A 72089-nucleotide genomic window follows, 5' to 3' on the forward strand; every position below is an offset into this window, starting at 1 on the left:
TTCCAATGAGTGAGGGTTTGTTCCAATGCTTCAATCCACTGTCCATGTACTGTAAATATACTAGGGCTGGGTATCGCCACTGATTTCCCAAAACGATTCGATTCCGATTCACAGCTCCCGATTCGATTCACGATTCGATTCGATCTAGTTACAATATACATTTTTTGCTTGAATATGAAAGAGATTCTCCGAACTAATGCTATAAATGGTTCAAGGAACCCTATAACATGTAGCATTGTTAAACATATCAATGAATTGACTCCAAAGCAGTTACATGAATGTACTTTTTATTTACATATGACTTTGCTTTTGTCCAGCTCATCTCTATCGTCACATTTTTTAAATCCAAAATGCACCCAGACATCTGACTTTAAGCCTGGTGGTGACTTGAGTGTCCCTGCCATCGCCATGTTTTTAGATTTTAGTGTTGAGACCTCACGTTGCGTGAGATATGATAAATTATTGTAGCGCGAGATCTGGCCACGAGATCTCGTTGCGGGTTGAAGCTGCAAGCAAAAAAAAAAAGCACAAAAAAAAGAAAGATCGATCTCGGGATTTATGAATCGATAATCGCGCATTTAATGAAGATCGATTCAGAATCGGGAAATCGATTTTTTGAACCCAGCCCTAAAATATACCATTATGGTATTACCATTTTTTTATATTTTATTGCTTATTTAGATTTACAGAATTGGAATGCTCTGCCCTTGGATCTTTGATCAGCTGGCTCGGTCGAGGTTTTTAAAAAAACGCTAAAGACTGTCTTGTATAGACAGGCTTCTGGATAGCCCCTAGGGCCTGTCTGTCTGTGTCCTGTTGATGTTGTTGTACACTTGTTTGTTACTTGTTCTTATTTTCACTTGTTTGCCTGTTTTAACCTGCTATGACTTTCGCACTTTTATTATGCTTTATTGTGTTTCTTCTTTGTTATGTAAAACACTTTGTGAACCTTGGTCTGGGAAAGGTGCTGTATAAATACATTTTACTTACTTACTTACACCAACTATAACCTCACCCTGCACCAGATCGGACATCAGCTCCAGTCTATTGGCGCTTTTCCATCAGCAGCCCAGGTCGGTTCGCGTCAGGTCGGTTCAGCCCGCTTTAGCCCGCTTTTGATCAGTTCTGGTTTTCACACGTCACACGCAGCCTGGCAAAAAGCTTCCGGGTGTACACAGCAACAACAGCCGTGATTTTTTTGGAGAGAAAGAGAAAGAGAGAGAGGAAGCTATGTACACATAATAAAGTCATGTTTTTTGAACCCTTAAAACCACTGCCTTCACTTGTCTGCTTTATGAACTGTAGTATCATCATCGGGAAACGCCGACAAGACGCGAATCTACCGGCATTTGACTCATGAGTGAACGGCGAAAATGGCTGGACGGCACAGCAGCAGCAGCGGGTGAACTCCCGGTTCATCGAGTTTACGGTTAAAAGCATAACTTCTCGGGGTGTCAGCGCGGTGGTTAAGGGCTCAAAATGACCGTAGACCGATGGTGAAGTTAGCAAAGGAGTATTGTGTTTGTACCACCTCCACAGCCGGTGTTATTCACGGGCAAAGACGGTGCATAATAGCGATTTTTGTGTTGTGCTTGTTGTAAATAAAAGTTCTATGATTCATTGAAATGACATTAAACTAAGATAATACGATGGTCAGCATAATTTTTCGAATCTTTATTAATAAGCTATTACAGAAACTGTAGTGACATTTTCCAAGAGCGAATGTGGTATTTCAAGATGGCGGTTAGTGAGGAAATCGAACATGGGATGACGATTTCCATTGACCAATCAACGGTGTGCAGCGTCACACGTCACACGCAGCCTGGCAAAAAGACCCAGATCTAAAAATGTAGACCCTGGTATCGAAGGGGAGCTAAAGAAGCGAGCCGAACCGAGCTGACGCGACCTGGAACGACAAATGGAAAAGGAAAAAGAAGCAGGCCGAAGCGGGCTGGCCCGGGTTGGCCCTGTAATGGAAAAGCGACTTATGTAAGGGAACCGACAACCCTAATCCCTGATCCAAAACACTCCTGTGTGTGTCTGTCTGTCCCCGGCAAGAAAGGAACACTGACTAACACAAATGATTCAGACGCCCCCAATGTTCCTCAGGATCTTCTCAGGAACCTTTTCATCAGCCCCCCCCCCCCCCCAGAGATACAAGACCCTTGGTGACCCGCATAAAACGCGCACTGGCGCTCAAAACAAAGACGTAAAAACCGGCTAACGTTACTGTTTACACAAGTAAAATCAGTGTGACAGTCAGATGGAGTATTCGGTAAACAACAACAGCAAGGTAATGCTATCAGTTGAGTTAAAGAAAACCAACTCTTACCTTTGAGGACACCGACATGATCAGGGCTGCCAAGTCTCACGCAATCACCGTGAGACACACGCATTTCAACCAGTTCTCACGCTCTCACGCCGCATCTCTATTTCTCACGGCGAGAAATAACAATTTGTTTTACCGGACATGAGTTTCGTGGCATCTTTCTGCACGCGCGTTAACTTGAGTCTGCAGTCGAAGCGGCAGGCGAGCGCTGATGGAAGAACCAGTGTTCACGCGAGCTGCAAGAACGTAGCAAGCAGGGTTGCCAGATTGGGCTACTTTTGGTCACACTGGACGGGTGGATTCGGCAGCTTTTAGACCGGTTGGGCTGGACATTGTCAATTCCGTCTGGCAACCGTGGTAGCAAAATATGTGCATACATTACAACATCGTATCTGGTAGCCTACTGGACTGGGTTGCACCAATTTGGCGTAAGTCATTACTAAATGCATTTGTTTCTCTACTGTAACATAACCAGGTACATTAATAATAATTGTTAAAGGAGCATAGTCTACTACTTTGGTTGACGCGCCGTGCGTCCTAGTTTGATGTGTTGCTGTTGGTTATATAAGATCCGTAGTCGTTGGTTTGCTGCATAATAAACATTTATTGTGTTACTATGTGCCATCAATGGCTTAATCACTGGTACAAACAATAACAATAACAAACTTAGCGCCCTTGCGGTCAAACCTATTTGCCCTTCCGGGGTCAACACCTGACGACAACAACAACAAATGTGCTACCTGATATACCTGCCTCAGGTATTGTGACAGCGCCACCCCATGCCCACACAGTGAATTACAACACGTATCACAGGACCATATCTGGCTCCTACAATACAGTACAGTACATTTCAAGCCTGCAAACTGCGACACTTTAAATGAATGTGCAATAACACTGTGCAATATGACAACCCTAGTCGTCTATCTGTACAGTATAGTATAGTGGATAGTGTACATAGCCTTTATTTATGTAAACCAGCTCCTTCCCTTCTTGTGTTTTTTTTAAAGTTTTTTTTCTTTCCTAACACCAGGGGAGGCACCCCTCCTAAATGTCGTTGTTTGGTACCTGTACTATAGCAATGACAATAAAGACCATTCATTCAATAGTAATAATAAATAGTAATTGCAATTTACAATACAACAATTGGGGGTCCCTCAAAAAAAAAATGGCTGCGCTACGCGCGCACAAGATCAACCACCAAGGCCTCATTCTGACCCAGGAAAAACCCTGGTATGTACTGTATAACATGATAGCCATCTATGAGCGATGCACTGTATATAAGATGATGACCACGGGTCTTTCTGCTGCTGACCAAGGGGCTGAGTCCTGTTGATGGGGCCCATTTTTCTTTTTGAGTCTGTAGGCTACTGTATTTGTTCATTAAGATTTCATAAATATGATATATTGTCTGAATTTTTGTCTTGTTTTATTAAATGATAATTATTTTCATTTCTTGTGCTGGTTTATTATGAACAACATGTAAAATTGCAGGAAACTAGCACAAATAATTGGGTGTGAGAGAGGGGCCGCTGCCGCCAAAACGTGCACAGTTTTGGGTCGCTCCACCGCCAAAATATCTCACTCCAAACTTTTGGTGAAACTTGGCAGCCCTGGACATGATCCCTGCTTACCCGTACCTCCGCCGTTCTGTTCGTGGTGATTTTAGAGGCAATAGATTATTTTTGCCCCGCGCATATTGCTATGAATAGTTCAAAGCTAGCGTTAGGTGCGAGGCTGCTTGGTTAACCCATTAGCGGGAACATTATTTGTTTCACAAAATAGTCTGATTTAGATGACCATGAACATCAGAGACTATATTACGAATGTTCATCTAAAATACTCTATACTGAGCACTGGTATAAGAACATGAACCAGAGAACAGCAGTAAATGCAATAACCCACAGTCGTTACATGATGGTTGGGCCACCTGACATTTTGGGGGTTTGAGATGCTAAAACACAAAGTAATCCATATTATTAGAACTGACAATACATTCAAACTAACCATGTTGTATAGAATACAATCATATGTGACTTGAATTGATTAATCTATTAAATCTATTAAAATTAAATGGAAATAATATACATGACACAAAAATATGCACATCACGTCATTGACCCATATAGCTACACAGAATACAGCCGTAGCCCGTTGTGTATGACAAATCAACTTTGATTTGATTGGACAGTGCTGAAATCGAGCGTTCTTTCTTTTTTTTTTTTTACATATTTAAAAAACGCTTTCTAACTGCCTCGAGACGCAAACCAAACAAGAAGACACAGAACCATATACGTTGACAATGGAGGACGGAGACTTACAGTAAGTGTCTGAGCCCATAACACGGTTGAGTTACAGCCAATATAACAATATTAAAGATGAGGCGTAGGGCCTAGTCATTAAATATCTTCATGATGTGTGAGGTTTATCTATGCCCTATGGTGAAACTGAAAGGCCCTTTCCTAACTTGTGTGAACTCTCTGTCGCTAGCTCGGTGGTCAAACGTTCTGGCCACAACACCATGTGTCATATACTTGGACAGAGGGGATTAAAGGCGTCTGCTAAAAGTGTCTAAAAATGTAATGTAACATAGTGGGGAAAGGGAAAACTAGAATACTCAAATGTTTTTCAATAGACTAGTTTGGCATGAATGGCCTCGGGGCCATGTAGGAGAGAGGGAGAGGAAGGGAGAGAAAGAGGGAGAGAGAGAGAGAGAGAGAGAGAGAGAGAGAGAGAGAGAGAGAGAGAGAGAGGGAGGGAGGGAGAGAGAGAGAGAGGGGAGAGGGAGAGAGAGAGAGAGAGAGAGAGAGAGAGAGAGAGAGAGAGAGAGAGAGAGAGAGAGAGAGAGAGAGAGTAGACAGAGAGAGTATTGGTACTCTGCCAAGTCTTCCCTGCAGTATAAATTCCCCTTTGGCCAAGTACTTGCCTCATGTGAAAGCCTATTGCAATGAAACTAGATTTACTGTAGTAGCAAGGGGCGCAGTCGCCACATCCTGAAGGCTGGGTACGGTAATTGCATTCCTATTGACCATATCCCGTTATCTCAACTCTCTCCATGCATTAGGGCGCCTCACAGAGACTCACGATACAGCTAATGGTCCTCCTAGATTGCTTAGTACTAATGTACTAACCAACACAGTGGTGCACCACAATAGTCCAGATTTTTACCTTCTTGTAGTATATGTGTCGGTTGTACAGCCTTGACTCTGTACTGCCTCGCCCGCCACCCCGGTGTGGGAGCCTCCACTATCTCCCGGTCGGAGAGCCAGGTGAGGTGACCGTCTCGAAGTTGTCCCCGTTGGCCAGAGCGTCGACCTCCGCGTCATACTTGTAGTCTCAATGTGTTGATTGTTCTCTGGGACTTGGAATCAAAGGATGAAAGTATGTTATTGTTTTAGTTTAACCCATTGGCCTGTTGTCTTGTGTACATGTTGGCTAATATGCTAATTTCTGGCTAGCATCTTTAAAAACAATGGCACCCTCCGTTGTAACCGTCATAAACCAGCTTTGAGAAGAAAAAAAAGTGGTTTGCTTTGTCAGTTAACAGACTGTCCTGATCGGTCGTGTAGTCGTCGCTGATGATGTTGCATTTTCGATTAGGAAACGGGATTAAATATATAGATACGTTTATGGGATTAAAGGCACCGGCGAAGAGAGAGAGAGATTTCCTGAAATCCAAATGTCCCGAAATTCAACAAAATCAAAAAACTGTTTTTCCTACCGTCAGGTCGGCGCCTCCGTTGTTGTTCAAGCTAGTGTCGCTTTCCCAGTCTTTGTGTAATAAGTGAACATGTTGTAATGGTTGCCCTCTAGCACAGTTATAAACTTAATAAATGACTCGTGTTGTCTTCAGTCTCAGCACTGTGTGTGTTTATGGATCCACCATTTTAGTTTCACGTCCCGTTTCACATCCCGTTTCCTGGTCTCGCGGGAATAGCTGACGTCTATCCTATGACCAGCGGTGAGGTATAATATTAAGGTTTATATAGTATATCAGATGCATCAGATGTCACAAACTGACAAAAAATTGTTTTTAATACAAATATAATATACAAATAAAATACAAATATGATGGAGAGGCCTGGGTGCCGTACGTGTCTGTTGTCAAGGCAACACTGTTGTTTCAATAATCTATAAACACCACCTCAATTACTAGGTGAAATAAAGGTTCAAAGATCAAACGGTCGATGAACCAACTAATAGGAAAACATGAATAATGGATTAATTAAAGTTTCTGGGCACGACCGTCTCCAACAAACTAGAATGGGATAACAACATCACAACATTACAACACTACCCTAGGGCCATTCAGGCCCTGAACACAGCAAAGACCTAGGTTCTAGGCCCTGGACAATCTAGACAATTTGATGGCAGCTACTAGATTGTAAACATAAGTGCAATATTGAAATACAACTGTGAACATTTCAAACCTTCTAACTGCGACACTTTAATGAATGTGCAACAATACTATGTGCATTATGACAACCCTTGTGTACATAAGGTTCAGATATAGGAAAAAGTTAGGATATTTATAGCATAGCATAGAGTACAGCACAGTGTTTTATCGTATAGTATAGTAGTATAGTATAGTAGATAGTGTACATAGCCTTTATTTATGTAAACCAGCTCTTTTCCCTTTTTTATTTTACCCTTGGCCCTCTTGTTTTTAGTCTTTTTTCCAAGCAATAGGGGAGCCCAGACTCCTAAATTTCGTTGTATGGTACCTGTACTGTATTAATGACAATAAAGACCATTAATTAATTCATTCATTCATTCAACATCACCCATTTAGTTAAAAAAGTCCAGCAGCGCTTATTCTTCCTCCGTCAGCTGAAGAGACGCCACATCAGTCGTCACATCCTGGTCGAGTTCTACAGGGCCGTCATAGAGAGCATCCTAACATCCTCCATCACTGTCTGGTACGACTCTGCGTCTTCCCGATCCAAGGCCAAGCTACAACGGACAGCTACGTACAGACAGCTGAGCGGATCATCGGCTGCCCCCTGCCTCCCATTACAGACCTCCATAGCTCCAGATCACTGAAGAGAGTACGCAAGATTGTTTCTGACCCCTCACATCACATCCATCTCACAGCTTGTTTGCATTACTCCCTTCTGGACAGCACTACAGGGCCACCAGGACGAAAACATCACAACACTTGAACAGTTTCTTCCCCAAAGCCACAGCCCTCCTCAATAACTCCTGATCATTGCACCTTGCACTTTACATGTTCTTGCACTAAGTTGTACAGTATATTTATTCAGTCATATTTGTACTGTATATATTGTCTTGAGTATTGTTGTGTTGTTGTCTTGTTGTTGTATGTACTGTAGCTTGTCCAGCATGGAGAATACCAAGTCATGTTCCTAGTGCACTGCACATGGCCAATAAAGTTGAATTGAATTGAATTGAAGTGTATAGAAATGTATTATGGATATAAGACGGAGTGTTTTCTGTGTTTTTCTTGCTTTGTTTGAATTTAGCAGTGTCGTAATCACACTTGTTTTCTGAATTGCACTATGGCATGTAACACCTCACTTGCACTAACAAACACATACAGTGATGCTTGAAAGTATGTGAACCCCTTGTGCATTATTTTTTGTTTTTTACCATGACATCTTTATTTAATCAGAACCAGTCTTTTTTATCTGACAGAACAGGTTGATATTGACCAATTCCATATTCCACGTTGGTTTAGAGGGAATCATGCTTGTAGTAGAAAAACTAAATTATAAAGAAATGATTAGCCTTTTTTTCTCTGCTTTTTTGTTTTGTTCCAATGCAAACAAAATAAATAAACATGTGAATACCAAAGCATTTGTAATTGCAACAATTTTCTGGGAGAAGTGGTGCATTATCTGACAGAAGTGCTGGGGTGCCAATATGTTTGTCCAGGACTGGATTTAATCAGACAGTTGACCTGTTGAAGGACAGCTCAGTAACAGACAGACCTGTTGAAGGACAGCTCAGTAACAGACAGACTCCTGTTGAAGGACAGCTCAGTAACAGACAGTCCTGTTGAAGGACAGCTCAGTAACAGACAGACCTGTTGAAGGACAGCTCAGTAACAGACAGACCTGTTGAAGGACAGCTCAGTAACAGACAGTCCTGTTGAAGGACAGCTCAGTAACAGACAGTCCTGTTGAAGGACAGCTCAGTAACGTACAGACCTGTTGAAGGACAGCTCAGTAACAGACAGTCCTGTTGAAGGACAGCTCAGTAACAGACAGACCTGTTGAAGGACAGCTCAGTAACAGACAGTCCTGTTGAAGGACAGCTCAGTAACAGACAGTCCTGTTGAAGGACAGCTCAGTAACAGACAGTCCTGTTGAAGGACAGCTCAGTAACAGACAGACCTGTTGAAGGACAGCTCAGTAACAGACAGACCTGTTGAAGGACAGCTCAGTAACAGACAGACCTGTTGAAGGACAGCTCAGTAACAGACAGACCTGTTGAAGAACAGCTCAGTAACAGACAGTTGTAGAAATGACCAGAGATGTTGACTCAAACCTTTTATTATTTCATCCCTTTGATGATAAGATACAGCCATGTCCCTCAAAACAGAGGTTAATATACACCCACATTCCCCCTTTCTTCTCTCTCTCTCTGTCTATCTCTCTCTCCCTCCATCTATTCCTCTCTCTCTCTTTTCTCTCTCTCTGACTGTCTCTCTCCACCGATCTGTCCGTCTCTCTCTCCCTCCTCCTCTCTCTCTTTCTCCCTCCTCTCTCTGTCTCTCTCTAGGAAGTGAATGGCAGGCTGTGTTTTAGGGCGTTTCTGGTCTAAGAGTCAGTCACTATGAGACTGAAGACAGTCAGGACAAGATGGAACACACTTCTCTCTACATCATACTCTGTGAGTACTGTGTGTGTGTGTGTTTGTGTTTGTTTGCATTTGTTTTTGTGTTTCTGTGAGTGTTTGCTTGTGTTTGTGTGTATGTGTGACATGGGTGTGTATGTGTTTGTGTGCTTGTATGTGTGTGATCATGTGTGTAATGCTGATGATATTGGAGAAGAAGAATTTGGATACTCAGTTGAAACATATTCATTAGAACCAGATGAATCTGGGTCAGTCCAGCATAGAGGCGACACAAGGCACACAGGACTCAGTGAGACTTACATGATATGATACATGACACATATTATACATTTGAGGTTTTTTTACAATTTATTTATTTATTAAGTACATCTGGTAATCATTAGGTCACGTGACGGTAACATGAGTACCCAAAAACAACATTCCAGAGTAGTGATTACAACATCACTCCATATCAATGTGTGTGTGTGTGTGTGTGTGTGTGTGTGTGTGTGTGTGTGTGTGTGAGGAGAGAGGAGAGGGGAGGAGAGGAGAGAAGAGGAAAGGGGAGGGAAGGAGAAGAGAGGAGAGGAGAGGGAAGGGGAGGAGAGAAGAGGAGAGGAGAGGAGAGGGAAGGGGAGGAGAGAAGAGGAGAGGAAAGGGGAGGGGAGGGAAGGAGAAGAGAGGAGAGAAGAGGAAAGGGGAGGGGAGGGGAGGAGAAGAGAGGAGAGGAGAGGGAAGGGGAGGGGAGGAGAGAAGAGGAGAGGAGAGGAGAGGAGAGCTGACTACACACACACATCTCTTTCCCTCTCTGCTTCTCTCCCTCTTTCTACCTCTCTCTCTCTCTCGTCACTAGAAAAGGATTGTATGCATATCATGGGAGTGTAATCTGTGTGTGTGTGTGTGGGTGTGTGTGTGTGTGAGGAGAGAGGAGAGGAGAAGAGAGGAGAGAAGAGGAAAGGGGAGGGGAGGGGAGGAGAAGAGAGGAGAGGAGAGGGAAGGGGAGGGGAGGAGAGAAGAGGAGAGGAGAGGAGAGCTGACCACACACACACATCTCTTTCCCTCTCTGCTTCTCTCCCTCTTTCTACCTCTCTCTCTCTCTCTCATATCACTAGAAAAGGATTGTATGCATATCATGGGAGTGTAATCTATGTGTGTGTGTGTGTGTGTGTATCTATGTTCATGTGAGTGTAATCTTGAGTGATATTTATAATGTAGTGAGTCTCATGAGTTTCTCTCTGTGTGTTTCAGTGATGAGTGCTTACATCTACTCTGGACACACTCGATCTGAAGGTGAGTTGGTGATTGTATCTTCAGGTGTTCCATCTTACATCAAGTTATGACTTGTTATTATCAGTTATCATTTTCCCTGCTCCACCTTCAGTACTTACCCTCAGATGTATGGGGGTGGCACAACCTGTGTTAATTTTTGTGTTATCCTTACCTTAGCTGGATATCCCCTAGCCTCTCTCTCCCATCCTTGTGATGCTGATGTGCTGTCCTCACTACTAAGCTAAGGATGTTGCACAGATAGAAGTGTGGAATGTTGCTTAAAGTTGAAGTTGTTGTAGTATTCGAAAATGAGGTCCCTGAACTTGCCTGGGATATGGTGCCGGTTCAGTGCCTCTTTGACCAGCTTGTGAGGTATGGACCCATAGGCGTTTGCGAGGTCCAGCCACGGCACAGCCAGGTCCCCTGTATTCTCCCGGGCTTCCCTGAACAGCTGGGCGACCACGCCTGTGTGCTCCAGACACCCCGGTACCTTTGGGATCCCTCCTTTCTGGAGCGAGGTATCGATGTAGGAGTTCCTCAGGAGGTAGTCTGTCAGGTGCCTGGAAACAATGTTGAAGAATATCTTTCCCTCAACACGGAGCAGCAAGACGGTTCTGAACTTATCCATGTTCTTCGACTCCTCCTCCTTTGGAATCCACACATCTTCCACATACCTCCACTGGTGAGCTGCCTTTCCGCTACTCCAGATCACCTCCAGGATCCTCCAGAGCCTGTGGGCTAACCTTGGACAGTTCTTGTGTACCTTGTAAGGCACTCCACTCCTGGGGCTGAGCTTGCTGTTGCCTTCTTGACCTCCTCCTGGAACTCCTTCCAGCCGGGCTCCTTACCATCAAAGTCCAGAGTTGGTGCAGATGGCCCTGCGGCGGCCCAGATCCTGCTCCCAGGATTTGTCACTGAAGGTGTCTCTTACAGTCTTGGCCAAAAATATCTGAATTCTGTCAGATAATCCACCACTTCTTCCAGAACAATTGTTGCAATTACAAATGCTTTGGTATTCACATGTTTATTTTTTTTGTTTGCATTGGAACAACACGAAAAAGCAGAGAGAAAAAAGCCAAATCGGATATGATTCCAAACAGAAAATTGAAATCAATTGCTTCCTGTAACCAGGGTTCGAGTTATGTGGGAGCCAATGGGAGCTGAGCTCCCATAGAGATGGTCTGAGCTCCCATGAAGGCAGTAAAATCAAAAATCTGTGGGGGTCGCTAATAATACATTACCACAACTATTATTTGATCAAAATGTCAATGTAATTAATATTATTTAATTTATATTATCAATATTGTAAAATGTATGTAATGCAGGGGAGGCTGGTTCATTAGGGGCAATTGGACAATGCCCCACCAAAGGGAGAAGAGAGAGATTTTTTTTATATGACTTCTAGACAGTGTTGCTTCTGAATATCATAGTCCAATCAGCTAGTGTTCTGTAGAGTATATCATAGTCCAATCAGCTAGTGTTCTGTGGAGTATGTTCCAATCAGCTTCAAGTCCCGCCCCTTTCAGGGCAACTTTCAGTCTACTCGAAGTTGCACTAGGCTGTTCTCGTAGACTTGCATGTAAAATCTATTTTGGTAACTTCAGGCCATTCGGTCATTTGTCTATGGGGTTTTGGGACATGCACAAAGAATCGTACGTGCTTACGTCATGTCCGGCGTAGCTTTAGACGAGCTAGCCAATTAACCTTCATTTCAGATCACTATGGCGGCTAGTAATGTTCTGAACAACTCGGTTGAATCTTTAAAAGAAACACCGTTCAGCCGTCGTAGCAACCAGGAGAAATTAACAGTAAAGGAATTAGGACCACCCAGACCAAATTTAATTATAAAGCAAGTTTATACAAAGGCAGGGAAAATTGGAAAATCGTATAACCGAGGATTTACGAGGGGTTGGTATGAGAAGAAAACATGGCTAGCGGGATGTGAGGTAACAAATGCGTTGTTCTGCTTTCCCTGCATGTTATTCCATCCGAGTGCGGACGCATGGACAAGTACAGGTGTCACAGACATGCACCATTTGTCTGAAAAGGCAAAAAAACATGACCTGTCAAAGCTACACATGGCTAGTTGCATGAAGCTTCAAGCATTCGGGAGGGTCGACATTGTCACACAGTTGGATGAGAGCTACAGGGTCGCTGTGCGTCGTCACAACGACGAGGTGAACAAAAACCGACATATTCTCTCCCGTCTGATTGAGTGTGTGAAGTTTTGTGGGGTGTTCGAGGTAGCTTTGCGGGGGAAAAATGAAAATGACTCGGGTTCCGGCAACCCAGGGATTTTTCGTGGACTGGTGGACTTGGTGGCATCGATGGATGAAGTGTTTGAGGAACACTTGAAAACAGCAACAGTCTTCAAGGGAACGTCAAAGACTGTGCAGAACGAGCTGTTGGATTGTATGCTGTCAGTCATCAGGGAACGGATTATGGAGGAAGTGAAGTTAGCCAGATTCGTAGCAATCCAAGCAGATGAGACCACGGATGTTTCTACACAGACTCAGTTGGTGCTTGTGCTGAGATACATAGACAGGAACCATGCTGTCCAAGAACGTTTTTTTGAATTCATCCCCATCTTGAATGCAACGGCCGACTCGATCGCTACTGTACTGCTGGAGAGACTTGGCAGCCTTTTCACTGAAGAAGAGAAAGGTAATGTCGCCCCCTCCCGGTTGTTTCAGTATTAAGAATGGAAAATTATGTTTATTTATTTATTTTGTGTTGTTTCAATATTAAGAATGAAAAAGTATTACTACTGATGATACTGAAATAATTATTATTAGTGTAGCGTTCCCGTACGGGGCCTGTTAACAGCTCCTCCCTTGGTGTTGTGGTTAGCGAGCCGAGGCCGGCGGTTATGCGGGAGATCGGGGTTCGACTCCCGCATGGGGCGAGCTACACTACCAGTTCCTCGTTCGTTACATTATTATTAATTAATTGGATTATAATATAATAGGACTGTAAAGTGTTATAACATATTAGTTATTTGTTCTTTTATTATTTAAATCATGTTCGAAAATAAAATATTCATTCATTCATTCATTCATTCAAGGTAAACTTGTCGCTCAAGCGTATGACGGGGCCAGTGTGATGAGGGGCGAGAGAGCTGGTGTTCAGCAGAAGGTGCGTGAACATTATGGAAATGCCCATTATGTCCACTGTTACGCACACAATTGAACTTGATTATGCAGCAAGCCACTTCTAACATCCCCGCAGTGAGAGTTTTTTTTTCGGATTTGAGTGGTATTGCCACTTTTTTTTCCCGGTCGCCTAAACGCACGAGCATCCTCGACGAGGTTGTTGCAAGAAGGCTGCCAAGAGCCTCGTCCACAAGATGGAATTTCAACAGCAGAATCGTGAACACTGTATACGAGAACCTGGATGACCTCATAGAGTGTTTCGAAACCATCAGGACCAGCTCCTTTGATAACACCACAGTGCAGGAGGCATCTGGCTTTGTGAGGATGCTGGAGGATGAGAACTTCCTGTTTTTCCTGCATCTCTTCCACGGTATCATGCCTCACGTTGACATGCTGTACCAGAAGCTGCAGAAGAAGGACATTGACGCAGTCTTCATAAAACATGCCGTCCAAAGCTTCACAAGCAGCATGCAGGCCATAAGGTAAGATCAAAAAATATAGTTTGTACATTGATACAATTACAACTACAAGACAGCAGATTGTTCAGCTACATTTTCTTATTTGAAATCTTAACACTGTTGGTCTGTCTGCCTTCAGGGACCAAAGCTCATCTCAAGAGCAGCAGCAAGAAGCCACAGGAACCAGAACATCAAGGAGGGTCTTGGGAGAAGAAGAGAAGCAGAGGCTGTCTAAAGAGGTAGGTCCAAGTTTTGAAACACAGTGTTGGAAAATCACCACCAATCAGAGTTACATTCAGGGATGGGATGGTAGCAGTCTTTATTCAGTGTTGTACTTCCAAAGTGCTTATTTCCACATTTTCTTTTACACCCCATACTTTTGACAGATCTGCGACACAATCCTGGCCCACTCCAAAGAAAGGTTTTCTTTCACCAACCACCTTGTGAGTGCCACGCTGCTCCAAGGAGAGATGTTCCAACAGCACTGCCATGCATTCCCTGTTGAGGCTCTGAACACCACTGTCAAGGCATACCCCATGCTGAACCAGGTGAAGCTCAAGACTGAGCTGTCCCTTGTCTATGAGAGTGCTGAGTTCAAGGGCTGCTCTGGTGCACTGGCACTGTACCAGGTTCTACACAGTTACAACCTCCAGGAGACTTTCTCTGAGACTGTAGCTCTGTTGAACATCCTAATTACTACTCCCATGACAACAGCTGAAGCTGAGAGGTGTTTCTCGACCCTTAAGAGAATCAAGAACTTCCTGCGAAACACAATGGGCCAGGAGCGCCTGAATGCACTGGCCATGCTTTCAATGGAGAGGGAACTAGTCAGGAAGATGCCTGATTTTAATGAGAGGGTCATTGATTGTTTTGCTGCTTTGAAAGAGAGACGAGCTAAATTTCAATACAAGTGAGCAGTATGTATGCCATCCATATTTTGTATTTTGTAGTATGTAAATAGTTTTATCCATCCATTGCACATTATCAGCCCCTGTGCCACTGCTCTTTATCCTGGATTTGCTGCACCTAAAATAAAAGATGTGATAACTGAATACCAATGGCTGTGAGAGTCAATTTATTTAAGCCCGCTGATTTAGGTGAATGTACCCTTGAACGTGTCACCTTAACCATCAACGCAACAATTGCCCCCCCTGAGAGATTTGGCAGGAGCCGCCACTGATGTAATGGATGACGAATTTCTTCGGAAAAACCTAATTAGCATAGCCACAGATGGGGCGGCCGTGCTAACAGGGAGAGTGAATGGACATAGCTAGACTGAAACGGGACTTCCCTCGGCTGCAGGCAGTTCACTGTCTCGCGCATCGTTTAGAATTAGCGGTGAATGACTCATTGAAGGAGGTGGCAGGCTGTACTCATTTAGAGTTTTTCCTCTCAAAACTCTATGCTCTTTACCACCAGTCCTCGAAAAATGCAAGGTAATTACAGGAAGCAGCTGCGGAACTGAACATGCAGATACTGAAAATAGGAAAAGTGTTTACAATAAGATGGGTGTCCAGCAGTTTCAACACTGTCAAAGCTGTGCTGAAGGATTTTCCAGTGTTAGCACATCACTTTAAATCAGCTAGTGAAGATGGCTCACGTTCCGGTAGGCCACGTACACTGGTTTACGTAAGCATCTGACATCCACTGGATTTCTCTCTGATTTAGCGACAATGAAAGACGTGTTACGTGAACTACAAAGTCTCTCCCTGAAACTACAGAAACGCGACACATCCCTAATTGATGCAAGCCGCCACATTCACCAAACAATCGAGGTGCTCTCTGCCATGAATGAATGAATGAATGAATGGACTTTATTGTCATTGCTACAGTACAGGTACCAAACAACGAAATTTAGGACCAGGGAGTGAAAACAGAAATGAAAGTCAAAATGGCCATAACCAGCGGTCAGTTCAAAGAGGTTGCTCTCACCGAAACGCAACGTAAAATAAATAAGTCCCAATTTTACCAGTCAATTATTGATAATCTCACCAAGCGTCTCCCTGATAGTGAGCTGGTAAGCATGTTGAAGCCTCTGGATCAGCACTTCCGGCCAAAAGAGAGGGCAGAACTTGTTCTATTTGGAGAGCGTGAGGTGGGGAAGTTTGCTAAACTTCTCGGAGAGTCTTCGAGTGATGCTGTCAGTGAGTTCAGAGACTGGAAATTACAAGGCAAGGAACAGCAGGGTAAAACCTTGAAAAAACTTATAGTGGTGAGCAACACTTTTCTTCCGACCTCTGCAGAGTGTGAGAGGGGCTTTTCTTTTTTTTTTATATAATTTTTTTTATTGTATTATTAGATTTAGATACACAATACATATAACACTACATTGAATCAACAAAACAAACCTCCACAATACCCACATACAAGAGACAAACAAACATAAATTACACATTATATATATACCCATACACATACATACATACGCGTACACATATATACACTATATATGCATATTAATGCACTTACTGTAACGCCAAAGCAAATTCCTATATGTGTATGCATAATGGCAATAAACGTGATCTGATTCTGAATATATACATACATATACACAAAAAAAAAAAATGTCAAAAAAGAAAAGAAAAAGGGGGGTCAATATGCACCTTTCACAAGCTCATCATCACACTGTGGAGGTGTGGGGCCCCAGAGCAACTGCTGCCGAACAAGTCAAAGACCCAGGAATTCATTGTAGACTTCAGGAGGAAAAAGTCCGAGATCCAGCCCCTGCTCATCGACGGAGAGAGTGTGGAGAGAGTCTCAACCCTCCGATTCCTGGGACATCACATGCGGGATGACCTGACCTGGAAGGACAACACAAAAGGCACCATCAAGAGGGCACAACAGCGGCTATACACCCTGAGATGCCTCAGGAAGGAACACAACAAGCAGGAGATACTGGTGGCCTTCTACCGCGGCGCAGTGGAGAGCATCCTCACCTACGGCATCTGCAACTGGTTCTCCAGCTGCACAACAGCGGAGAGAAATGCGCTACAGAGAGTAGTGAGAACAGCACAGAAGATCACCGGCGCCCCCCTCCCCTCTCTGGAAGAGCTGTACAACACACGCTGTCTCAGGAAGGCCTCAAAGATCTCCAGGGACCCGACCCACCCTGGGCACGTACACTTTACCAGGCTGCCCTCGAAAAGGAGGTTCAGGACCCTGGCCGCTAAGACAAACAGACTGAAGAACTGCTTCTACCACAGGGCCGTCCAGGCCCTGAACACAGCAAAAACCTAAGTTCTGGGCCCTGGACAGTCTGGACGGATTGTATGGCAGCTGCTGGACTGAAAAAATCAGGCGTAGTGCTGAGGCACAAACATGTACATTTCAAGCCTGCAAACTGTGACACTTTAAATAACGTGAAAAAAATACTATTGTGCAATATGACAACCCTAGTCGACTATCTGTACAGTATAGTACAGTGGATTGTGTACATAGCCTTTATTTATGTAAACCAGCTCCTTCCCTTCTTGTGATTTTTTTTTTCTAAAAGTTTTTTTTTTTCCCTTTCCTAACACCAGGGGAGCCACCCCTCCTAAATTTCGTTGTTTGGTACCTGTACTGTAGCAATGACAATAAAGTCCATTCATTCATTCATCAGTCAGCACAACACACTAATCTATACACAGACTCGCAACGTCACGTGGCAGGTGGTCAAATAAGGGTTTCCATATTCTAATAAAGAGCTGTTCGTTGCCCTTTACTCTAGCACTCAGTCTTTCCATCGGTAAGATTTTGAAGATCTCACGAGACCATTGAGTGATTGTTGGGGGCTTTTCCATAATCCAGTTAAATAGAATACATCTCCTAGCCAGAACTAGCAATTTCTGGAGAAGCAGAACATTAGACTGATTCAATGGCATATTTCGTTCAGGGAGACTCAGTAGGAAGAGGCCTGGTTTCATTTCAATGCTGCATTTAAAGATGTTATTCAATTCTTTGGCGACCAGTGACCAGAATTTTGAAATGGTAGAACATCGGCAGAAGCAGTGGATATAAGTGCCATTTTTCTCCTTACACTTGGAGCAAAGTGGTGATCTGGACGGGTCAAATTTATTAAGGATATATGGAGTTCGATGTTGTCTATGCAAAATTTTGTACTGAGTCTCCTTAAATTGATTACAGCAAAAAGTGCTACTGCAAGAAGTAATACATGTAGTCCAGTCTGCCCCTTCATACTTAGATTCCAAGTCCCTCTCCCAAGTAGCTATTACATGGTCTATATTATGTTTGTTACAAGTGTCTAAAAAGTTATAGAAATAAGAAATAAACCCTCTAGGTTGTGAGAACCGGGTAAGGCATTCATCTAAAGAGCTCCTTACTGGCCGAGAGGGGCTTTTCTGGATGCAATGACACTGACAGTCAGAACAGGAACCGGCTGCAAGCCAGGAGCCTTACCGCATTGTTGTTCGTGGACTTAAATGGGCCTCCGATCGACAAATTTGACCCTCTCCCGTTCATCCAATCTTGGATAAAGAAAGGACATCGGACGTCAGCATCATGGGTTCCAGGACCGCGACCGCAGCCTACTGAAAACAGACCACTTTGGTCTATCTTGTCTCCGTAAAGGTAAGGTGGCTTTTACTTTTTACTAACCTAGTGTACATGTATTTTTCGCTCCTTCTGTATAGCAAAAATAACACAATTATTGGCCGAGACACATGTGTGACTATCGCTTTTATAGCTGTTGTTTCATGTGGGGCTGTTGATGTGGTGAAATGAGTAGCCTGCAGCTGTAGCGTCAGGATATGTTGGTATTTGAGGAGGAGGATGAGGATGAGGATGATGTTTCGGTACCGGTACCGTTTTTAAAGTATCGATTTGTCACCGGTATCGAATAAAACCCAAACTGTACCCAACCCTAACTATATGTTTACATGCCAACTAATTAGCTAATTCATTTCTGTCATTTAGAGCTGAGGGGAGCAACAGAGAGACAGACAACAGGACAGCAACAGAGAGACAGACAACAGGACAGCAAAAGAGAGACAGACAACAGGAGAGGACAGCAACAGAGAGACAGACAACAGGACAGCAACAGAGAGACAGACAACAGGACAGCAACAGAGAGACAGACAACAGGAGAGGACAGCAACAGAGAGACAGACAACAGGACAGCAACAGAGAGACAGACAACAGGACAGCAACAGAGAGACAGACAACAGGAGAGGACAGCAACAGAGAGACAGACAACAGGAGAGGACAGCAACAGAGAGACAGACAACAGGAGAGGAGAGCAACAGACAACAGGAGAGGACAGCAACAGAGAGACAGACAACAGGAGAGGACAGCAACAGAGAGACAGACAACAGGAGAGGAGAGCACCAGACAACAGGAGAGGACAGCAACAGAGAGACAGACAACAGGAGAGGAGAGCAACAGGACAACAGGACAACAGGACAGCAACAGAGAGACAGACAACAGGAGAGGACAGCAACAGAGAGACAGACAACAGGACAGTAACAGAGAGACAACGGGAGAGGAGAGCAATAGAGACAGAACTGAATGCACTGAACCTTTTTTTTATTCTTTGCATTATTAACACTGTTGTGTTATTGTGTTATTAAAGTGTTTAAGTGTTTTATGGTAAAGCATTATGAGTGGTGTGTGTGTGCAGGGTGCTCGTGAGTTGTATATTTTGGGGAGGGGGGAGGCTTGTGTATGGGGGCGGGGGGGTCCTCACACAAAGGAGTAGCCTAGGGCCACTGACCACCTTAATCCGCTACAGCCTATAGCTAAACTTGTAAGTCCCATCGCTGTGTGGGCATGATTCGCGCGTGCATGAGAACATTTCACACTGTTATTTTGGAGACCCCACAGAGCTCAGCTTATAACTCGAACCCTGCCTGTAACCATGAATGAGTTTCTTACACCTCTCTACTGGAATTTTGGACCACTCTTCATTTGCCAACTGCTCCAGGCTGCTCACATTTGAAGGGTTCCTTCTCTCTGCTGTGTTTTGAGATCGCTCCACTGGCGTTCTATGGGATTTAGATCTGGACTCAATGCTGGCCACTTCAGAACTCTCCAGCGCTTTGTCTTGAACCATTTCTCTGTGCTTTTTGAAGTGCGTGCTTTGGGTCATTGTCCTGCTGGATGACCCATGACCTCTGACGGAGACCCAGCTTTCTGACACTGGGCTCTTCGTTGCACCCCCAAAATCTTTAGTAGATTTGATTATACCTATGTCATGATACCGTGCACACAGTCAAGGCATTCTAATTATTTGACAAAACAACTATTACTGGTAAACAGTAAACAGACTGACTTATATAGCGCCTTATTCCAAAGCGCTTTACAACAGCCTCTCATTCACCCACACACACATTCACACACCAATGGCGGCAAGCTGCCATGCAAGGCGCCGGCCTGCTCATTGGGAGCAATTTGGGGTTCAGTGTCTTGCCCAAGGACACTTCGACATGTGGCCAGCCGGGGCTCGAACTGCCGATCTGCCAACCTTGCGATCATTAGACGCTCTACCTCCTGCGCCACTGCCGCCCCTTACTGTATATGTGTCACTTTCTAATGCTTTGGTCCGCATATCAAATCTGATGTAAAGATCTGACTTTAGAAAAATGTGAATACATTTCCGCATTGATGAAAATGTATTTCTAAATGATGAGGCCTTTAGTTTCGTTTAGAAAATGTTCTCACTAACAAAAACACTGTATTGTTGTACCTCTGTTTATCATAGAAAAAGATTTGTGAAAGACAACGTTTGTGTTCTTGTACATTACAATTTCACACTTTCACACCTGTTCTCTTACAGTGATACGTCCTGTCCTGAGTGTGTCTCCTGGTGTGTCTCCATGGTGGCTGAATGTTGGAGACTCAGCGACTCTGAACTGTGAGGTTGGAGACTCGTCTACAGACTGGAGATTCTACTGGTACAAAGGTTCGAAAAAAGGAAGCCGTTTTTACTCCCCAGAGCCGCTACCAGACAGCGAGCGTGGGGCTGGAGGCTCCTACTCTGTCAGCTCTGTTGGTCTGAGTCACACAGGGATGTATTCATGTAGAGCTGGGAGAGGAGACCCAGTCGTTTATACAGAATACAGCTATGAAAAGTTCATCTGGGTAGTAGGTGAGTTACTGAAGCACTGTTTCAACTCTGAACTATGAGCCTGTCTCAGTCTGAACTTTGTCGCCCCTCTGTCTCTCTCTCTGACTTTATGTGTCCCTCCCCCTCTCTCCCTCTTTGTCTCTCCCCCTCCCCCTCTCTCTATTCCTCTCTCTCTGCCCCACCCTCTCTCTACCCCTCTCACTCTTTGTCTTTCTCTCTCTTTCTCTCTCTCTCCCAGGTCCCTCTCTTCCAGACTCTCTTACCATCAGTGCCAACAGATCTCAGTTCTTTCAGGGTGAGTCTGTCTCAGTGAGCTGTGAGGTGGAGGGAAACTCTACTGGATGGGAAGTGAATAGTCTCACAAAGGAATTCTTCTGGCATAAGTGTCTCTCTGGACCCACATGCCCCATCAAATTTGTAACCAGCAAACACAGTGGAATGTACTGGTGTGAGTCTGGGTCAGGAGAGTACAGCAATGCTGTCAACATCACAGTGACTAGTAAGTTATTCTCACTTCTACAGTAGTTTGGTGTCTCTTAGTCTCATTAAGAAAATGTTCTCATAGAAAATGTTTTATATGGTCACTGAAGGTCAGGTGAGGGTCAAACCTAACCCCCAGATTTGTGACCTCTTGTCTTACAGATAGACCCAGTGCTTCCCTGAGTGTGTCTCCTTCATTTATTATTTATTAATTATTAAATTAAATTATCCTTCATGGTGGCTGAATGTTGGAGACTCAATGACTCTGAGCTGTGAGGTTAGAGACTCGTCTACAGACTGGATATTCTACTGGTACAGAGTTGATGTACAGCATGGAAATATTGGAAAACGTTACTCCAGAGAGCTGCTACCAGACAGCGAGCGTGGGGCTGGAGGCTCCTACTCTGTCAGCCCTGTTGGTCTGAATCACTCAGGGATGTATGCATGTAGAGCTGGGAGAGGAGCTCCAGTCTATTATACAGACTACAAAGATCAGCTCCTCTGGGTAGCAGGTGAGTTACTGTACATATGTGACCCTGTTTCAGTCTGAGCTTTGAACCCCCTCTGTCATTCTCTCTCTGTCTTCATGTGTCTCTCTTCCTCTCCCCCCTCTCTCTCTCACTCTCTTTCTCTCTCTCTTTCTCCCCCTCTACTTTCCTCCCCCTCTCTCTTTCTCTCACCCCCCCTTTTTTTTGTCTGTCTCTCTTTACGGCCTCTCTCTTTCTTTCACTCACTATCTCTTCCTCCCCCTCTCCCCCCCTCCCTCCCTCTTTCCCCCCCTCTCTCCCTCTCTCCTCTCTACCTCTCTTTCTATCCCTTTATTTCTCTCCCTCCCTCTTGTTTTTTCTCTCCCCCTATCTCTCTCTCTCTCTCTGTCTCCCCCTCTCTCTCACTGTCTCCCCCCCCTCAGTGTCTCTTTCTACCTCTCTCTAACTCTATTTCTCTCTCTCTCTCCCAGGCGTCTCTCCTCCAGCCTCTCTGACCATCAGTCACAACACATCTCAGTTCTTTGAGGGTGAGTCTGTCTCAGTGAGCTGTGAGGTGGAGGGGGACTCTACTGGATGGAGACTGATATGGTCCACAGGAGAACACGAACTGTCAGTGTGTCGCTCTGATGGATCATCAACTGGAACCACATGCACCATCCCCTCTGTATCCACCTACTTTCACAGTGGACTGCTCTGGTGTGAGTCTGGGTCAGGAGAGTACAGCAATGCTGTCAACATCACAGTGACTCGTAAGTTATTCTCAGTTCTACAGTAGTTTGGTGTCTCATTAAGAAAATTTTCTCATAGAAAACCAAAAACACTGTATTGTTGTGTATCTCCATGTGGGGAGCATGGCGCGTTCTGGCCTGCAGAGGGAGCCAGACTGCCGCTGGAGGGGGAATAATGGGCTGATTACGGACAGGTGTCAGTGATCAGACTCGTTGTCCCACTGGTCTATTTAACCTGTGTGTGTTTGTTCCCTCGGGAGAGGAGAAGGGCAGGAAGTACCTGCCGCACGGAGACGCACTGTGAGAGAGAGAGAGAGAGAGAGAGAGAGAGAGAGAGCCGCGGCGGCGGCGGCGAGGACGCACAAGATCCCGAAAGGGGGTGAGGTGCGGGGAGCCGGGCAGACGGAGCGGGTCCCGAAAGGGAGAGCAGCGGGGCGAGAGCGAGGGCTCAGCCGGGAGCGAACGAGTCCCAAAAGGGGGCGAGCAACGGGAGCGGGTCCCGAAAGGGAGAGCAGCGGGAGCGGGTCCCGAAAGGGAGAGCAGCGGGAGCGGGTCCCGAAAGGGAGAAGCAGCGGGAGCGAGATCCCGAACGGGGACGCAGCGGGCGTGACGGCAGTGACGGCCGCACGCGGGACTTATTATCCATTCTTTATTAGTTTGAACAACGGGCTCAGAACGTCAGTGACGTTGCTGAGCCGGGCTGTAGTGAATAAAAACCTATTCTGCAACTGTTCCTCTGTGTCGACCTCCCTCTGTGCCTAGAGACTCTTACATCTGGCGCCCAAGGTGGGACACAGAGAGGGGGTCGGCACTAGGGGTGCAACGGTTCTCGGTTTTTTTACGGACGGTACGGTTTGCCTTCCACGGCTCAATTCACTAGTGAACCGTGACAGTTTTCGGTTTATGCTGCGATTTGGCCGCGTTCGTAAATTAGCTCTGAGAGCGCCGGAGCGTCCACGTGAATGCATCGAACGCAACAGTTTGAGGAAGCCCCGGATTCCTACAAGTCTGCGGTGTGGGGTCATTTCGCTTTTCCCGTTGAATACGACAATAAGGAGGAAAAAACAGTGGACAGAAACATTACTGTCTGCAAGCTCTGCTTAAAGCGTGTGCCATGCTAATGGATGCACCTCCCAGTGCGCACCAGACGTCTGTGGACGTCTTTTTTACAGCGAAATAAGGTCCGTCCGTCTGGCCCTTATTTCCACTGAATATAGCCGTTCTGTTGATTGGACCGGTACGTCCCCCACATATGAGCGAACGTGTAGTTGTGAAAATGTAAATGAAACATGCATGTAATATCAGTACTGCACTTCTGGTTGAATACTAAACTGCATTTTGTTGTATATAGTTGAATAAAAGTGAATCTAATCTATTAGTTCGTCAGAGATCTTTCCACGTTTGTTTGCGCTATTATTCCAATACAGCAGGTGGCGCTGTTGCAATTCTTCTACCGTCATATATACGGCCTCTGATTGGTCACTGAGAAAACGGAAGTTAGTGTGTGATGACGTACAACCCACCAGTGTAGGGATTTAAAATCGACGGCGAAGCTAACGGCTAACTACTTGCTACATTCAAGCAGAGACAAGATACCTATTTTTTCATCAACGGAAGCTTAGAAAAACCCACGGTAAGATGGCACATTATATTCACTACATCCGTACATTACAGACAAGGCGATCTTAGTTTAGGAAACATCATAACCACTGTCCTGTATAGTCTTTAGCACCCTGTCTGTAGCATTGCGCCGTGGCTCCAAGAAACATTTCATTTCAACAATGGTTTCATTGTTCCAGGTCATGTATGCCAGGGCAGTGTGGATCGAGAATGGCAAGGAAGAGGAGGGTGTCATACCGTACACTTGGATCGAAAAAAACCTTGTGCGGTGGCCGAAAAACAAACGAACAGAAGCTCATAAATATAGCCATCCCCCTCAGGGCGACTGGTTAGCTTTTACCCTTGTCAAAACAAAGCTTGTGTCAGGTAAGCTTTTTATTTTTTATGATTCAATGGTTACACTTTCCTGAAATGCCTTCCCTTTGCCAATACAATATTCTTTAGAATCACTACCAAGTGAAGAAACGATTAATATATATTTTATCTTAGTATTGTTCCCTTTTATCTTTTAACTTGTAGCTTCTCGTGATAAGTGCGAAGAACACAATTACACGAGCCAAACGGAGGAGGAAGAGGACGGAGACAAAGAAATTCCATCTAAGAGGAAGAAGATCAAAAGAACATATGAAGGTTTTGTTCCTGGTAAGTTAACTACTGAACTGAAAACATTTAAATTGGTAGGTTAATTCATACTAGCACAGTGCCTGTGGACCTGGGGTGATTGTTCAGCTCTCTCTCTCTCTCTCTCTCTCTCTCTCTCTCTCTCTCTCTCTCTCTCTAGAAGCAGATCTGTCAGATTACCTGGAAGAGGAGGATGAGACATCAAAAAGCACATCTGGAGGTTAGAAGTAGAAAGAGCATTTACCTCGAAATTACTATGGTTTTCTTACCTCCAAAAGTGATATCACATTGTCTCACTGAGACATATTATCCTACCTCAAATCAATGACTCATCCCTACCACCTCCAGCATTTCTGACTGTGCTACGCCTCTGTGCCTTCAATGTATATCATACGTTTCAGCCTTTTGTCTCTTAGTCGCTTACTGCCATCTAGCAGTAAACAATTACTGAACGCAGCTTTAAGTACTACCAAGAGTTAAATGTAATAATGATTTACATTACATCAATTTCATTTAGCTGACGCTTTTATCCAAAGCGACTTACAAATTGTGTTTTAAGTTGATGCGCAAGTAAATGGCATAACATCAGGTAAAATGTTTATTCTTGATTATTTGATTATTTTCCACTCAGATTTCACAGCTAAGCAAGATTGGAGGAAAGGATGTGAAGGACTGCGCAAATAAGATCATGGACAGGTATGCTACATTGTGAATATATTGTGGTACCCCGAATGGGAAACAAGGTGGAGCACAGCAATCGAATGTGTTACTTGTTTGGGATAGGTGTTGGTGAAAGTTTGGGTTTTGATAGTACTGTACACAGGAGTACTGTACAAGTATTGCCCAAAACAATGGAAACACCACTCCATAAAACAAAGCCGCTGCCACATTTTCCACTTGTCTCTTCCTAGACTGTCTTTTCAATAACTTTTCTGTACTTATAGGCTTTTCACCAACAACCTCATGTCCAAGTTCAACATGAAGGGTCATCGCTCGAAGACTGCTTTTCAACCAACCAACCTCTACACCGTTCTGAATGGTATGGCTAATTTGGAGATTGTGAAAGCAAAATCGCATCCTGTTGTGTGCTGTTCTTGTTAAATTGTTATTGCGTCAATTTCTGCAGTAAATGTCCTTACGGATGCTTTTAGTCTACTAACTTAAACTTTTAAATGTGAGCTCGCAAGATCAGTATGGTCTCAAGGCTAAACTGATCCTAGATCAACACTCCGTCTCTGAGATGATTAATAAATAGGGGCCGGGCCCTAAGTTCAAGAAACATACTTTATGACACACCATATGCTCTGCCTATAAAATGTGCGCTGAAGTTGCAGAAAGCATGTTTTGTGTAATATAACTATATATATATATGTCTTTTGGTGTTACAGCTGCAGTCAAGAAGTGGGATTCTAAGGCCACGGACCACATGATTAGGCTCGCTGTTGGGGACCACCTCAAGCACGCGCCTGGAAGATCGGGAGGTGGTGGTTACAGCACTGTAGTGCAGCCCAGAGCAGAGGTTTTAGGAGCAACATTTAATGATTCATCTTAAGCAACGCGATAGTTCCATCTACCAATGGTATAATCACATTACTCAAGCCAACCAAGTTCTAGCCAATCAGAGGCAGAGTAGGGCAGGCCTTAAGAAGTTGAACGAGTGTTGTTGAAATTAGCTTAGCAGCCTGCTAACTCAGGAGTCTACGAGCGATTTTTGTGCAATATTTTGGAATATTCTGTGGTATTTTGCAATATTAGATAGATACTTTATTAATCCCCGTGGGGAAATTGTGTAAAATAAGGAAAGCTTCCTGAATGTGCGTGTCATCCTTGCACGCGCAGGGGCCATGCTGGTCTCTGTATCACTCCAATGTTGTATGTAAGTATTGTTCTGCCTTGGGAGCAGTTCTTTCTGAACGTATTCCTCAATGCATTTTATTTTATTTTATGCTTAATAAAGTACATGTGTATTTAATAAATGGTACTTGTTTTTCTTATGCAAATGTAAAATCATGTACATGTATGGCAGATTTGATTCAAGAGTTAGATTTTTTTAACAGAAATGTTCTAGGTATGGGAGGGAGCATTGTTTTTTTTCCTACATCGTACATAATCAGGTTGGCCAAAAGCAGGACGTCCATCATTTGACCTGAAAACGTCTTTTCAACGAACTGAAAACAACGTATTTTCAACGAACTGAAAACCACGTATTTTCAACGACCTATAAACCATGTCTTTTCAACGACCTGAAAACCACGTCTTTTCAACGACCTGAAAACGACGTATTTTCACCTTGCAACGTCAACCAAATCCAGTTGTAGATTAGACGTAGGGGAAAGTCGTCTTTTAGACGTCTTTTCAACGCAATGTTGCTCACTGGGCTCTAACATGAACCAGCATATTCGCCGCTACCACTCAACGATAACACTGACTGGGAGCAGGAAAGCCAGTCAGGTAGCGTCAGTGAGCAGACAGCAGTCTCTCTCTGATGCGTTTGGACAGACGTACACTACAGTGGAGGCTCCTCCATAGAGGTGGAGGAGGCCTGGCCTCCCCAATAATTTGAGAGAAGAGAGAGAGATTTTAAAAAGCAATAATTATATATATTTTTTTTTATTTTTTATTTATTTAACAAAAAAAATATTTTACATTGTTTTATATTAATATTATTTATTAATATTATTTCCGTTTTGTTCATAAATATTTTCCATGGCTAAAACCCAATATTGCAATTGTAAAGCACCTACAGGCCAGAATCCCTATCCGTTTCTATTGAAGGAGGCCAGGCCTCCTGTTGAAAAGTCCAGGCCTCCTGTCGGAAAGTGGTTTCTCATAGAAGTCAATGTAATGCAATTTTTTTCATGGCAATATGTGATTGGCCCATCACTGAAAATGGGTGGGAACAGGAGGCCTCTCCTCCGTTGTAGTACCTTTTTTCCGCCACACGCGTGTATGAGTGCTGTTCTGCAGGATAAATATTAGAAATGAGTCCAGGGCTGAATGATTGACATTTTGTTCGTCCAATCACATGAAGCCATTTTGAGAATTCGCCAGTCACTTCAGTCAAAGAAACACTCCATAGTGTCTACGAGTGTCCTATCAACTTGTCCTTTACAGCAGTGGTTCCCAACCTTTTTTGTCTTGTGTACCCCTTGAGCTGTTTTGCCATGCCAGAAGTACCCCCTCACTCATGCGTGTTGATTATTTCCCAAAAAAATCAATTAAACTCTAACTTGCAAATATAACATTTATTACTGACACACAGAGAGCAAAACCTCTTCTCATGTCTCCAAAACTCTAAACACATTTTCTGCTTTACACACATTTTGCTATTCAAAATGGCACTTTTTAAATGCACTGAACACGGTTTTCTGCACACAACAATCTGACATAAAGTCACATGTTTGCCATTTCAAAACATTGCCATTCAAAATTAGACTACATGAGCTAATTGGCCAATACATGTGCCACCTGGCCACCTCAATGGTTAATTGTTACCACATGCCCACACACTCACTGAAAATAGAAAAATAAATAATAAATAATAATGAATTTGATTTGATATCTGTTTCTTTTCCCTTTCTCCTGCTCCTCTTTGGCTTCTGTCTGAGGTGCAGTGATGTCATCATTTTCTCATCCCAGAGTCTTGACTGATGGGGAGAGGAAACAGACAAGATGAGACAGGATAAAAACTTATCACACACACACACACACACACACACACACACACTTAAACTTCTTATCTAACTCTACTGATTATTAATGAAATCATTTGAACCACTCCCCTTTAATACATAGATATTTACACCATTGTGAAAAATAGACTCACCCAGTAGCAGTTGCAATTCTTTTTTTCATCAGTTGAGCTTTAATGAGACACTTGAGGTTGCTTCTCTTTTATAATCTTTGACAGTTCTGGAGGCAGTGTGGCAACAGCAGTCACCAGGCTGCTCTCCACACTCAGTCTGTTCCTTGGCTTGGTTTTGATGTGGGTCAAAGCTGAGAAGGTCACTTCACACATATATGTAGATCCAAAAGGCAAAAGTTCATTCAATGCACACTTTCCCAGCACTGGATATTCCTTTTCAACATCACACCAAAACTCTGTCAATGACTTGTCAGCATGTGCCATCTTCAACCCACGATCAGAGGACATGTCCATCAGATTTTCCTGCAGGCTTGCAGGAAGGCTGCTGCTGCTCCTGTCATTCACTCTGAATGGGTTCCTCACCCAGTCCAGTTTTTCTGACTTTGTTTCAATGTCATGAAAGTACTGGTTGAAGTCAGTGTCAAGTTTGGACAGATGTGCTTTAACTATTTTCACCACAGGACCTCTGTCAGCATCAGTGGTGGCGAGATGGCCATCAAGCAGTGGGAAACAGCTCACATCTCCATCCTTACATTTCCTCTCCCATAATTTAACCTTCTTTATGAATCCATTCACTTTGTCATACATGTTAAGGATGTGTGAGTACTTGCCCTGAAGTGAAAGGTTGAGCTCATTCAGCTTAGTGAAGACATCAGCAAGATATGCCAGCTGCGCAACCCACACTGCATCCTCAAACAGGGCTGCAAGAGGGTGGTCGTTTTCTGTCAGGAAAGCAAACACCTCGATGCGCAATTCATAGAGCCGCAGCAGCGTTTTGCCACGAGACAGCCAGCGAACGTCTGTGTGAAGCAGTAGCTGCTCATGCTCTGACCCGCTGTCATGACAAAGAGTTTGAAACAGTCTGTGGTTCATTGGCCGGGACTGAATGAAGTTAATCACCTTAACTGCGTCATCCATAACTGCACTTAACTCGGGGCTCATCCTTTTGCTGGCGAGTGCCTCCCGGTGAATAATACAGTGCATCCACTTAATTTCGGGGTTCACCTTCATCACACGCCCAAGCAGCCCACGCACCTTACCCGTCATTGCTGCCGCTCCATCGGTACAGATGTGACTGCAGGATTTCCACTCCAGATCGTTGTCTTTGAAGAAGCTGTCAATAATCAGAAATATTTCCTCGCCAGTTGTCTTTCCTGGCAGCGTCTTGCAAAACAAGATATGCTCATTTATGTCCGACTCTTCTTTATAACGCACAAAAGCCAGCAGCTGAGCCTCCCCACTAACGTCGGTCATTTCATCTAATTGCAAAGCGAACTGACCTGCTTGCTTCATTTTATCCACCACTTGTCCGACAATATTTATGGACATATCATCAATCCGACGGGAGACGGTATTGTTAGATAATGGTACCAACTTGAGCGCGTCAGCTGCTTTCTTGTCCAGCATAGTTTGAGCCAAAATCACAGCGGCAGGCAAAATCAGATCTTCGGCGATTGAATGTGGGGTTTTTGACTTAGCCACTAGTAATGAAACAGCATAGGACGCCTCCAGTGCTTTGCTTGACACACTTGCCGCTTTTTTCAGTGTAGCCTGACTTGACTTGAACTCTGACAGTTTTCGCTTGAAAAAGTCGTCAGTTTTACCAACAGTTGCTAGGTGTTTGGTGCTCTGGTGTCGCTGTAAATGGGCTGGCTTCATTGAATTATTAGCCAGGACTTCGCCGCAGAAAAAGCACTGTGGCTGTGGTGGATCAGCCGATGTACATGTAAATCCCCACAAAACATATGTTTCCAAATAATAGCGGGGTCCTTTTTTTCTTTTTTTCTCTGATCTGACCGTCTGATCTGCCTCTGATCTGACCGTCTGATCTGCCTCTGAAGCTGGTCGTTTTAGCCATCTGTCCATCTTTGCGGTATACTGACAGGCCTAGCTGACGTGCGCGCGTAAATGAACGTAAATGAACGTGATTTAAATGTGACGTGACTACCACGTGTGTTACAGTCATCACCTGTCGGGGAGGAACTTAAGTTGCAGCGTACCATTTTAACAACAGGTTTATGAAACGACTATATTTAATTATTTTTTTGGAAAGGGAAATAAATTATAATTCCAAATCTTTCCACGTACCCCCTGCAATCCCCTCACGTACCCCTAGGGGTCCGCGTACCCCCGGTTGGGAACCACTGCTTTACAGGACACGTCTAGAACACCCATGGCTATTATCCCTGAAAATAATAGCTCATTTGGCCAAATACTTTTGCTTAAAATGACCTCGGAAATCGGCGAGATTCTGGCGCGATTTATACATCGAATAGGTAGACAACATTTAGGATTTATTGAACAGTTTTATTTTTAATGTAGTCGATTTCGTTTTATTACAAGTCAATGTAATATTCTTCCATATCAAATGGAGTCCTGGAGAGAGTATGCCGCCCCTCAGCTAAACCAGTGGTGAGTTGAACTAATCAGATGTCTCTACCAGTGTTACACCACTAGTTCTCAGTAGTAATACCACTCATTGCATGTCTGTGTTTCTCAGCAGATGAAGCCAGCTGGAACCAGTACTGTCCTCACAACATTAAACATTTTTATTTATTTATATTAAATATATTGAATAAAACTACATTTGATAAAGAAACTGTTACTTATCTTTTTTATATGCTAAACTTGATTAAATTGATGATTACATGTTGAAGCTGTAGAAGAAGAAGAATGAAAAATGTAGGCTAAACTAAATTGTTTTTTAACCACATAATTATCAAATTCCTGCCTTTTACACATGTTCACTGGGCATTTATATTACATCCAAATGTCATTTCTCAACTTAATTATCAGGCAGGCTCATAGACTTACAGCAATGTCATTTCTTCAGGCAGGCACATAGGTTAAGCTCTGCACAATGAATTCCATCAATCAGAACTTGTGTGCCTTTGTCCAGCACAAAGACAGATAAGAAGAACAGGGAACATTCCATCGCGAGTGAAGCGAGCAAGCGGAAAAAAATTGGCCTCCTCAATTCTGGAAGTCACCAGCCTCCACTGGTACACTACCACTTCAGAGAAACACAAAAAAATAACCAATGCAGTGGGGATGTTCATTGCAAAGGATTTGCAGCCCTTTTCGGTGGTTGGAGATTTGGGTTTTCGAAATCTGATAAAAACTCTCGAGCCCCGTTACAGTGTCCCCTCCCGTACATCATTCAGCACCAAAATAATCCCCGGTATTTACCAAACAACGCGCAGAGGCATTGAAGACGATTTGGCAAAAACACAGAGCTTTGCACTGACTACGGATGGTTGGACCTCCCGGGCAACGGAGAGTTACCTCACTGTCACGGTCCACTACATGTCACCGGATTGGGAGATGAAGAGCGCAGTACTGCAAACTCGTCCACTAAACGAAAGCCATACCAGCGCGCACCTGGCAGAGGAACTAACAAATGCAGTGACTGAGTGGAAATTGGAGAGGCGAAACATAACAATTCCCGTTACAACAGACAACGCAGCAAATATCGTAAATGCGATCCATGAAGCTGGTGGACTGGGGCCACAGATCGGCTGCTTTGCGCAAGTCGTAAATCTCGCCGCCAAGAAGGCAGTGGCAATAACCCCGGTGTCCCGCCTCCTGGGTAAGATCAGACATGCAGTCACTTTCTTCCACAAAAGCACCACAGCCCACCATATTCTGACAATTAACCAGTGTTACCGTTGCAGCTGACGTTGCTTGTGAGCGGGGGGCCTTGAAACTGTTATGGCCACTTCACTCGTCCACACGAGCCCAAAACAAAAGCTTGTGCGTGGTTCAGTACTCACGTAACCTCGTGGGGAACTCGTAGGTAAACGAGGGGTTTGAAAGATGGTGTAAAAAGAGGCAGAGAGATGAGGGGGGATGGGGTCCAGCGCTCTCCCACGAGCGCAGGAGAATGATTGAAGTACACTGACGCGAAGATTCAATGGACGGTCTCGAGTTACCCCAGGCGATTGGAAACGGTCTCCGTGTTAGTCCAGCGGAGAGCTCTCCTTTTGCTTGGTCTCTCGACTTCCAATTCTGAATTAACAGAATACACTGAGCTACAAAATCCAATAGCTATTTCGTTTTGATATAGCTAGTGTTGTGTCTTTCTAACCTGTTGGCTACTAAAATGAAGAATAGTTATTGAGCAGGTTAAGACCATTTATTCAAAATACAAAAGTATACAGACATCAAAGCTGGACGCTGGTCTGGCAGAGAGAGAGAGAGAGAGAGGAGAGAGAGCGGGAGGGGGACAGAGAGGAGCTGCTTGGTCAGGCACAGAGAGAGAGAGGGGGCCAGAGAGGAGCGGCCTGGTAGAGAGAGAGAGAGAGGGCCAGAGAGGAGCGGCCTGGTAGAGAGAGAGAGAGAGAGGGCCAGAGAGGAGCGGCCTGGTAGAGAGAGAGAGAGAGAGCTGCTTGGTCAAGAGGTGGGAGAGAAGAGCGTGAGATTTGCCCCTGTGCTCTCCTTTTTATGTCATATGCAAATATCTACCCCAGACCACGGCCTATCACCTTCACTAGAGATGGTCAAGGGGTGAAAAGGGGAGAGCCCAATATGATGTCACCTGGCCTTAAGTCAGGGGGCAGGTCACAGACCACAAGAGCCATTCCACAACACTCCCCCACAGACAGGCCCATATCATATACAATCCATGCATGTGTGTGTGTTTAAGTAGAAATATACTACACTAGAAACAATTTATCACTCAGCAAAGGCTAACAACATGTTAACGTAATTATGCTAAGCTAACCGCTAGCCGCGATTAGCTCTACAGTCAAATATAACATACTACAACGAGTAGATGTAGCTTATAAACAAACACCAGACATATGTATTTACCTCTGGTAGCTTCAATGTGCACCAACATCCAAAAGAATAACTGTTCGTTGATTCCCGAATTGTTAATACACACAGCATACACAAGACTTACTTCCTCGACGATGTCCTCAAACATTCTGACACGTTACTTAGTGCAACCTAACGCTATTAGTACAAAGTCCCGCCCCCTCTCTCTCAGCATACATTACAGTTGGCTAGCTCTTCCCGATGGACCAATGAAATAAAGAAATGAATGAATGACATATAACCAATGAGCGAACTCACATTAGAGCTTGTAAACAAGTACACATTATAAACGTATAACAATGTTAATAACCGTGTACATAACCATGAAATGATGCTTATTTATTAAATGGACTTATTTATTGAAATGCTCATAGCTCACTTTAGTAGCTGGGCTACATATCTATCTATCTATCATAAGAAATGCATTGCTTCTTTAGGGTCTTTGATGAAAACAGTGCTTCTGATATATATAGTATATATGTGCAAAATACTTTTCTCCTCCGAATATCTATTCCCTCCATACTGTATGTGGTTCAGAGTGCACCAAATAAGTCTCCTAGCGAAGGTCTCCTGAACCCCAACATGGGAGAAAAACCCAAACTCTGTACAACATACACTGCTGGCTACAGCCCTTCAGGTAACAATGAGTAGTTAACATATTTGCATATAGAAATGTAGATATAACATCAAGGATTTCTATGGTTACATAGAAACAGTTCACAGTTGAGAATGTGATGATGTAACAAACGAGGACCACCACAACTGGGGTTCTAGAACCAGTTCTAGTGTAAACAACAGTGTTATCATTTAAATGACCTGCAATTCCTCTGCATAGAGCACACATTTGATTATTATCAAGAATATCCAAAGCTAAAATATTAACACAAATATTAGGGTTAGGAGAAGTTTTCTAACATAACTAAATATGGCCTGTATGTTGTATGTTGGAGATCTCCACCAGGATACCACTGAGACAATGTTGGATGAGAAATTCAGCTCCGCAGGTGCAACTACCATCCGAGTGTGCAGGGACAAGATCACCCAACGATCCTTGGGGTATGCCTATGTCAACTTTCAACAGCACGCTGATGCAGAGCTTGCTCTGGAAACGATTAACTTTGATGACCTCCAAGGAAGACCTATGCGCATCATGTGGTTTCAGCTTGACCCTTCACTGAGGAAGAGTGGGGTAGGCAATGTTTTCCTCAAGAACTTGGAGGAATCTATTGACAGCCAGGCCCTCTACGACACGTTTTCTACATTTGGAAAGGTCCTTTCTTGTAAGGTGGTTTGTGATGAGAATGGCCAATCTAAAGGCCATGCCAATGTGCAATATGAGTGCCAGGAGGCTGCTGAGAGAGCCATTAAGAGGCTGAATGGCATGCTGTTCAATGACAAACCAGTGTTTATTGGACACTTCAAATCTAACAAAGAACGAGAGGCTGAACATGGAGCCAGGGCCAGAGAGTTCACCAATGTGTACATAAAAAACCATGGCAAGGATATGGATGACCAAAAACTGAAGGAAACGTTTGAAATACATGGACCAACCCAGAGAGTCCGGGTCATGACTGATGTCAAGGGTCAGTCCAGGGGTTTCGGTTTTGTTTGCTTCGAAAGGCATGAGGACGCCCAGAAGGCTGTCGACGACATGAATGGTCAGAACATCGACGGGAGAAAGGTCTACGTGGGCCGTGCCCAGAAGAGAAGAGAGCGCCAGACCGCGCTGAAGCACCGGTTTGAACACATGAAGCATGAGCGTATGACCAGATACCAGGTTTGTGGCCTCCAGTTCTCTGATACTAACACAGAAGTTGATACTATTTACACATAGTTATTGTTGATGTATTTGAGGTATGAAAAACATCTCACTAAACAGGTTTTTTCGCTTACCAGGGTGTCAATCTGTACGTGAAGAACCTGGATGATGGCTGGGACGATGAGCGTCTGCACCGAGCGTTCTCCTCCTTCGGAACGATCACCAGTGCGAAGGTGATGATGGAAGGTCAACGCAGCAAGGGCTTCGGCTTCGTGCGCTTCTCCTCCCCCGAGGACGCCACCAAGGCCATGACTGAGATGAACGGCCGCGTCGTGGCCAACAAGCCGTTGTATGTGGCCCTGGCCCGGAGCAGGAAGGACCGGCAAGCACACCAACAGGCGTTTATCACAGAAGAGTACAGTGTCTGCGGCATGCCCGACCTAGTCATCGACCCCTACCAGCCTGCTCCACCGTCTGGATACGTCATGGCTCCCGTTCCACAGCCCCAGACCTGTGGTGGTACTACCTACTACCTCACCAACCAGCTGGATCAACTGAGACCTCCTCCTGGCTGGGCCACCCAGAGTGTGCAACCTCAGTACTTCCAGAACATGCCCTCCTACATCATGCCTCACTACCCACAGCAGCACATGGCTCCTCCCCAGCTCCAGTTCCCCATGCAGCAGCAGCAGCCTGCTTCGCTGACTGCCTCCATGCTGGCCGCCACTCCTGAGGAGCGGAAACAGTTGCTGGGTGAGTCTACTTTACGATCTTTAGATCCCCCATTAGCTATACTGTATAATAACTGTTACTGATTTGTTTGATTCTCCATCCCTCCAGGTGAGCATCTCTTCCAACTTATCAAGAAAACTCACCCCAGTCAAGCTGCCAAGGTCACAGGGATGCTGCTGGAGATGGACAACGAAGAACTTCTCTACATGCTGGAGGCTCCAGAGTTCCTGAGCTCCAAGGTGGATGCAGCGGTCGCTGCGCTGCAGGCACACTGGTCCCAGGTCCCCATGCAGCAGCAGCAGCCTGCTTCGCTGACTGCCTCCATGCTGGCCGCCACTCCTCCTGAGGAGCGGAAACAGCTGCTGGGTGAGTCTACTTTACGATCTTTAGATCCCCCATTAGCTATACTGTATAATAACTGTTACTGATTTGTTTGATTCTCCATCCCTCCAGGTGAGCATCTCTTCCAACTTATCAAGGAAACTCACCCCAGTCTAGCTGCCAAGGTCACAGGGATGCTGCTGGAGATGGACAACGAAGAACTTCTCTACATGCTGGAGGCTCCAGAGTTCCTGAGCTCCAAGGTGGATGCAGCGGTCGCTGCGCTGCAGGCACACTGGTCCCAGGTCCCCATGCAGCAGCAGCAGCCTGCTTCGCTGACTGCCTCCATGCTGGCCGCCACTCCTCCTGAGGAGCGGAAACAGCTGCTGGGTGAGTCTACTTTACGATCTTTAGATCCCCCATTAGCTATACTGTATAATAACTGTTACTGATTTGTTTGATTCTCCATCCCTCCAGGTGAGCATCTCTTCCAACTTATCAAGGAAACTCACCCCAGTCTAGCTGCCAAGGTCACAGGGATGCTGCTGGAGATGGACAACGAAGAACTTCTCTACATGCTGGAGGCTCCAGAGTTCCTGAGCTCCAAGGTGGATGCAGCGGTCGCTGCGCTGCAGGCACACTGGTCCCAGGTCCCCATGCAGCAGCAGCAGCAGCCTGCTTCGCTGACTGCCTCCATGCTGGCCGCCACTCCTCCTGAGGAGTGGAAACAGCTGCTGGGTGAGTCTACTTTACGATCTTTAGATCCCCCATTAGCTATACTGTATAATAACTGTTACTGATTTGTTTGATTCTCCATCCCTCCAGGTGAGCATCTCTTCCAACTTATCAAGGAAACTCACCCCAGTCTAGCTGCCAAGGTCACAGGGATGCTGCTGGAGATGGACAACGAAGAACTTCTCTACATGCTGGAGGCTCCAGAGTTCCTGAGCTCCAAGGTGGATGCAGCGGTCGCTGCGCTGCAGGCACACTGGTCCCAGGTCCCCATGCAGCAGCAGCAGTAGCAGCCTGCTTCGCTGACTGCCTCCATGCTGGCCGCCACTCCTCCTGAGGAGCGGAAACAGCTGCTGGGTGAGTCTACTTTACGATCTTTAGATCCCCCATTAGCTATACTGTATAATAACTGTTACTGATTTGTTTGATTCTCCATCCCTCCAGGTGAGCATCTCTTCCAACTTATCAAGGAAACTCACCCCAGTCTAGCTGCCAAGGTCACAGGGATGCTGCTGGAGATGGACAACGAAGAACTTCTCTACATGCTGGAGGCTCCAGAGTTCCTGAGCTCCAAGGTGGATCCAGCGGTCGCTGCGCTGCAGGCACACTGGTCCCAGGTCCCCATGCAGCAGCAGCAGCCTGCTTCGCTGACTGCCTCCATGCTGGCCGCCACTCCTCCTGAGGAGCGGAAACAGCTGCTGGGTGAGTCTACTTTACGATCTTTAGATCCCCCATTAGCTATACTGTATAATAACTGTTACTGATTTGTTTGATTCTCCATCCGTCCAGGTGAGCATCTCTTCCAACTTATCAAGGAAACTCACCCAGTCTAGCTGCCAAGGTCACAGGGATGCTGCTGGAGATGGACAACGAAGAACTTCTCTACATGCTGGAGGCTCCAGAGTTCCTGAGCTCCAAGGTGGATGCAGCGGTCGCTGCGCTGCAGGCACACTGGTCCCAGGTCCCCATGCAGCAGCAGCAGCAGCCTGCTTCGCTGACTGCCTCCATGCTGGCCGCCACTCCTCCTGAGGAGCAGAAACAGCTGCTGGGTGAGTCTACTTTACGATCTTTAGATCCCCCATTAGCTATACTGTATAATAACTGTTACTGATTTGTTTGATTCTCCATCCCTCCAGGTGAGCATCTCTTCCAACTTATCAAGGAAACTCACCCCAGTCTAGCTGCCAAGGTCACAGGGATGCTGCTGGAGATGGACAACGAAGAACTTCTCTACATGCTGGAGGCTCCAGAGTTCCTGAGCTCCAAGGTGGATGCAGCGGTCGCTGCGCTGCAGGCACACTGGGCTAAGGGCTGCACAGAAGTCTGTCCCCCAACCAGCTTGAGTTCAATGAGACTAAGACAAGGGATGGAAATCCAGACATTTAAAACCTACTCCTACAACATTTAAACATATTTTAACATAGAACAGCTTTTGCTATATTTTTAAATATTACAGTATTAATAAATTATTTCATTACCAAATGAACAAAATGTACTCTGCTATGTCTGAGTGTCCTTTACTGTGTCAGTGATCAGAATATCAACAGTGTGGTCCTGTAGAGAGAGACTTGATAGCTCTGCATTTTGGATTGTACATTTTGGAAAGTCATTAAATACCGCTGACTGTGATCAATTCTCAAACTATCTTCAGAGGCCAATACATCTCTGTGCTTCTAGATCTGGGCCAAACAATAACATTTGAGATCAGCAAGATTTGTTTACCTCTATTTGATTAATCTCATTTTGGAAAACTAAGTAAGAGCTTTTATTCAAGTGCAGTGGGTTCATTTATTATACAGTATACAATCGTTCAATCATTTGTTATACACTATTTAAAAATCCATTCTGTTTGCAACATAGGACTTTGATTTCACTAACTAGTCGTTTCATTTACTACACATTATTGAAAAGGGATCGCTATTCTGTAGCCGTCATCAAACATCAAAACATCTCTGTGTTTATAGATCTGGGAACAAACAATACGATTTGAAACTAGGGATGTACCTGAATACGAAAATGGCATTCAGAAAAGCATAAATAATGCAATACACATACAGTTTCTAGTTGCTCATTATTATTCTGAAAAAATTTCAATATTGACATCAACGCAATCAGTCATTATGTTTCTTAAATCAATTCATATAATTGTGGATGGCCACAAGATAAAAATGCCCATTATGTTTGCGATATATGAGTTTGATTTCACTAACTAGTCATTTAATTCACTACACATTATTGACAGAGTCAGCGCAGAGCAGGCAGCGAGAACAAATTCCACCGGCTTTGGTCGTGTGACTAATAAACTATCTATCTATCTATCTATCTATCTATCTATCATAAGAAATGCATTGCTTCTTTAGGGTCTTTGATGAAAACAGTGCTTCTGATATATATATAGTATATATGTGCAAAATACTTTTCTCCTCCGAATATCTATTCCCTCCATACTGTATGTGGATCAGAGTGCACCAAATACATCTCCTAGCGAAGGTCTCCTGAACCCCAACATGGGAGAAAAACCCAAACTCTGTACAACATACACTGCTGGCTACAGCCCTTCAGGTAACAATGAGTAGTTAACATATTTGCATATAGAAATGCAGATATAACATCAAGGATTTATATGGTTACATAGAAACAGTTCACAGTTGAGAATGTGATGATGTAACAAACGAGGACCACCACAACTGGGGTTCTAGAACCAGTTCTAGTGTAAACAACTGTGTTATCATTTAAATGACCTACAATTCCTCTGCATAGAGCACACATTTGATTATTATCAAGAATATCCAAAGCTAAAATATTAACACAAATATTAGGGTTAGGAGAAGTTTTCTAACATAACTAAATATGGCCTGTATGTTGTATGTTGGAGATCTCCACCAGGATACCACTGAGACAATGTTGGATGAGAAATTCAGCTCTGCAGGTGCAACTACCATCCGAGTGTGCAGGGACAAGATCACCCAACGATCCTTGGGGTATGCCTATGTCAACTTTCAACAGCACGCTGATGCAGAGCTTGCTCTGGAAACGATGAACTTTGATGACCTCCAAGGAAGACCTATGCGCATCATGTGGTTTCAGCTTGACCCTTCACTGAGGAAGAGTGGGGTAGGCAATGTTTTCCTCAAGAACTTGTAAGGAATCTATTGACAGCCAGGCCCTCTACAACACGTTTTCTACATTTGGAAAGGTCCTTTCCTGTAAGGTGGTTTGTGATGAGAATGGCCAATCTAAAGGCCATGCCTATGTGCAATATGAGTGCCAGGAGGCTGCTGAGAGAGCCATTAAGAGGCTGAATGGCATGCTGTTCAATGACAAACCAGTGTTTATTGGACACTTCAAATCTAACAAAGAACGAGAGGCTGAACATGGAGCCAGGGCCAGAGAGTTCACCAATGTGTACATAAAAAACCATGGCAAGGATATGGATGACCAAAAACTGAAGGAAAAGTTTGAAATATATGGACCAACCCTGAGAGTCCAGGTCATGACTGATGTCAAGGGTCAGTCCAGGGGTTTCGGTTTTGTTTGCTTCGAAAGGCATGAGGACGCCCAGAAGGCTGTCGACGACATGAATGGTCAGAACATCGACGGGAGAAAGGTCTATGTGGGCCGTGCCCAGAAGAGAAGAGAGCGCCAGACCGCGCTGAAGCACCGGTTTGAACACATGAAGCATGAGCGTATGACCAGATACCAGGTTTGTGGCCTCCAGTTCTCTGATACTAACACAGAAGTTGATACTATTTACACATAGTTATTGTTGATGTATTTGAGGTATGAAAAACATCTCACTAAACAGGTTTTTTCGCTTACCAGGGTGTCAATCTGTACGTGAAGAACCTGGATGATGGCTGGGACGATGAGCGTCTGCACCGAGCGTTCTCCTCCTTCGGAACGATCACCAGTGCGAAGGTGATGATGGAAGGTCAACGCAGCAAGGGCTTCGGCTTCGTGCGCTTCTCCTCCCCCGAGGACGCCACCAAGGCCATGACTGAGATGAACCGCCGCGTCGTGGCCAACAAGCCGTTGTATGTGGCCATGGCCCGGAGCAGGAAGGACCGCCAAGCACACCAACAGGCGTTTATCACAGAAGAGTACAGTGTCTGCGGCATGCCCGACCTAGTCATCGACCCCTACCAGCCTGCTCCACCGTCTGGATACGTCATGGCTCCCATTCCACAGCCCCAGACCTGTGGTGGTACTACCTACTACCTCACCAACCAGCTGGATCAACTGAGACCTCCTCCTGGCTGGGCCACCCAGAGTGTGCAACCTCAGTACTTCCAGAACATGCCCTCCTACATCATGCCTCAATACCCACAGCAGCACATGGCTCCTCCCCAGCTCCAGGTCCCAGGCTTCGCTGACTGCCTCCATGCTGGCCGCCACTCCTCCTGAGGAGCGGAAACAGCTGCTGGGTGAGTCTACTTTACGATCTTTAGATCCCCCATTAGCTATACTGTATAATAACTGTTACTGATTTGTTTGATTCTCCATCCCTCCAGGTGAGCATCTCTTCCAACTTATCAAGGAAACTCACCCCAGTCTAGCTGCCAAGGTCACAGGGATGCAGCTGGAGATGGACAACGAAGAACTTCTCTACATGCTGGAGGCTCCAGAGTTCCTGAGCTCCAAGGTGGATGCAGCGGTCGCTGCGCTGCAGGCACACTGGGCTAAGGGCTGCACAGAAGTCTGACCCCCAACCAGCTTGAGTTCAATGAGACTAAGACAAGGGATGGAAATCCAGACATTTAAAACCTACTCCTACAACATTTAAAAATATTTTAACATAGAACAGCTTTTGCTATATTTTTTAATATTACAGTATTAATAAATTATTTCATTACCAAATGAACAAAATGTACTCTGCTATGTCTGAGTGTCCTTTACTGTGTCAGTGATCAGAATATCAACAGTGTGGTCCTGTAGAGAGAGACTTGATAGCTCTGCATTTTGGATTGTACATTTTGGAAAGTCATTAAATACCGCTGACTGTGATCAATTCTCAAACTATCTTCAGAGGCCAATACATCTCTGTGCTTCTAGATCTGGGCCAAACAATAACATTTGAGATCAGCAAGATTTGTTTACCTCTATTTGATTAATCTCATTTTGGAAAACTAAGTAAGAGCTTTTATTCAAGTGCAGTGGGTTCATTTATTATACAGTATACAATCGTTCAATCATTTGTTATACACTATTAAAAAATCCATTCTGTTTGCAACATAGGACTTTGATTTCACTAACTAGTCGTTTCATTAACTACACATTATTGAAAAGGGATCGCTATTCTGTAGCCGTCATCAAACATCAAAACATCTCTGTGTTTATAGATCTGGGAACAAACAATACGATTTGAAACTAGGGATGTACCTGAATACGAAAATGTCATTCAGAAAAGCATAAATAATGCAATACACATACAGTTTCTAGTTGCTCATTATTATTCAGAAAAAATGTCAATATTGACATCAACGCAATCAGTCATTATGTTTCTTAAATCAATTAATATAATTGTGGATGGCCACAAGATAAAAATGCCCATTATGTTTGCGATATATGAGTTTGATTTCACTAACTAGTCATTTAATTCACTACACATTATTGACAGAGTCAGCGCAGAGCAGGCAGCGAGAACAAATTCCACCGGCTTTGGTCGTGTGACTAATAAACTATCTATCTATCTATCTATCTATCATAAGAAATGCATTGCTTCTTTAGGGTCTTTGATGAAAACAGTGCTTCTGATATATATAGTATATATGTGCAAAATACTTTTCTCCTCCGAATATCTATTCCCTCCATACTGTATGTGGTTCAGAGTGCACCAAATACATCTCCTAGCGAAGGTCTCCTGAACCCCAACATGGGAGAAAAACCCAAACTCTGTACAACATACACTGCTGGCTACAGCCCTTCAGGTAACAATGAGTAGTTAACATATTTGCATATAGAAATGCAGATATAACATCAAGGATTTATATGGTTACATAGAAACAGTTCACAGTTGAGAATGTGATGATGTAACAAACGAGGACCACCACAACTGGGGTTCTAGAACCAGTTCTAGTGTAAACAACTGTGTTATCATTTAAATGACTTGCAATTCCTCTGCATAGAGCACACATTTGATTATTCTCAAGAATATCCAAAGCTAAAATATTAACACAAATATTAGGGTTAGGAGAAGTTTTCTAACATAACTAAATATGGCCTGTATGTTGTATGTTGGAGATCTCCACCAGGATACCACTGAGACAATGTTGGATGAGAAATTCAGCTCTGCAGGTGCAACTACCATCCGAGTGTGCAGGGACAAGATCACCCAACGATCCTTGGGGTATGCCTATGTCAACTTTCAACAGCACGCTGATGCAGAGCTTGCTCTGGAAACGATGAACTTTGATGACCTCCAAGGAAGACCTATGCGCATCATGTGGTTTCAGCTTGACCCTTCACTGAGGAAGAGTGGGGTAGGCAATGTTTTCCTCAAGAACTTGGAGGAATCTATTGACAGCCAGGCCCTCTACGACACGTTTTCTACATTTGGAAAGGTCCTTTCCTGTAAGGTGGTTTGTGATGAGAATGGCCAATCTAAAGGCCATGCCTATGTGCAATATGAGTGCCAGGAGGCTGCTGAGAGAGCCATTAAGAGGCTGAATGGCATGCTGTTCAATGACAAACCAGTGTTTATTGGACACTTCAAATCTAACAAAGAACGAGAGGCTGAACATGGAGCCAGGGCCAGAGAGTTCACCAATGTGTACATAAATAACCATGGCAAGGATATGGATGACCAAAAACTTAAGGAAAAGTTTGAAATATATGGACCAACCCTGAGAGTCCGGGTCATGACTGATGTCAAGGGTCAGTCCAGGGGTTTCGGTTTTGTTTGCTTCGAAAGGCATGAGGACGCCCAGAAGGCTGTCGACGACATGAATGGTCAGAACATCGACGGGAGAAAGGTCTACGTGGGCCGTGCCCAGAAGAGAAGAGAGCGCCAGACCGCGCTGAAGCACCGGTTTGAACACATGAAGCATGAGCGTATGACCAGATACCAGGTTTGTGGCCTCCAGTTCTCTGATACTAACACAGAAGTTGATACTATTTACACATAGTTATTGTTGATGTATTTGAGGTATGAAAAACATCTCACTAAACAGGTTTTTTCGCTTACCAGGGTGTCAATCTGTACGTGAAGAACCTGGATGATGGCTGGGACGATGAGCGTCTGCACCGAGCGTTCTCCTCCTTCGGAACGATCACCAGTGCGAAGGTGATGATGGAAGGTCAACGCAGCAAGGGCTTCGGCTTCGTGCGCTTCTCCTCCCCCGAGGACGCCACCAAGGCCATGACTGAGATGAACCGCCGCGTCGTGGCCAATAAGCCGTTGTATGTGGCCCTGGCCCGGAGCAGGAAGGACCGCCAAGCACACCAACAGGCGTTTATCACAGAAGAGTACAGTGTCTGCGGCATGCCCGACCTAGTCATCGACCCCTACCAGCCTGCTCCACCGTCTGGATACGTCATGGCTCCCGTTCCACAGCCCCAGACCTGTGGTGGTACTACCTACTACCTCACCAACCAGCTGGATCAACTGAGACCTCCTCCTGGCTGGGCCACCCAGAGTGTGCAACCTCAGTACTTCCAGAACATGCCCTCCTACATCATGCCTCACTACCCACAGCAGCACATGGCTCCTCCCCAGCTCCAGGTCCCCATGCAGCAGCAGCAGCAGCCTGCTTCGCTGACTGCCTCCATGCTGGCCGCCACTCCTCCTGAGGAGCGGAAACAGCTGCTGGGTGAGTCTACTTTACGATCTTTAGATCCCCCATTAGCTATACTGTATAATAACTGTTACTGATTTGTTTGATTCTCCATCCCTCCAGGTGAGCATCTCTTCCAACTTATCAAGGAAACTCACCCCAGTCTAGCTGCCAAGGTCACAGGGATGCTGCTTGAGATGGACAACGAAGAACTTCTCTACATGCTGGAGGCTCCAGAGTTCCTGAGCTCCAAGGTGGATGCAGCGGTCGCTGCGCTGCAGGCACACTGGTCCCAGGTCCCCATGCAGCAGCAGCAGCAGCAGCCTGCTTCGCTGACTGCCTCCATGCTGGCCGCCACTCCTCCTGAGGAGCGGAAACAGCTGCTGGGTGAGTCTACTTTACGATCTTTAGATCCCCCATTAGCTATACTGTATAATAACTGTTACTGATTTGTTTGATTCTCCATCCCTCCAGGTGAGCATCTCTTCCAACTTATCAAGGAAACTCACCCCAGTCTAGCTGCCAAGGTCACAGGGATGCTGCTGGAGATGGACAACGAAGAACTTCTCTACATGCTGGAGGCTCCAGAGTTCCTGAGCTCCAAGGTGGATGCAGCGGTCGCTGCGCTGCAGGCACACTGGTCCCAGGTCCCCATGCAGCAGCAGCAGCAGCCTGCTTCGCTGACTGCCTCCATGCTGGCCGCCACTCCTCCTGAGGAGCGGAAACAGCTGCTGGGTGAGTCTACTTTACGATCTTTAGATCCCCCATTAGCTATACTGTATAATAACTGTTACTGATTTGTTTGATTCTCCATCCCTCCAGGTGAGCATCTCTTCCAACTTATCAAGGAAACTCACCCCAGTCTAGCTGCCAAGGTCACAGGGATGCTGCTGGAGATGGACAACGAAGAACTTCTCTACATGCTGGAGGCTCCAGAGTTCCTGAGCTCCAAGGTGGATGCAGCGGTCGCTGCGCTGCAGGCACACTGGTCCCAGGTCCCCATGCAGCAGCAGCAGCCTGCTTCGCTGACTGCCTCCATGCTGGCCGCCACTCCTCCTGAGGAGCGGAAACAGCTGCTGGGTGAGTCTACTTTACGATCTTTAGATCCCCCATTAGCTATACTGTATAATAACTGTTACTGATTTGTTTGATTCTCCATCCCTCCAGGTGAGCATCTCTTCCAACTTATCAAGGAAACTCACCCCAGTCTAGCTGCCAAGGTCACAGGGATGCTGCTGGAGATGGACAACGAAGAACTTCTCTACATGCTGGAGGCTCCAGAGTTCCTGAGCTCCAAGGTGGATGCAGCGGTCGCTGCGCTGCAGGCACACTGGTCCCAGGTCCCCATGCAGCAGCAGCAGCAGCCTGCTTCGCTGACTGCCTCCATGCTGGCCGCCACTCCTCCTGAGGAGCGGAAACAGCTGCTGGGTGAGTCTACTTTACGATCTTTAGATTCCCCATTAGCTATACTGTATAATAACTGTTACTGATTTGTTTGATTCTCCATCCCTCCAGGTGAGCATCTCTTCCAACTTATCAAGGAAACTCACCCCAGTCTAGCTGCCAAGGTCACAGGGATGCTGCTGGAGATGGACAACGAAGAACTTCTCTACATGCTGGAGGCTCCAGAGTTCCTGAGCTCCAAGGTGGATGCAGCGGTCGCTGCGCTGCAGGCACACTGGGCTAAGGGCTGCACAGAAGTCTGACCCCCAACCAGCTTGAGTTCAATGAGACTAAGACAAGGGATGGAAATCCAGACATTTAAAACCTACTCCTACAACATTTAAAAATATTTTAACATAGAACAGCTTTTGCTATATTTTGTAATATTATAGTATTAATAAATTATTTCATTACCAAATGAACAAAATGTACTCTGCTATGTCTGAGTGTCCTTTACTGTGTCAGTGATCAGAATATCAACAGTGTGGTCCTGTAGAGAGAGACTTGATAGCTCTGCATTTTGGATTGTACATTTTGGAAAGTCATTAAATACCGCTGACTGTGATCAATTCTCAAACTATCTTCAGAGGCCAATACATCTCTGTGCTTCTAGATCTGGGCCAAACAATAACATTTGAGATCAGCAAGATTTGTTTACCTCTATTTGATTAATCTCATTTTGGAAAACTAAGTAAGAGCTTTTATTCAAGTGCAGTGGGCTCATTTATTATACAGTATACAATCGTTCAATCATTTGTTATACACTATTTAAAAAATCCATTCTGTTTGCAAGATAGGACTTTGATTTCACTAACTAGTCATTTCATTTACTACACATTATTGAAAAGGGATCGCTATTCTGTAGCCGTCATCAAACATCAAAACATCTCTGTGTTTATAGATCTGGGAACAAACAATACGATTTGAAACTAGGGATGTACCTGAATACGAAAATGTTATTCAGAAAAGCATAAATAATGCAATACACATACAGTTTCTAGTTGCTCATTATTATTCTGAAAAAATGTCAATATTGACATCAACGCAATCAGTCATTATGTTTCTTAGATCAATTCATATAATTGTGGATGGCCACAAGATAAAAATGCCCATTATGTTTGCGATATATGAGTTTGATTTCACTAACTAACTAGTCATTTAATTCACTACACATTATTGACCGAGTCAGCGCAGAGCAGGCAGCGAGAACAAATTCCACCGGCTTTGGTCGTGTGACTAATAAACTATCTATCTATCTTTCATAAGAAATGCATTGCCTCTTTAGGGTCTTTGATGAAAACAGTGCTTCTGATATACATAGTATATATGTGCAAAATACTTTTCTCCTCCGAATATCTATTCACTCCATACTGTATGTGGTTCAGAGTGCACCAAATAAGTCTCCTAGCGAAGGTCTCCTGAACCCCAACATGGGAGAAAAACCCAAACTCTGTACAACATACACTGCTGGCTACAGCCCTTCAGGTAACAATGAGTAGTTAACATATTTGCATATAGAAATGTAGATATAACATCAAGGATTTCTATGGGTACACAGTTGAGAATGTGATGATGTAACAAACGAGGACCACACAACTGGGGTTCTAGAACCAGTTCTAGTGTAAACAACAGTGTTATCATTTAAATGACCTGCAATTCCTCTGCATAGAGCACACATTTGATTATTATCAAGAATATCCAAAGCTAAAATATTAGGGTTAGGAGAAGTTTTCTAACATAACTAAATATGGCCTGTATGTTGTATGTTGGAGATCTCCACCAGGATACCACTGAGACAATGTTGGATGAGAAATTCAGCTCTGCAGGTGCAACTACCATCCGAGTGTGCAGGGACAAGATCACCCAACGATCCTTGGGGTATGCCTATGTCAACTTTCAACAGCACGCTGATGCAGAGCTTGCTCTGGAAACGATGAACTTTGATGACCTCCAAGGAAGACCTATGCGCATCATGTGGTTTCAGCTTGACCCTTCACTGAGGAAGAGTGGGGTAGGCAATGTTTTCCTCAAGAACTTGGAGGAATCTATTGACAGCCAGGCCCTCTACGACACGTTTTCTACATTTGGAAAGGTCCTTTCCTGTAAGGTGGTTTGTGATGAGAATGGCCAATCTAAAGGCCATGCCTATGTGCAATATGAGTGCCAGGAGGCTGCTGAGAGAGCCATTAAGAGGCTGAATGGCATGCTGTTCAATGACAAACCAGTGTTTATTGGACACTTCAAATCTAACAAAGAACGAGAGGCTGAACATGGAGCCAGGGCCAGAGAGTTCACCAATGTGTACATAAAAAACCATGGCAAGGATATGGATGACCAAAAACTGAAGGAAAAGTTTGAAATATATGGACCAACCCTGAGAGTCCGGGTCATGACTGATGTCAAGGGTCAGTCGAGGGGTTTCGGTTTTGTTTGCTTCGAAAGGCATGAGGACGCCCAGAAGGCTGTCGACGACATGAATGGTCAGAACATCGACGGGAGAAAGGTCTACGTGGGCCGTGCCCAGAAGAGAAGAGAGCGCCAGACCGCGCTGAAGCACCGGTTTGAACACATGAAGCATGAGCGTATGACCAGATACCAGGTTTGTGGCCTCCAGTTCTCTGATACTAACACAGAAGTTGATACTATTTACACATAGTTATTGTTGATGTATTTGAGGTATGAAAAACATCTCACTAAACAGGTTTTTTCGCTTACCAGGGTGTCAATCTGTACGTGAAGAACCTGGATGATGGCTGGGACGATGAGCGTCTGCACCGAGCGTTCTCCTCCTTTGGAACGATCACCAGTGCGAAGGTGATGATGGAAGGTCAACGCAGCAAGGGCTTCGGCTTCGTGCGCTTCTCCTCCCCCGAGGACGCCACCAAGGCCATGACTGAGATGAACGGCCGCGTCGTGGCCAACAAGCCGTTGTATGTGGCCCTGGCCCGGAGCAGGAAGGACCGCCAAGCCCACCAACAGGCGTTTATCACAGAAGAGTACAGTGTCTGCAGCATGCCCGACCTAGTCATCGACCCCTACCAGCCTGCTCCACCATCTGGATACGTCATGGCTCCCGTTCCACAGCCCCAGACCTGTGGTGGTACTACCTACTACCTCACCAACCAGCTGGATCAACTGAGACCTCCTCCTGGCTGGGCCACCCAGAGTGTGCAACCTCAGTACTTCCAGAACATGCCCTCCTACATCATGCCTCACTACCCACAGCAGCACATGGCTCCTCCCCATCTCCAGGTCCCCATGCAGCAGCAGCAGCAGCCTGCTTCGCTGACTGCCTCCATGCTGGCCGCCACTCCTCCTGAGGAGTGGAAACAGCTGCTGGGTGAGTCTACTTTACGATCTTTAGATCCCCCATTAGCTATACTGTATAATAACTGTTACTGATTTGTTTGATTCTCCATCCCTCCAGGTGAGCATCTCTTCCAACTTATCAAGGAAACTCACCCCAGTCTAGCTGCCAAGGTCACAGGGATGCTGCTGGAGATGGACAACGAAGAACTTCTCTACATGCTGGAGGCTCCAGAGTTCCTGAGCTCCAAGGTGGATGCAGCGGTCGCTGCGCTGCAGCCACACTGGTCCCAGGTCCCCATGCAGCAGCAGCCTGCTTCGCTGACTGCCTCCATGCTGGCCGCCACTCCTCCTGAGGAGCGGAAACAGCTGCTGGGTGAGTCTACTTTACGATCTTTAGATCCCCCATTAGCTATACTGTATAATAACTGTTACTGATTTGTTTGATTCTCCATCCCTCCAGGTGAGCATCTCTTCCAACTTATCAAGGAAACTCACCCCAGTCTAGCTGCCAAGGTCACAGGGATGCTGCTGGAGATGGACAACGAAGAACTTCTCTACATGCTGGAGGCTCCAGAGTTCCTGAGCTCCAAGGTGGATGCAGCGGTCGCTGCGCTGCAGGCACACTGGTCCCAGGTCCCCATGCAGCAGCAGCAGCCTGCTTCGCTGACTGCCTCCATGCTGGCCGCCACTCCTCCTGAGGAGCGGAAACAGCTGCTGGGTGAGTCTACTTTACGATCTTTAGATCCCCCATTAGCTATACTGTATAATAACTGTTACTGATTTGTTTGATTCTCCATCCCTCCAGGTGAGCATCTCTTCCAACTTATCAAGGAAACTCACCCCAGTCTAGCTGTCAAGGTCACAGGGATGCTGCTGGAGATGGACAACGAAGAACTTCTCTACATGCTGGAGGCTCCAGAGTTCCTGAGCTCCAAGGTGGATGCAGCGGTCGCTGCGCTGCAGGCACACTGGTCCCAGGTCCCCATGCAGCAGCAGCAGCAGCAGCCTGCTTCGCTGACTGCCTCCATGCTGGCCGCCACTCCTCCTGAGGAGCGGAAACAGCTGCTGGGTGAGTCTACTTTACGATCTTTAGATCCCCCATTAGCTATACTGTATAATAACTGTTACTGATTTGTTTGATTCTCCATCCCTCCAGGTGAGCATCTCTTCCAACTTATCAAGGAAACTCACCCCAGTCTAGCTGCCAAGGTCACAGGGATGCTGCTGGAGATGGACAACGAAGAACTTCTCTACATGCTGGAGGCTCCAGAGTTCCTGAGCTCCAAGGTGGATGATGCGGTCGCTGCGCTGCAGGCACACTGGGCTAAGGAGGCTGCACAGAAGTCTCACCCCCGACCAGCTTGAGTTCAATGAGACTAAGACAAGGGATGGAAATCCAGACATTTAAAACCTACTCCTACAACATTTAAACATCTTTTAACATAGAACAGCTTTTGCTATATTTTTTGATATTACAGTATTAATAAATTATTTCATTACCAAATGAACAAAATGTACTCTGCTATGTCTGAGTGTCCTTTACTGTGTCAGTGATCAGAATATCAACAGTGTGGTCCTGTAGAGAGAGACTTGATAGCTCTGCATTTTGGATTGTACATTTTGGAAAGTCATTTGGAAAGTCATTAAATACCGCTGACTGTGATCAATTCTCAAATTATCTTCAGAGGCCAATACATCTCTGTGCTTCTAGATCTGGGCCAAACAATAACATTTGAGATCAGCAAGATTTGTTTACCTCTATTTGATTAATCTCATTTTGGAAAACTAAGTAAGAGCTTTTATTCAAGTGCAGTGGGTTCATTTATTATACAGTATACAATCTTTCAATCATTTGTTATACACTATTAAAAAATCCATTCTGTTTGCAACATAGGACTTTGATTTCACTAACTAGTCGTTTCATTTACTACACATTATTGAAAAGGGATAGCTATTCTGTAGCCGTCATCAAACATCAAAACATCTCTCCTAAATTTCGTTGTTTGGTACCTGTACTGTAGCAATGACAAATAAAGTCCATTCCATTCCATTCCATTCCATTCCATTCCATCAAAACATCTCTGTGTTTATAGATCTGGGAACAAACAATACGATTTGAAACTAGGGATGTACCTGAATACGAAAATGTTATTCAGAAAAGCATAAATAATGCAATACACATACAGTTTTTAGTTGCTCATTATTATTCAGAAAAAATGTCAATATTGACATCAACGCAATCAGTCATTATGTTTCTTAAATCAATTCATATAATTGTGGATGGCCACAAGATAAAAATGCCCATTATGTTTGCGATATATGAGTTTGATTTCACTAACTAGTCATTTAATTCACTACACATTATTGACAGAGTCAGCGCAGAGCAGGCAGCGAGAACAAATTCCACCGGCTTTGGTCGTGTGACTAATAAACTATCTATCTATCTATCTATCATAAGAAATGCATTGCTTCTTTAGGGTCTTTGATGAAAACAGTGCTTCTGATATATATAGTATATATGTGCAAAATACTTTTCTCCTCCGAATATCTATTCCCTCCACACTGTATGTGGTTCAGAGTGCACCAAATACATCTCCTAGCGAAGGTCTCCTGAACCCCAACATGGGAGAAAACCCCAAACTCTGTACAACATACACTGCTGGCTACAGCCCTTCAGGTAACAATGAGTAGTTAACATATTTGCATATAGAAATGCAGATATAACATCAAGGATGTATATGGTTACATAGAAACAGTTCACAGTTGAGAATGTGATGATGTAACAAACGAGGACCACCACAACTGGGGTTCTAGAACCAGTTCTAGTGTAAACAACAGTGTTATCATTTAAATGACCTGCAATTCCTCTGCATAGAGCACACATTTGATTATTATCAAGAATATCCAAAGCTAAAATATTAACACAAATATTAGGGTTAGGAGAAGTTTTCTAACATAACTAAATATGGCCTGTATGTTGTATGTTGGAGATCTCCACCAGGATACCACTGAGACAATGTTGGATGAGAAATTCAGCTCTGCAGGTGCAACTACCATCCGAGTGTGCAGGGACAAGATCACCCAACGATCCTTGGGGTATGCCTATGTCAACTTTCAACAGCACGCTGATGCAGAGCTTGCTCTGGAAACGATGAACTTTGATGACCTCCAAGGAAGACCTATGCGCATCATGTGGTTTCAGCTTGACCCTTCACTGAGGAAGAGTGGGGTAGGCAATGTTTTCCTCAAGAACTTGGAGGAATCTATTGACAGCCAGACCCTCTACGACACGTTTTCTACATTTGGAAAGGTCCTTTCCTGTAAGGTGGTTTGTGATGAGAATGGCCAATCTAAAGGCCATGCCTATGTGCAATATGAGTGCCAGGAGGCTGCTGAGAGAGCCATTAAGAGGCTGAATGGCATGCTGTTCAATGACAAACCAGTGTTTATTGGACACTTCAAATCTAACAAAGAACGAGAGGCTGAACATGGAGCCAGGGCCAGAGAGTTCACCAATGTGTACATAAAAAACCATGGCAAGGATATGGATGACCAAAAACTGAAGGAAAAGTTTGAAATATATGGAACAACCCTGAGAGTCCGGGTCATGACTGATGTCAAGGGTCAGTCCAGGGGTTTCGGTTTTGTTTGCTTCGAAAGGCATGAGGACGCCCAGAAGGCAGTCGACGACATGAATGGTCAGAACATCGACGGGAGAAAGGTCTACGTGGGCCGTGCCCAGAAGAGAAGAGAGCGCCAGACCGCGCTGAAGCACCGGTTTGAACACATGAAGCATGAGCGTATGACCAGATACCAGGTTTGTGGCCTCCAGTTCTCTGATACTAACACAGAAGTTGATACTATTTACACATAGTTATTGTTGATGTATTTGAGGTATGAAAAACATCTCACTAAACAGGTTTTTTCGCTTACCAGGGTGTCAATCTGTACGTGAAGAACCTGGATGATGGCTGGGACGATGAGCGTCTGCACCGAGCGTTCTCCTCCTTCGGAACGATCACCAGTGCGAAGGTGATGATGGAAGGTCAACGCAGCAAGGGCTTCGGCTTCGTGCGCTTCTCCTCCCCCGAGGACGCCACCAAGGCCATGACTGAGATGAACGGCCGCGTCGTGGCCAACAAGCCGTTGTATGTGGCCCTGGCCCGGAGCAGGAAGGACCGCCAAGCACACCAACAGGCGTTCATCACAGAAGAGTACAGTGTCTGCGGCATGCCCGACCTAGTCATCGACCCCTACCAGCCTGCTCCACCATCTGGATACGTCATGGCTCCCGTTCCACAGCCCCAGACCTGTGGTGGTACTACCTACTACCTCACCAACCAGCTGGATCAACTGAGACCTCCTCCTGGCTGGGCCACCCAGAGTGTGCAACCTCAGTACTTCCAGAACATGCCCTCCTACATCATGCCTCACTACCCACAGCAGCACATGGCTCCTCCCCAGCTCCAGGTCCCCATGCAGCAGCAGCAGCAGCAGCCTGCTTCGCTGACTGCCTCCATGCTGGCCGCCACTCCTCCTGAGGAGCGGAAACAGCTGCTGGGTGAGTCTACTTTACGATCTTTAGATCCCCCATTAGCTATACTGTATAATAACTGTTACTGATTTGTTTGATTCTCCATCCCTCCAGGTGAGCATCTCTTCCAACTTATCAAGGAAACTCACCCCAGTCTAGCTGCCAAGGTCACAGGGATGCTGCTGGAGATGGACAACGAAGAACTTCTCTACATGCTGGAGGCTCCAGAGTTCCTGAGCTCCAAGGTGGATGCAGCGGTCGCTGCGCTGCAGGCACACTGGGCTAAGGGCTGCACAGAAGTCTGACCCCCAACCAGCTTGAGTTCAATGAGACTAAGACAAGGGATGGAAATCCAGACATTTAAAACCTACTCCTACAACATTTAAACATATTTTAACATAGAACAGCTTTTGCTATATTTTTTAATATTACAGTATTAATAAATTATTTCATTACCAAAATGAACAAAATGTACTCTGCTATGTCTGAGTGTCCTTTACTGTTTCAGTGATCAGAAGATCAACAGTGTGGTCCTGTAGAGAGAGACTTGATAGCTCTGCATTTTGGATTGTACATTTTGGAAAGTCATTAAATACCGCTGACTGTGATCAATTCTCAAACTATCTTCAGAGGCCAATACATCTCTGTGCTTCTAGATCTGGGCCAAACAATAACATTTGAGATCAGCAAGATTTGTTTACCTCTATTTGTTTACCTCTATTTGCCCTTTATCGGGCAAATAACCGTTTTTGGTAACTTCCGCACACACTACAAATGGCGTCCCACTTGCGTAACAGTGAGGTCAAATAGCATATGGTTTCCACCCAGACAATCAGCGAATCATGCTCTTTGTCAGCATATGCGTCATCATGGCATTTGACCAATCAGCAGAGGCCTGAGACATCTTGAAAACCTCCTCTTTTTTTTTTTTTTTTTTAAAGCTGCCATTTCATCTCCGTTCGGTTCACAAAGAACGGTGAAACTTCGAAAGTAACCATGGTAAGTTGACAAAACTCACACATTCTATGTTTGAATAGTTGTGCTAAATGATGACATGTGTGTTGTTTGCGGAGGACATAGTGAAATTAGTGAAATTACGGCATGAAAAAAGAAGGCACTATTATTTAAGCAATATCACACGAGAGGGAGTGTGTTATACTGAATATCAGCACGGCTGTGATTCGGTCATAGGTACGAGGCCGCCAGGCCGAGTACCGAAGACAATCACAGCCGTGCTGATATTCATTATAACACACGACCTCGAGTGTGATATTGCTTTTATACAACAGTTCTACAGCGCAATTTATTAGTTAACAGTAATAAGTGACAACAAATTATGATTTGTTTGTTTATTTAATCATTTATTTTGTCTCCGTCAAGAAGAAATAGTTCCACAACGGGACTGTTCAACTGGACTGTTGCCTAGTAATCTGAACACAAACTAGCTACTTTGTATCGTGTACATGTATTTGTACATTTCCATGTATTGTGCAACCAGTGAAATATGACTCGGTTGACAGTCGCTTTGGTGGCATGTGTGAATGTGATTCAGAGTCAGACCAGTTGACATCAGACAGCACGCTGCTCCATCGTTTTCTAGTGTGCACATTATAGTCAAATATCAACATAAGTCAACTCTCTAACAATGAATACGGTGAGGTATCCAGTAGTACACAGTCTATTCTAGCACAAGCAATTGAATCAGACGCGCCTCTTGAACTCACACTACAAATGTCCGTAGGTTAGAACAGCAGTACGATGGCGCAGGTCCGCTCTACAATGTAGTCTAATTAACGGTCATTTAGAACACCTGTGCGGCGGAGTGATACGTATAGTTAAAAGTCCCAGTGCTGTTATACTATATATCGTAACTCATGGAATGCCTCTTGTCCAATCAAATTACTTGGTCGGAACTAACTGTTGTATAATAGTCATTCGCCCTATCCATGTAGCACCTAGCGTTAGCATAGAATGTCCGTGTGTTAAACTTGCAAACAAACGCGCTCACTCGAAGGGGTCAAAAAGTGAAAGTGGAACTGTGTGATATTTACCTGATGTATTATTATTGTTATTATTATGTTATAATGTTGCCAAAGGTTTGTAAAACACTATAACTTGAGAGTTGTTTTGTGTTGGTTTAGTTAGTACAGCTGTAGTTTTGTATTGTGTAGCTTTGTAGGTTGTGTTATATGCAGTGTTGCCACAGTTACTTTGAAAAAGTATTCTGATTACTGATTACTGATTACTCCTTTAAAAAGTAATCTAGTTACTTTACTGATTACTTGATTTTAAAAGTAACTAAGTTAGATTACTAGTTACTTTTTTAGTTACTATTGGCAGCTGCCTAGGCACCCGACCCCCCCCCCCCCCCCCCCAACATAAAAATGAAAACTGGTTTTGCCAAAACTCACTTTATTTTAACAGTAACTTAAATTACATAATTAAACTTTAAACAATAACTTAAAACAACAAAATAAAGAGTCTTTCTTTGCCTCACCCAACATAAATACTTGTTTTTAAACAATAAAATAAATATAATCTTTATTTAACACAGTAACTAGCAAGGAGTGGTTTCACAAAACCTAAAACCTACCCTGACCATTCAGATATGATCCTAATATAATCCTAATCCTAAACTGGGTGAGTCTGAGTTTATCAATGAAGAGTGAACTCAGCTGTCAAGACTGGAAGGAGGCCATGAACACGCTATGGAGGCCATGAACACGCTATGGAGGCCATGAACACGCTATGGAGGCCATGAACACGCTATGGAGGCCATGAACACACTATGAGTGAAACAGTGGAAAGGGGCGAGTAAACCAGTGGTTGTATCTCATTAACAGAAGCTTCTCAAACCTCTTGTCAGAAAGTCTGTTCCTTCTAGGCGTGAGCACCAAACCTCCCAGACTAAAGAGCCGCTCTACAGGAGCGCTAGATGGGGTTGGAGTGTTATACTTCAAGAAAATGTTCTTAATGTTTGGATACTGATTCAGAATCTGAAGCTCATGCCCTGACCTCAAGTAGTCCATGACTTCCTTTTCTGCCGAGTAGGTCTCCTCTGGCTCCGCCTCAAAAGCAAAAAAGTCCATCTCGCCTTGGTTGGCAGTCGTGGTGGGTACACTGGCAGGGCTCTGTGCTGCAGGAGCAGTTTTGCGACATTCTGCTGTGAGAAGCTCCTTTACTTGCTCCCTCCTACCTTCATCTCTCAGCCATCGGAGTTTGAATTTTGGACAACTACCAGCTGCGAGAAGGGCATCTTTGTTGTCCAGCACACTGGCAAAACGAGTCTGGATAGCCTGAAAGATATAATTTGATATGTTTATTATTATCTAGTTGTAGCCTATAAGGTCTATTATTTATACCTTTATTTACTAATTATGTATGCAATTAGTTTGTGCAACTGACAACCTACATACTGCAGTATGGTGTGACTCTGCTCCATGTTCATGAATAGTGCAATGAAAATGTATTTATTTATCTTTAAGATGGAACAACATAGCATACCTGCACTATGGCATCTGGAAGGCCTGCAGTCATCTTGGATAGGGTGTCTTTCACAGCAAGGGTCTTCTGCATCAGGACTTCAAGTGTGGGCAGTAAAGTCCCATACGGACAGTCACCTTGTAGGATATCCAGTGCTATAGTTAGAGGCTTCATGACGGTACAGTACTCATGCAGGTACTGGTACTCCTGGTCTTTGAAGCACTTCACTCCCAGCTTGTTGCACAGAGTAGTCAGCTCATTCATGGGGATTTCTGCGATTCTCTTTATGGCTTCGTAAAAGGAATTCCACCTTGTGGATGTCGGTACCAGGAGCTTTCTTTTGTTTACCTCCTCCACCGTTTCTGACGCAACGGTAGATCGGCTTGCTTTCGTCCAGAGAGCTGTGCATTTTGCTGTGCTGCTCCTATACACAGCCTTGCTCTCTGGTTTGGAAGTGATGTACTTCTCCACATCACTTGTAGAAATAAGGTTGAGGGTATGTGAAGCACACCTTTGGTGCGGGGGAAGAATCAGCTGGCCATCACTATCATCCTCAGCTGATAGGATTTCTGACACATCTAAAAAAGTGACATCATCCGTGGCCTCCTCCACCGTCTCATCATCGGACTCTGTGACAGCAGGCTGATAGACTTGAAATGCCTTGACAAAGTTAGATCCATTATCTGTCACTGTTGCTACTACTTTGTTGATTAGTCCATATGAAGAGTGAATGTTTTCGATTTCTGCACCAATAACATCATACGTGTGTCTACCGCGGATTCTCCTACACGCCAATGCAGCCTTGTTGCGGTCTAATGTGGATCTACTAATCCAGTGGAGCGTTACTCCCATATAGCTCCTATTGTTAGCTGTCCAAATGTCCGCTGTAGTTGACACATAGTCGACCTCGTTCAGCGCAGCCTTCAGATGTTTTTCCATCTCTGCATACTCCTTCTCCAAGTACGAAGAAAAAGATGTTCTGTGAGGTAGCTCGGCATTGGTAGTAGTGGGGATCTTGTTAATGATGGCACGGAAAGAGGGCGAGTCAACTGTGTTTATGGGCAGCATTTCCTCTACAACATACCGCCCGACCAATTTATTCAACTCTCCCACACTTACAGGTTGTGATTTTGTAGGCCTACTGAAGTCCAGCTTTTGTTGCTTGAGCGGTGTGGGACCTCCCGCAGAAGTCGAGGCCGCGGTCTCTGGGACTTTCTCCGCGAGCTTGACTGTGCTGTGCTGAGATTCCAAATGTTTCTTTAAATTTGATGTTGTGGTTTTACCACAGGACAATATTTTCTTTCCAGCACAGAGTGTACAACGAACATTTATGTTCTTGTCATCCTTTGCTGACACAAACTCAAAATAATCCCTATATTTCCAGCTATTTAACGCATATCTCTGTTCTCGCTCCATTGTGTAGGCTATACGCTTCTGTTTACACTGTGCAATCAGCGTGGTGATACACGTGAGCGATTCTGCTGCACCTCGTGTTGAAAACGTGATCACTGACGTCACTCCCCAAGACGCGAGAAAAGCAATAAATGTTTGTTTACTATCGAACATTACAAAGAAATACTGCATTTAGCCTAAGTTATGAGGTAGTAACGCAATAGTAACGCACAGTCACTTGAATAAGTAACTTTAATCCGATTACTGATTTGGAAATAGTATCGCGATAGAATACTCGTTACTGGGAAAAGTAATCAGATTAGAGTAACACGTTACTTAGTATCGCGTTACCGGCATCACTGGTTATATGTTATATGTTATGTTTGTGTCACTTTAGTCTTATTTGTATTTGATGTCTGGTAGTTGTCTACATATAAATAGTGAATGACATTCTATTTGATCTATTTTGTCAGTTTTATGACCTTATAACAGTTGTTTTATGTTTTATTGTTTAATTTTTAGCACATGAGGATTTCTTCCAAGATGTTTTACGGCAAGAGGAAGGTTATTGTGCCAGCCCACCCTGCCATCAGTGATGAAGAGGACGAGGAGGAAGATGTGGCAGATGTGGCAGACCCTGACTTTGTTCTGCCCACCCACAACCATGACCTTCCAGGCCCAAGTGACACGGGCCTTGGAAGAGCCAAGAGGAAGCGCATGCAGCCTGCAGTGGAGGTGTTCCAGGACAATGATGACGATGACGACGATGATGACGAGCAGCCAGCACCACAAGCCAAGAGGCCCACCAAACCCAGGAAGTCAGCAGCCAGGCCAACCACCTGGCACAAAGTTGACCTGGACAACGCAGCCCTGCCTGAATACCAGCACAACCCCCCGGACCACATTGAAACCCCTTTTCAATACTTCACGAGGTACTTTAGCCCTGAAGTCATTAGTCATATCACATACCAAACCAACCTGTACACCTCTCAAAAGGATATCAACACAACTTTCACCACCAATGAGGATGAAATAATTACCTTTCTGGCCATCCTCATCTATATGGGGATTGCTGAGCTCTCAGCTGTGGAAGATTACTGGGCCATGGAGACCAGGGTCCCTCAAGTTGTCGACCTGATGTCATGGTGGTTTTGTACATGGTATGGTTTTGTACATGACATGGTGCTCTACCAGGGCCAGACTACGCTGGAGGCCCACGGTGTGCCCATGACACCTCAACAACAAGCCATGGGTGTCACCAGCCAGACCGTCTCTGTCCTGGCGAGTACCATGACCTTTCCCACCACCACAGCCATCTTTGCCGATAACTTTTTCACCAGCCTGGAGCTGGTGCGATACCTCAGAGACCAAAATTGCAGATACACAGGGACAGCCAGGGACAATAGAATTGGAAAGCCTCCAATCAAATCTGTCAAGGAAATGGAGAAAAAGGCTGTCCCTCGTGGTGAATGTGACTACACCATGAGCGATGATGGGATTCTGGCCGTCAGGTGGAAGGACAACAAAACGGTCACTTTGTTGTCAACAGACATGGGGGTGGAGCCTATGTCCTCAGTCGTCAGGTACTGTCACTTTTATCTTCTTACTATGCTCCTCTTACTGTATTTTTATAATGTATGTAAAGCACTTTGAATTGCCCTGTTGTATGAAATGTGCTATACAAATAAACTTGCCTTGCCTTGCCTCAGGTACTGCAGCGAGACAAAGACAAAGGAGCATGTTAGCTGTCCAGCTGTCATCCGGACTTACAATGCCAACATGGGGGGCATTGACAAGAGTGACATGTTGGTCCACCTCTACCGCACCCCCATGAAGTCCAAGAGGTGGTACATGCGCTTATTTGCATACGCTATTGATCTCAGTGTCACCAACGCCTGGATCGTTTACAAGCGGGACTGCAAGGCCCTTGGTGAGAATGGCGTGCCTCTGAAGAACTTCAGGATACAAGTGTTCAGGGGTGCCAGCAGGCAGATGCCAGCCACGTCTCGCTCCCGAAGAAGCTCGTCATCGTTGTCATCTCCTAACCCTAACCTGACCGTTGCTGTTGTCCCAAAGCCTGTCCGGGGACACCGCAGTCACACCCCAGATGAGGCTGTGCGGTTTGATATGTGTCTCTTCCATGCCCCTGTACATGCCCAACGCCAGACCTGCAAGTACTGCAGCAAGAAAGGGAACATTCTGAGGTCAAATTTGATCTGCAGGGTCTGCAAGGTCCACCTCTGCATGAACGCTGACCGTAACTGCTTTGTTGCTTACCATGAAGAATGAAGATGTGGCCTAATGCTATCTCATGTGTAACAAGTAATATGCTCCCAGTGTGGGAAATGTATATAATACATTTGGTTATTTGCTAAGCCAATGATAGCTGGGTCAGGTGACAAGGTTAGGGTCTGTGTGATATTTACCTGATGTAACATGTAATTTATTATTTTGTAACATGCTCCCAGTGTGGGAAATGTATATACCGTATTTTCCGCACTATAAGGCGCACTTAAAAGTCAAAAAAAAAAAAAAAAACGACAGTGCGCCTTATAATCCGGTGCGCCTTATATATGGATCAAAATGTAAAAATTACATGACCAATATTTTTTTTTTTATAATAATAAAATGTTTCAGTACGACTGGTAAACTGCAAAGCCGCACCGCTTGCAGCATTACGGTAATCAGTAAACACCGGTGCTTACTCACAGTCCCACACCAATAAAGAAGACGACAAAATGGCTCCTGTCAAGAGACACGCTTACGACGCAGAGTTCAAGCTCAAGGCTGTCAGTCACGCAGTAGAAAATGGGAATAGAGCAGCAGCGAGGGAATTCAACATTAATGAATCAATGGTACGGAAGTGGAGGAAGCAAGAAGATGACCTGCGCCAAGTAAAGAAGACTAAGCAAAGTTTCCGAGGGAACAAAGCGAGATGGCCACAGTTAGAGGACCAACTCGAACAGTGGGTTATTGAACAGAGAGCAGCAAGTAGAAGCGTCTCTACAGTCACAGTTCGAATGAAGGCAACAGCGATAGCACGGGACATGAACATCGAGGATTTTCTAGGGGGTCCTTCTTGGTGCTTTCGATTTATGAAAAGACGTAAACTCTCCATCCGCGCAAGAACTAGCGTCTCGCAGCAACTGCCAAACGATTATAAAGAAAAGCTGGTCACTTTCCGCGCATACTGCGAAAAGAAGATCACTGAAAAGAAGATCCTGCCAGAGCACATCACCAACATGGACGAGGTTGATATGGACCTGTGTTGTTTTGTTTGCATTGCATTTAGAAATGCTATTACTGTAACGCCAAATCAAATTCCTATATGTGTATGCTTAATGTGTATGCATAAATGGCAATAAACGTTATCTCATCTCATCTCATCTCTCATCAGGTTCCACTCACCTTTGATATTCCTGTGAACCGCACTGTGGAGAAAACGGGAACCAGTACGGTGTCTATACGCACCACAGGGAATGAGAAGTCATCCTTTACTGTAGTTCTCGCCTGCCAGGCTAATGGCCAGAAACTTCCACCCATGGTTATTTTCAAGAGGAAGACCTTGCCAAAAGAAAACTTTCCAGCCGGCGTCGTCATCAAAGTTAACCCGAAGGGATGGATGGATGAGGAAAAGATGAGCGAGTGGCTGAGAGAAATTTACGTCAAGAGACCGGGTGGCTTTTTCCACACAGCTCCGTCTCTATTGATCTACGACTCCATGCGCGCCCATATCACCGATGCTGTCAAAAAACAAGTGAAGCAAACTAATTCGGAGCTTGCCGTCATTCCGGGTGGATTAACTAAAGAACTCCAGCCGCTAGATATTGGTGTAAACAGGGCGTTCAAAGCTAGACTGCGAGCTGCGTGGGAGCAGTGGATGACAGAAGGTAACGATGAATTGAGAATCAGTATATGTAATATGTATTTTCATGTACCTACTTCTGCAAATCTTCTAATAAAGTTTTCAATCAATCAAAAAAGGCGAACACACGTTCACCAAGACGGGGAGACAGCGCCGGGCGACTTATGCCACTATCTGCCAATGGATCGTGGATGCCTGGGCTGATATATCAGTCTCAACTGTGGTCCGAGCTTTCACGAAGGCAGGAATAATCACTGAACTGCCAGGCAACAGGTATAGTATAGTATAGTGGATAGTGTACATAGCCTTTATTTATGTAAACCAGCTCCTTTCCCTTCTTGTTTTTTTTTCTTTCCTAGCACCAGGGGAGCCCCGCCTCCCAAATTTCGTTGTTTGGTACCTGTACTATAGCAATGACAATAAAAACCATTCATTCATTCATTCATTCATTCAACAGCAGCGACACTGACTCAGATAATGACGAGAGGGAGCAGGGCATATTGGATCCCGTACTCGCCCAACTGTTCAATTCGGACACTGAAGAAGAAGAATTCAAGGGATTCGTGGAAGACGAATGAACTGAAAAAGTGAGCTTTACGTGTTATACATAACTGAACAATGTTGAGTTATGCACTAACGTTTGATTTAGTGGTATCAGACTGTTTCTTTTACTACGTGTTTACTGAAATAAAGTTTGAATGTTTGACTGAATTGAATTAATGAACATCTCATCCCTCTGTCTCCATGTCATTGTAGAACACCCATGCATTTGGAATGTGAAGCTTGAGGTCTACAAAGACAAAGAAACGTTCCCCTCCACGTTTGGGAGAAGAGTGAACTTGTTATATTGTTTGGGAGATATTGTTAATATTGTTAATATGTTATTGTTAATATTGTTATGTCTCCATGTCATTGTAGAACACCCATGCCTTTGGAATGTGAAGCTTGAGGTCTACAAAGACAAAGAAACGTTCCCCTCCACGTTTGGGAGAAGAGTGAACTTGTTATATTGTTTGGGAGATATTGTTAATATTGTTAATATGTTATTGTTAATATTGTTAATATTGGTAATATGCACATTAACGTTTGAACAACGTTTGAACGTTGAACAACGTTTAAGAACGCTTAATAAAGTGTGACTTTATTTGACTGTTGTGTTGACATTCCCTTTAGCACAGCTCCATCTAGTGGATGCATAACGCAACCCCAGTCCCAAAAAAAACGACAGTGCGCCTTATAATCCGGTGCGCCTTGTATATGAAAAATTTTCTAAAATAGGCCATTCATTGAAGGTGCGCCTTATAATCCGGTGCGCCTTATAGTGCGGAAAATACGGTAATACATTTGGTTATTTGCTAAGCCAATGATAGCTGGGTCAGGTGACAAGGTTAGGGTCTGTGTGTTATTTACCTGATGTATTTACCTGTTGTGGTTGCGAATAGTAACCATTGCACTCTGCTCTGAGGTGTTTGTATAAGGTGTATATGTGATACACTCATGTTCTAATGCTCTAAAATACATATTCCTTTCACCTTATGTGTTTTTCTTGTATTTCTTATATATACACTTCTTGGATTTTTTTTTACCACGAACGGGCAAGAAACCTCTTGGCTTGTGGTGCTGGTGTAGGACAGTCTCCCCCCCCCCCCTACCTTGGTGCTGGTGTAGGACAGTCTCCCCCCCCCCCCCCCCCCTACCTTGGTGCTGGTGTAGGACAGTCTCCCCCCCCCCTACCTTGGTGCTGGTGTAGGACAGTCTCCCCCCCCCCCCCTACCTTGGTGCTGGTGTAGGACAGTCTCCCCCCCCCCCCATACCTTGGTGCTGGTGTAGGACAGTCTCCCCCCCCCCCCCTACCTTGGTGCTGGTGTAGGACAGTCTCCCCCCCCCCCTACCTTGGTGCTGGTGTAGGACAGTCTCCCCCCCCCCCCTACCTTGGTGCTGGTGTAGGACAGTCTCCCCCCCCCCCTACCTTGGTGCTGGTGTAGGACAGTCTCCCCCCCCCCCCCTACCTTGGTGCTGGTGTAGGACAGTCTCCCTATAGAAATACAAGTTATGGTAACTTCGCTGACCTTGATTTTGAAGATGAAAAATAATATTTTTTTTAAATTTCACTCAAGTAAAAATGTCTTCTTATGTCCTCCAATAACACTCTAGGGTTGAAATGTAGAATTTCAAAGTATTTCAATGAGTGCCCTATAAAGGGTTTTAAACAAGATATGTTAGACTTAGTGTTACTTTTGTAGTGTGAATTTGTTTTCCTCCTGTTTGTATACGGGCGCCTTATAATCCGGTGCGCCTTGTATATGAAAATTTTTCTAAAATAGGCCATTCATTGAAGGTGCGCCTTATAATCCGGTGCGCCTTATAGTGCGGAAAATACGGTAATACATTTGGTTATTTGCTAAGCCAATGATAGCTGGGTCAGGTGACAAGGTTAGGGTCTGTGTGTTATTTACCTGATGTATTTACCTGTTGTGGTTGCGAATAGTAACCATTGCACTCTGCTCTGAGGTGTTTGTATAAGGTGTATATGTGATACACTCATGTTCTAATGCTCTAAAATACATATTCCTTTCACCTTATGTGTTTTTCTTGTATTTCTTATATATACACTTCTTGGATTTTTTTTTACCACGAACGGGCAAGAAACCTCTTGGCTTGTGGTGCTGGTGTAGGACAGTCTCCCCCCCCCCCCCTACCTTGGTGCTGGTGTAGGACAGTCTCCCCCCCCCCCCCCTACCTTGGTGCTGGTGTAGGACAGTCTCCCCCCCCCCTACCTTGGTGCTGGTGTAGGACAGTCTCCCCCCCCCCCCCTACCTTGGTGCTGGTGTAGGACAGTCTCCCCCCCCCCCCCCCTACCTTGGTGCTGGTGTAGGACAGTCTCCCCCCCCCCCCCCTACCTTGGTGCTGGTGTAGGACAGTCTCCCCCCCCCCCCCTACCTTGGTGCTGGTGTAGGACAGTCTCCCCCCCCCCCCCCCCCTACCTTGGTGCTGGTGTAGGACAGTCTCTCCCCCCCCCCCCCCCCCTACCTTGGTGCTGGTGTAGGACAGTCTCCCCCCCCCCCCCCCTACCTTGGTGCTGGTGTAGGACAGTCTCCCTATAGAAATACAAGTTATGGTAACTTCGCTGACCTTGATTTTGAAGATGAAAAATAATATTTTTTTTAAATTTCACTCAAGTAAAAATGTCTTCTTATGTCCTCCAATAACACTCTAGGGTTGAAATGTAGAATTTCAAAGTATTTCAATGAGTGCCCTATAAAGGGTTTTAAACAAGATATGTTAGACTTAGTGTTACTTTTGTAGTGTGAATTTGTTTTCCTCCTGTTTGTATACGGGCTACCAGCTGTCAAGGCTAAAGTGCACTTTTACTTTCGAAAGTGTTTATTTTTTGGGGGACATTTGAAAGTCTTTTTTGTTTATATACAATTATATATACATTATATAAACATTATATACATTACATATACATGTGTATGTTAAAGTTCCATATGTATAAGCAAAATAAAGTAAAGTACTGTTTGTAAATAAATAGTAGCATTTGTTTCTGAACCGAACCGTACCGAAAACCGTGACCCAAAATACCGAACCGTACCAAACCGTGGGCCAACTGAACCGTTGCACCCCTAGTCGGCACACACACCCAGAGGACCATGGACTCATCGGTCCAGGTGGTGGCGCACCTGGCCCGGATGCTACAGGCGCAGGAGGTGATGGCGGCGGAGTTGGTGCGGGGACAGGCGGAGCAGCGGGCCATGCTCCGCGAGCTACTGGACCGCACCGAGCCACCCGGGGGAGGTCCCCGGGTTCGGGCCCAGAGGAGGCCCCGCAGATCCGCAGATCCGCCGCCTGCGTTCCCTCCAGTAGCCGACTTCCCCCTCGAGCAGTCTCGCGACGCCACTCTACGCTCCGCCTATGACCAGGTGATCAGTGTTGATAGTGTGCTAGTACGGCCAGACGCTGTGCGTGCCCACCCGTATTTTGTATTGATTAGGGACAGACTGTATAGAGTGAGTCGTGACACTCGCAGGGACGAGGAAATGACCCAGTTGTTGGTACCTAGGAGCCGCCGGGAAGCTATATTCCAGGCGGCGCATTATAACCCTATGGCAGGCCACTTAGGATACGACAAAACACTCAATCGGATAATGGCTCGATTTTATTGGCCGGGGATTCGGGCAAAGGTGCGGCGGTGGTGCGCATCCTGCCGCGAGTGCCAGTTAGTCAATCCCCCGGCCGTGCCCAGGGCACCGTTGTGCCCCCTCCCCCTGGTAGAGGCACCATTCGATCGGATTGGGATGGATATAATCAGGCCATTTGAACGTTGCTCACAGGGCTATCGGTTCGTGTTAGTCCTCATAGACTACGCGACTCGATACCCCGAGGCAATACCGCTTCGTACTATCTCTGCAAAGAGTGTAGCACAGGCGTTATTCCAGGTCATCTCCCGGGTGGGGATCCCGAAAGAGATCCTCACCGACCAAGGCACTAACTTTATGTCACGAACACTTAGGGAACTCTACGGGTTGTTAGACATTAAGGCGGTCCGAACAAGCGTATATCACCCGGCCACCGACGGGCTGTGTGAGCGGTTCTGATTAAAGAAAGCTGGGAGGAAGGGTCTAGTGACAGTAAGAATGAAATACAATACGTCCTGGACCTACGAGCAAAACTCCACGCACTGGGGGTTATGTCACGGGAGCATTTGCTCGAGGCCCAGGAGCGTCAAAAACGGCTGTACGACAGAGGGACTAGACTACGCAATTTCGCACAGGGAGACAAAGTCCTCGTATTACTGCCCACGTCTAGCTCTAAATTACTCGCCAAGTGGCAAGGGCCGTTCGTGGTCACACAGCGAATTGGGGATGTAGACTACGAGGTAGTGCGGTTGGATAGAGGGGATTGCAGGCAAATATACCACATTAATCTCTTTAAAAAATGGAACGACGTGGTCCCTGTTTCCCTGGTGACGCTACTTCCCGAGAAAGATGAGTTCGGGCCGGAGGTCCCAAAAACGAGTACTAGCGCCCCGGCCTGCTTAGGCGACCATCTCTCGGCGAACCAGCGGGCGGACGTTGATCGATTGCAACATAGGTTCGCAGATGTGTTCTCCCCTATACCCGGTCGTACTCGCCTCATAGAGCATCAGATAGTTACGCAACCGGGTGTTACGGTACGTACGCGGCCATACAGGCTGCCGGCTCACAAACGAGATGTGGTGAACCGGGAATTAGACTCTATGCTAAAACTGGGCGTGGGAAAAAACCGCATTCTCTACCCCGCGGGGGTTATTCCAGTTCACCGCGCTTCCGTTCGGGTTGTTTGGGGCCCCGGCCACGTTTCAGCGGCTGATGGACCGTATTCTGCGTCCGCACTCTGCGTATGCTGCAGCGTACGTAGATGACATTGTCATCTATGCGGACACTTGGCCGCAGCATATGCAGAGGGTGGCTGCGGTACTGCAGTCGCTGAGGCAGGCGGGGCTGACGGCTAACCCGGCGAAGTGCGTGATCGGGCGGGGGGAGATCTGGTATCTGGTAGGGGTGTAACGATACATCGATTCACATCGATGCATCGATTCATTGACTAACGATCTAATTACATCGATGCAATGTAAAAACATCGATCTATATCGTCATCTTATGCGCGCAGAGAGAGAGAGAGAGAGACTTGAAAAAGATACGAATGTTTTTCATTTTTGATGAGAGACAATAAGTCTCTCTGAACCATGGAAGGTAACATACTCGCGTTCGCAATGTGTGACTCGCATTCTCCGTGTGTGACTGTCTACCGGCTCGGCTCCACTTCTCGGCTCCTCCTCCTCTCGCGTTCGGCAATCTCCGGTGATCTTCGGAAATGTTCGGCTTGTGTGAGTGCGTCTAATGAGAGTGCGTCTAACGGGAGTCTAATGGGCGAATACATTGACCGTTTTGGACACCAAAGATATTTTTTAACATCTACTCTTCGAGGCGAATCCATTCAGACCAATATCAGACCTGCTGGACGTGTGTGTGTGTGTGTGTGTGTGCGTGTGTGACTGGATGTCTCTCTGAACCTGTGTGTGTGTGTGTGTGTGTGTGTGTGTGTGTATGTGTGTGTGTATGTATGTTAATGAGCTGTATGTTAATTACCACTTATTACAATTGATAATTGTGTTAGATTGGCATATGATATCGCGTCATATCGATCATATCGTCATATCGAATCGAATCGAAATCGTATCGTGACTGACATTGTGATATCGTCAAACATTGTATCGTCATACAAACAAATCGATATAATATCGTATCGTGATGAAGCTGGTGATTTACACCCCTAGTATCTGGGGTACATCCTGGGCGGTGGGGAGGTGCGACCGCAGGTGGACAAAACCACTGCGATCGCCGCCGCCCCGCGGCCCAGGACCCGGAAGGACGTGAGGCGGTTCCTGGGACTGGCCAGCTCCGAGAACCCCGGCACAAACTGCCGGTAGTAGCTGGCCAGTAAGCCCCCTTACCAACCTCACCCGGAAGGGGGCCCCGGATCCGGTCCAATGGAGTGAGCGGTGCCAAGTAGCGTTCGATGGGATTAAGAACGCCCTCTGTGGGGAGACAGTCTTGTATGCTCCTAACTTTAACATTCCTTTTTCTCTGCAGACAGACGTGTCGGATAGAGGGCTGGGGGCGGTGCTGACCCAGCAGGTGGAGGGATTCGACTGTCCGGTGCTGTACCTGAGCCGAAAGCTGTCGGAGCGGGAGGGCAGGTACAGCACGGTGGAGAAGGAGTGTCTGGCCATTCGGTGGGCGGTCGGCGCCCTCCGGTACTACCTGCTGGGGCGCTCGTTCACCCTCTACTCCGACCATGCTCCCCTACAGTGGCTCCACCGCATGAAGGATACCAACGCGAGGATCACCCGGTGGTACCTCGCGTTGCAACCCTTCAACTTCACGGTGGTTCATAGGCCGGGGGCGCAGATGGTCGTGGCCGACTTCCTCTCCCGTGATGGGGGGGGGGAGTAGGCTATCGGCCGGTTGTGTCCCCGGCCTCGAACTGGCGGTGGGGATGTGTGGGGAGCATGGCGCGTTCTGGCCTGCAGAGGGAGCCAGACTGCCGCTGGAGGGGGAATAATGGGCTGATTACGGACAGGTGTCAGTGATCAGACTCGTTGTCCCACTGGTCTATTTAACCTGTGTGTGTTTGTTCCCTCGGGAGAGGAGAAGGGCAGGAAGTACCTGCCGCACGGAGACGCACTGTGAGAGAGAGAGAGCGAGCCGCGGCGAGGACGCACGAGATCCCGAAAGGGGGTGAGGTGCGGGGAGCCGGGCAGACGGAGCAGGTCCCGAAAGGGAGAGCAGCGGGGCGAGAGCGAGGGCTCAGCCGGGAGCGAACGAGTCCCGAAAGGGGGCGAGCAACGGGAGCGGGTCCCGAAAGGGAGAGCAGCGGGAGCGGGTCCCGAAAGGGAGAGCAGCGGGAGCGGGTCCCGAAAGGGAGAGCAGCGGGAGCGGGTCCCGAAAGGGAGAAGCAGCGGGAGCGAGATCCCGAACGGGGACGCAGCGGGCGTGACGGCAGTGACGGCCGCACGCGGGACTTATTATCCATTCTTTATTAGTTTGAACAACGGGCTCAGAACGTCAGTGACGTTGCTGAGCCGGGCTGTAGTGAATAAAAACCTATTCTGCAACTGTTCCTCTGTGTCGACCTCCCTCTGTGCCTAGAGACTCTTACACTCCATTTATCCGAACAAGAGTAAAAACAATACAAATCATAATAGATTTGTGAAAGACAGCATTTGTGTTCTTGCACTTAGGGTTTTCACACTTTCACACCTGTTCTCTTACAGGGAGACCCTCTCCTCTCCTGAGTGTGTTTCCATGGTGGCTGAATGTTGGAGACTCAGTGACTCTGATCTGTCAGGTTGACACAGGCTGGAGATGTGTCTACAGGCTGGAGATTCTACTGGTACAGACATGTGTCTGATGACACCAGAGAGCTGCTACCAGACAGCGAGCGTGGGGCTGGAGGCTCCTACTCTGTCAGCTCTGTAGGTCTGAATCACACAGGGATGTATTCATGTAGAGCTGGGGGAGGAGACCCAGTCGTTTATACAGACTACAGCTCTCCTGAGCTCCTCTGGGTAGCAGGTGAGTTACTGAAGCACAGTTTCAACTCTGACCTGTGACCCTGTCTCAGTCTGAACTTTGACACCCCTCTCTCTGTCTCTCTCACTCTCTCTGTATTTGTGTGTCTCTCCCCCTCTTCCTCCCCCTCTCTCTAAGTTTCCCTTAATCTCTCTCTTTCTCTCCCTCACTCTGTCTTTCTCGCTCTCGCTCTCTATATCTCTCCCACCCCCCCCCCCCTCTGACTTTTCTATCAGTCCCAAATGATGTACAAATGCAAGTCTTAAATCACTAGGTGGTCGTTTCATAGTTCCTTAATCTAAACAGCATGTTCTGTTTTCTTCATAGTTAATAAACTCAATGAACTGGATGAACTTATTCATAACATAGTGGTTTCACAATAAGATGAGATCACAGGACCTGAATCTCTCTGTCTATGGTCCTACAGGCTCTCTAGGCCTAAAATGAAACATTCATATGATGGTTATGATAAAAAATATACCACACTCCCTCTCCCCCTCTCCCTCTCTCTCTCCCTCTTGTCTCCCCCCCCCTCTCTCTCTCTCCCCCTCACACTCTCTCTCTTTATCTCTCTCTCTCTATCTCTCTCTCTCTTTCTCTCTCCCAGGCCTCTCTCCTCCAGCCTCTCTGACCGTCAGTCCCAACACATCTCAGTTCTTTAAGGTTGAGGTCTCAGTGAGCTGTGAGGTGGAGGGGAGCTCTACTGGATGGAGAGTGATGAGGTTCACAGAGCAAACTTCGGACTTTGATTTCTTTGGGTCAAATAAATCTCCGGTGTCAGAGTGTCCCTCTGTTGAATCATCAACTGGACCCAACTGCACCCTCCCCTATGTATCCATCTCTGACACTGGAGTGTACTGGTCTGGGTTTCCGTTAACCGGCAATTACCGGTCTTTGTCCAGCTAGCTGAAGCTGCTACACACACCAGAGCCATGGCGACCGAA

At 45.5% G+C, this 72089-nt stretch overlaps 4 protein-coding genes across 4 annotated transcripts; all 4 read left to right on the forward strand.

Annotated features, from left to right (window-relative positions):
- Nucleotides 1-34662: 34662 nt before the first annotated feature.
- On the forward strand, nt 34663-35520 carry LOC308156023 (polyadenylate-binding protein 1A-like; the record flags this gene model as incomplete). The annotated part of the gene is made up of 1 exon (XM_080529385.1): nt 34663-35520. The coding sequence occupies one exon, from the start codon at nt 34663-34665 to the stop codon at nt 35518-35520; it is 858 nt and encodes a 285-aa protein (XP_080385511.1).
- Nucleotides 35521-43496: 7976 nt separating this feature from the next.
- Nucleotides 43497-46941, forward strand: LOC308156024 (polyadenylate-binding protein 1A-like; the record flags this gene model as incomplete). The annotated part of the gene is made up of 3 exons (XM_080529386.1): nt 43497-44297; nt 44417-44932; nt 46918-46941. The coding sequence occupies 3 exons, from the start codon at nt 43497-43499 to the stop codon at nt 46939-46941; spliced, it is 1341 nt and encodes a 446-aa protein (XP_080385512.1).
- Nucleotides 46942-48243: 1302 nt separating this feature from the next.
- LOC308156025 (polyadenylate-binding protein 1A-like) lies at nt 48244-49101 on the forward strand (the record flags this gene model as incomplete). The annotated part of the gene is made up of 1 exon (XM_080529387.1): nt 48244-49101. The coding sequence occupies one exon, from the start codon at nt 48244-48246 to the stop codon at nt 49099-49101; it is 858 nt and encodes a 285-aa protein (XP_080385513.1).
- Nucleotides 49102-52770: 3669 nt separating this feature from the next.
- On the forward strand, nt 52771-53628 carry LOC308156026 (polyadenylate-binding protein 1-B-like; the record flags this gene model as incomplete). Its single annotated transcript, XM_080529388.1, has 1 exon — nt 52771-53628. One exon carries the CDS (start codon nt 52771-52773, stop codon nt 53626-53628), a length of 858 nt encoding a protein of 285 aa, XP_080385514.1.
- Between the last annotated feature and the right edge of the window lie 18461 nt (nt 53629-72089).

This window comes from Nansenia antarctica (assembly GCF_963989245.1).
Source record: "Nansenia antarctica genome assembly, chromosome: 4".
NCBI lineage: Eukaryota > Metazoa > Chordata > Actinopteri > Argentiniformes > Microstomatidae > Nansenia > Nansenia antarctica.